Source organism: Vipera berus (genome assembly GCF_964194415.1).
Source record: "Vipera berus genome assembly, chromosome: 2".
NCBI lineage: Eukaryota > Metazoa > Chordata > Lepidosauria > Squamata > Viperidae > Vipera > Vipera berus.
The window spans coordinates 114,699,665-114,771,753 of NC_138203.1; the positions used below are offsets into that span (position 1 = coordinate 114,699,665).

Consider the following 72,089-nt stretch of genomic DNA (forward strand, 5'->3'; position numbering starts at 1 on the left):
AAATATTTGCATTTTGGCATTGTGTACAAAAATGACCAAATGGTTGACAGAATTTTTCCATGCCAGGCTGCCAATCCTGAGCTAGTACCATCCTCTTCTGAATAATACAAGATGTTCTGCCACGAAGTACTAGAAGCCAAGATTGTTCCAGTTCCGCTGAACTTTTTTACCTATTCATATTCCTGTTCAAGCACATTATTCTCTATTGAGCATAATCTATTCTTCATACATAGAAATTGCAATTCAGAGGAACTGATTGACTAGAATATCACAGAAAACAAGCAATGCTCACTACAGATGACATACCTGGAAATACTACAGAGACCAGCAGAATACCACTAAGATGGAAATTACATGTATCACTCATGAACAGGAAAAGATGGGAGAAATCTTGCTTCATATTTTTAACAGCTGCTTCCATCCCTCTCAGCCCCGCTCATTAATTTCAGTTCATTCTATAGCATTGTGAACCAGCCAGGTAGCAATCAGATGAGAATGTGTTAGAGAGAAGTTTACTTCTTTGGATGTTAAAGAATAATGCCACTGGATTAGTCCTTTCTGAAGCAAATGGAGTGACCAAAACACCCAGTGGGAGCATGGGTGACTTAAGGATCCCAAGAGATAGCACAAGGGTTTTGCCTTGATTATTCCTGCCATGTCCTTTTTGTTATTCCTTTTTCTTCTTCTAAAACTAAGTTATTTTTTAAAAGTTGTGCGTTCCTCATGGTAATGCTTTGCAAACCTAGTTTCATCCAACTTGAGAAGAGTGGGATCTACTGTAATGATTTCAATGAAGTCTAATGCAGCCCAACTAAGGCTGAAGTTATTTAAAAAGCTATTCTTCCTCCCTCTCCCCAGGAATCGTTAGTCAGAGGGCTATTGCAACAGCTCTGTGGGGAACAGACATAGGGCTCACACTGCAAGTTGCTACCTATCATATTCCAAAGTCTGCCATTAAAGACCACTGTTTGCTTTCTTGTAGTCCATTTCCAGGTTCTTTGTCTCCCAGACAGTTCATCAGGAAGCAGCAAAACAGTCCCTTTTGTTCCCATGAGGCTCTCAGTTCACCACCAGCACATTCTCCTGCATTGGGCTTCTGTGAGTGAAACAAGACAGCTATTAAACTCTGTCCTCTTCCCAGTGAAGAACACAACATGCTTCCAGCTCCCCAGCATTGTTTGCATTCCAGGGTTCTAAGGTGAACCACTGCATGGCTTTAAGAGTCTTTCAGTGCTGGATTTTGTTGGAATAAGCACAGTACTTTGCAATCCAAATTACCCAGTCCTAAATTGATAGGAACAAAGGCAGGCATGGTATCTATCTTACATACCCTACCGTTCACAGCAGCAGAAAATAGAACATGAAGAACTGCTTTCCTTGCGGAACATGCCAGATTCGGGGCTGTCTTTGCATTCAGCTATGTAGGCATGGAGCTGAGTGACAGATGCTTCCCCCTCACACTGATGCTGAGAAGAGAAATAAGTTATTGTTACTTGGGTGGCTAAGCTGTGGCTTTGCGAGGTAGTCCAGATAAGAAGCAAAACAATGGATACTAGCTCTATCGTTATTGTAAGGTCTCAAAGCATATCACCTTCCCCTCACTTTTACAGTTCAAGAAACTAGGGAGATATTTGCCATGCCCCCATTTATTCTGCCATGCTCAAATACATCTTATATAACTGTTGCTTAGCAGCTTTTCCTCTCGTCTCTCAAAGCCATTCCCTATACCAGGGGTAGGCAACCTCGGCTCTTTTATGACTCATGGACTTCAACTCCCAGAATTCCTGAGCCAGCCAAGCTGGCTCAGGAATTCTGGGAGTTGAAGTCCATGAGTCATAAAAGAGCCGAAGTTGCCTACCCCTGCCCTATACCATGATAAGCTGTTAGTCTTCATAGGCATCACCCTGATAACAATCTGTGTGATTAGGGCACTTCTGGAACTATAGGTATTCATACCATCTCTCTCATTAAGGTAGTAAAGTTAGAAAAGGAAAAAAATGTATCTGCTGTGATTCTCATATTTGTGATAAAAAAAACCTACAAGATTCCATCCTAGAATGCAGAGCAAAGCTGCTTAATTCTACCTCGTATATAGCACTAGCAAGGGGCTCAGTGGCTCAGTGGTTAAACATACTGAGCTTGTCGCTGGAAAGCTGACAGCCCAGGTTCGAGATCCAAGCACAGCACAATGGAGTAAACTCCCGTTACTTGCCCCAGCTCCTGCCCACCTACCAGTTTGAAAGCATGCAAATATGAGTAGATAAATAGGTACCACTTTAATGGGAAGCCATTCCATACACCCTGGAATACAGTCATACAGTTATGACCATGGAAATGACAACACTGGCTCCCTTGGCTAGGAAATGGAAATAAGCACCGCCCCCCTAGAGTTGGACATGACTGGACAGGGGAAACTTTTACCTTTTCCTTTATATAGGACAGGCAATTTCTAACAAGACTAACCTTGATGGTCTCATAGGACCCAGTGATAAGAGCAATGAAGAGGCTGAGCACCATGTAGATGAAAAGGCTGATGAAGGTGTACAGGTACAGTTGGCTGAAAAGCCACACCAAGTAGCTGCTCTGCTGCATGCTAGCGAATGTCACAAACATGTCATCGCCATTGATGAGGGAGAACAAGCACTCAGACACCATTGAGAGCGAGCGGAACTGAAACCGAAAGAATAGACAAAGATCTGTAAAAGATGTCTAAAACCTAGACACCACAATCCAGCAAAAGCAAAATGAGCATATTGCAATTGTGATATGTCACAGGCAGAATAACATCTGCCAGCAAAAAGTTCCTCCTCTCTCTATTCCTGTGAATCTCCCACAACTGCTCTGGGAAATGTGTTGGGATGGAAGGGAGAAGAACGCATTAGAGACCCACCCGTAGCTCAAGGTTCAGAAACTTCTGTCTTCAAAATAAAAGTAATCTCATCCTCTTCTAAGGAAGATACATGCCATTGCTTGAGTTGCATTACAACAGCACTTTAATCAATGGTTCACTTCTGCCTCTTCTGTTCATGCCTGGCATTTCCTCCTACCTTGACATGATAGGGACCCAGGACTATCCATCCACAGAAGCAATAGCCCAGGTAGATCACTGCCACACAGCAACAGAAGCGGATGACATTGGGTAGGGCAACCCTCATGGTAACAATGAGAATCTAGAAGACATGAAGAAAAGGCAATCTGAGATTAGGTTCTGGAATCTTTAATCAAGCCAGCTGTGACCCAAACTGAGGCTGTAACAGCCCTGGAAACATGGCTGAGGCAGTATTTGATCCTAGAAACAGGTTTTATACTTTGAGGAGCCAAACTTTATTTTTTTAAAAAAGGAACTCTGGGATTTGCTTCTTATATTCTTTGCTTGCTCTTTCTTTTGCCACTACTAACCTGGGGGTTGCACTGGAAAAAAATGTGTTCCACTTACATTGTATTTTTGAAAGAAACTCAGGTAGCGCATGACCCCGACCCAGACCAAGAGTGTGGAGGTACCCAGAAGGATGCCACAAACATCATAGTCAGCAAAGTTCTGAAAGCAAAGAACACCTTATGCAGGGATACTTTATGATTAGGGATTGGAAAAGGTTATTCACAGCTCTGGGTTATAGACCCAAATATGAGATGTTCCAAGCACTGAAGGCCATAACCTGCTTACCTTGGACTCTATCCCAATTTTCATTATGGTGCCAGACACTGTAAGAATGTCGCTGACCACTAGCAAAATGTACCAGCCATTAAGAAATTCCATGCGATCAGAGAGACAGATATTTTGGTTGTAGCAGTGCTGAAAGAACTGGCTGAACTCCTGTATAAAGAAAAGAACCATTATGAACAAGTAGCCTATCCTCAAACACAAAACCCGCTAGCCTGTGACTTTGCCTTTCTGCACTGTTCCTATATGCACCTTCTCCTGTATGAAGGCAAGAGGACAAGGTGAATACAATTAAGTTTAGTAGATGATTAGCTTAGTTTCAAAGACTTGTCACTTGCCAAATTATTCATCTCCTCTAAGCCAGGGCCAGGAGAGAGGCAGCTTCGTCATTTCAACAATTTCATTTCAAACATCACCATGTTTCTTATGCTAGTCACTAAGTTGTTGTTGTTGTTAGCTGCGAAGTCGTGTCCGACCCATCGCGACCCTATGGACAACATTCCTCCAGGCCTTCCTGTCCTCTACCATCTTCTGGAGTCCATTTAAGCTCACGCCTACTGCTTCAGTGACTCCATCCAGCCACCTCATTCTCTGTCGTCCCCTTCTTCTATTGCCCTCGATCTTTCCCAGCATTAGGCTCTTCTCCAGTGAGTCCTTCCTTCTCATTAGGTGGCCAAAGTACTTGAGTTTTAGCTTCAGGATCTGGCCTTCTAAAGAGCAGTCAGGATTGATCTCCTCTAGGACTGACCGGTTTGATCGCCTTGCGGTCCAAGGGACTCGCAGGAGTCTTCTCCAGCACCACAGTTCAAAGGCCTCAATTCTTTGGCGCTCAGCCTTTCTTATGGTCCAACTTTCACTGCCATACGTTGCAACTGGGAAGACCATAGCCTTGACTATACGCACTTTTGTTGACAGGGTGATGTCTCTGCTTTTTAGTGTGCTGTCTAGATTTGCCATGGCTTTCCTCCCCAGGAGCAAGCGTCTTTTAATTTCTTGGCTACAGTCCCCATCTGCAGTGATCTTGGAGCCCAGGAAAATAAAATCTGTCACTACCTCCATTTCTTCCCCATCTATTTGCCAGGAATTGAGAGGGCCAGATGCCATGATCTTGGTTTTCTTAATGTTAAGTTTCAACCCAAGTTTTGCACTCTCCTTCTTCACCTGCAACAAGAGGCTCTTTAGTTCTTCTTCACTTTCTGCCATTAGAGTGGTATCATCTGCGTATCTTAGGTTGTTGATATTTCTTCCGGCAATCTTAATTCCAACTTTTGATTCATCTAGCCCTGCCTTTCTCATGATGTGCTCTGCATATAAGTTAAATAGGCAGGGCGACAGTATACAGCCTTGCCGGACTCCTTTCCCAATTTTGAACCAATCAGTGGTTCCGTGTCCAGTTCTCACTGTTGCTTCTTGGCCCGCATATAGGTTTCTCAAGAGACAAATAAGATGGTCTGGTACTCCCATCTCTTTAAGAACTTGCCACAGTTTGTTATGATCCACACAATCAAAGGCTTTAGCATAGTCAATGAAGCAGAAGTAGATGTTTTTCTGGAACTCCCTAGCTTTCTCCATGATCCAGCGTATGTTGGCAATTTGATCTCTAGTTCCTCTGCCTCTTCGAAATCCTGCCTGCACTTCTGGTAGTTCTCGATCCACATACTGCTGAAGTCTAGCTTGTAGGATTTTAAGCATGACTTTACTAGCATGAGAAATGAGTGCAATGGTGCGATAGTTTGAACATTCTTTGGCACTGCCTTTCTTTGGAATTGGAATGTAAACTGATCTTTTCCAATCCTGTGGCCATTGTTGAGTTTTCCAAATTTGCTGGCAAATTGAGTGTAGCACTTTTACTGCATTGTCTTTTAAGATTTTGAATAGCTCAGCTGGAATACTGTCACTTCCACTAGCTTTGTTGTTGCTCAGCTTTTCTAAGGCCCACTTCACTTCACATTCTAGGATGTCTGGCTCGAGGTCAGTGACCACCTCATTGTGATTATCAGGGACGTTAAGCTCATTCTTGTATAGTTCTTCTGTGTAATTTTGCCACCTCTTCTTAATCTCTTCTGCCTCTGTTAGGTCCCTGCCATTTTGGTCCTTTATCATGCCCATTTTTGCATTAAACGTTCCCTTCATTTCTCCAATTTTCTTGAAAAGATCTCTGGTCCTCCCTATTCTATTATTTTCTTCTATTTCTTTGCACTATTCATTTAAGAAGGCATTCTTATCTCTTCTAGCTATTCTCTGGAATTCTGCATTCAATTGGGTGTATCTTTCTTTTTCTCCCTTGCCTTTCGCTTCCCTCCTTTCCTCAGCTATTTGCAAAACTTCCTCAGACAGCCATTTTGCTTTCTTGCATTTCTTTTTCTTTGGGATGGTTTTGGTTGCTACCTGTTGTACAATGTCGCGAACCTCTGTCCATAGTTCTTCAGGCACTCTGTCTATCAGATCTAATTCCTTAAATCTATTTGTCACCTCTACTGTATATTCAACAGGGATATGATTTAATTCATACCTGAGTGGCCTAGTGCTTTTCCCTACTTTCTTCAGTTTAAGCCTAAACTTTGCAAGGAGAAGCTCATGGTCTGAGCCACAGTCAGCTCCTGGTCTTGTTTTTACTGACTGTATAGAGCTTCTCCATCTTTGGCTGCAGAGCATATAGTCAATCTGATTTCTGTGTTGACCATCTGGTGATGTCCATGTGTAGAGCCGTCTCTTGGGTTGTTGGAAAAGAGTGTTTGCTATGACCATTGTATTCTCTTGACAGAATTCTATCAGCCTGTGCCCTGCTTCATTTTGCACTCCAAGGCCAAACTTGCCTGTTATTCCAGTTATCTTTTGGCTTCCTACTTTAGCATTCCAATCCCCCATGATGATAAGAACATCATTTTTTGGTGTTAGTTCTATAAGGTGCTGTAGTGCTTCATAGAACTGGTCAATTTCATCCTCTTCAGCACTGGTGGTTGGGGCATAGACCTGGACTACTGTGATATTGAATGGTTTGCCTTGGATTCGAACTGAGATCATTCTGTCATTTTGAGGATTGTATCCCAGTATTGCTTTTCCTACTCTTTTATTGACTATGAAGGCTACTCCATTTCTTCTGAAGGATTCTTGCCCACAGTAGTATACCTGATGGTCATCTGAATTAAATTCACCCATTCCTGTCCATTTTAGTTCGCTGATACCTAAGATGTCAATGTTCAGTCTTGTCATCTCTTGTTTGACCACGTCCAGTTTTCCTTGATTCATGGATCTTACATTCCAGGTTCCTATGGAGAAAAAATCTTTACAGCATCGGACTTTCCTTTCACCACCAGACATATCCACAGCTGAGCGTCCTTTTGGCTTTGGCCCAGTCGCTTCATTCTTTCTGGCGCTACTAGTACTAGCCCTCTGCTCTTCCCCAGTAGCATATTGGACACCTTCCGACCTGAGGGGCTCATCTTCCAGCGTCATATCGTTTTGCCTTTTGGTACTGTCCATAGGGTTTTCATGGCAAAGATACTGGAGTGGTTTGCCATTTCCTTCTCCAGTGGATCACGTTTTGTCAGAACTCTCTGCTATGACCTGTCCGTCTTGGGTGGCCCTGCACGGCATAGCTCATAGCTTCATTGAATTACGCAAGCCCCTTCGCCACGACAAGGCAGTAATCCATGAAGGGGAGTCACTAAGTAACACCTAGCAAAAAATGGTCAACCAAAAATAGTCCTGGAAAAAATTAAAGATGACAGTGAAAACTCACCGTTGAAGAAAGGAGTGTACAAAACAAGATGTTTCAGTTTCACTGGAAGTGTACCAGCACTGATCTGGACTTACAAGAAATGTCTGAGCCTGAAATATTTCAAATTCAAAATCGTTTGCACATTTCTACTGTAGAATAAAAACAGATGACTTAATTCTTCTACTATGTTCTTCTACTTCTATTTGAACATTTGCAAACTCTGGGCATTACATAAGCCGACTGCCATAGCAAGAAAACCTGCACTAATTTAGCATCTGTTCCACAGAACATTTTTATATAGGTAGTCTTCAACCTATGACCATAATGGAGCTTGCCCATCATGGTTATAGGTTGAGACTGTTGTAAATTGGGTAACCCATGTAATTGACTCAATTTTACAACCTTTTTTTGTGGCAGTTGCGAAGTGATCATTCCCTGAATCAATTGTTTGCTATGGGCCAGTTTTGCTGAAAATTGGAAGTAAATGCTGTTTTTTGCCAAAACTGTCATTAAGTGCAATCATGGGACCATGAGATGCTGCAAACATCCATAAATGAGGACTGGTTGCCAAGGGCCTGACATGAAGTCATGAGACTGTGCAGACAGCCATCAGAACTTTGAATCCAGGGAGTAAGTAGTCTCCATCATAACTTCATATGGTCACTAAGTGACCATTCATAAATCGAGGACTACCTATAATGTTCTTGACTAATACAAGCAAACTTTTTTCTTTTTAAAAAAATTTCTCTTTTGAAAATAACTACTCCTTCCTAAATAAACTACATTCGTGGCTAGGTCTGATCACTATGTAAATGTTAAGGTAATCCTCAAATTCTATTTCTGTATTTCAAAAATTAGAGATAGGAGCAGAGGAAGAAGAGGAAATGCCAAAGTGCTGCACCTCTTGAAGATGCATAGCAGACACAAACCAGATCAGAATGAACTACGACCAGTGCACTAGACCCTAGTTATATGTTGAGTTTTTATAGGAAACAAATCTAAATATACAAGCAATACACTTTAGGAAATATGCCAGTTTCTCCTCCCACCTTCATGGAAATTTTGAATTTTTGCAGCTGTTCGGCACACAAAAATCCTTTTTCATCCTGCTTAGAAAATACAGGGGAATCTACTAAGGCAGGGGCTGGCCACCTGAAATATTCAAAGAGCCACTTGGAACTGGTTCCCTCACAAAAGAAAAAACTGGGAGCCGCAAAAAGTGTGCACGCATGCACGCGTGCATGCACGGAACAGGGGGCTTAACTGAAGAGTGGAGCCTAAGGCAAGACATGCACTGGCCCTGCCCTCACTCTCATTCGCTCGCCTTTGCTTGGAAAAGCTTCTCTCTCGCTCTCATTCACTCACATTTTGTTCGAAAATGCTCTCTCTCACTCTCATTCACTCACTGACTGGAAAGGCCAGCTGCGGCGCCTCCATTGACTTCCATGGGGACACTTGGCAACAAAGGGGCCAATTGAAACCACTCCCAGTAGTGCTGCTACTACTAGCACTTTTCCACTTGCTACTTGGTTCCGATGAAACCGGAGAACCCTCGGATACCACTGCTGGGGGTGGAAGAGGCTGCCCAGGTTTGGCCATAGTGGAAGCCGGTGACAGTAGCGGTGGAGGCGGCAACGAGAGAGACACTGGAAGTTCGCTGCATCTCCACCAGCCTCCGCCTCCCGCGCACAACCAAATTCCCATGCCAGCCCCCATGGCAGCAGCGGGCCCCAAGGGCCGGGCAATCGTTCCGGCAACTGTAGCTCCTGGAAAACAGCACTAGGCCGTCCCAACAGCAGTTGCAACTGCCGCCTTCCTGTTGCTACTGTTTGGCAGGCAGGCAGTGCTGCCCGAATACACCGCTGCTCCTGCCGCCACAGCCGCCAAAGACGGCAAGCCCTTGCTTTCCTTTTTTTTATTGAAAAGTTTTAAAATACATTTTAAAAAACATAAACTCCCTCCCTACCCCTCCCTCCCCCCCGACTTCCCAGAGCTGAATACAGGATATAAACTTTAACCAACTTAAGCTAAAATATGCTAATCAACTAAAAAGACACTTTAAATTCTATCACCCTTTAACTCCTCTTAACATAACTAAATAACTAAATAATAATAACTACTTAATAAATACATCATATAATACTAATACTTATTCGTATACTAAATGAAACTTTCTAGTCCCATATTTATTCTAAATATAATCAATCCATCTTCTCCATTCCAAAATATATCTCTGTTGCGATTGTTCTTTCAAATATGCTGAAATCTTTGCCATTTCTGCCAGGTTTGAAACTTTTAAAGTCCACTCTTCTATAGTAGGCAGTTCCTCCTTCTTCCAATATTGTGCAACCAAGAGTCTTGCTGCCGTAATTAAATTTAACATCAATTTAGTATCTATAACAGTACAATCTGTAATAATACCAAACAGAAATAACTGTGGAGAAAACCTTATCTTTTTCTTAAATATCTTCTGCATATTTCACCAAATTTTAATCCAAAAAGCTTTAACTTTTTTACAAGTCCACCATATATGATAATAGGTTGCATCATCACAACCACACCTCCAACATTTAGGCTGATAATACATACATGCTAATTTTTTAGGATCTAAATGCCATCTACAAAACATTTTATAAAAATTTTCTCTTAAATTTTGTGCCTGTGTAAATTTCACATTTCTGACTCATATCTTTTCCCAGATATCAATCGTTATGGGCTCCTGAAAATTCTGGGCCCATTTTATCATGCAATCTTTAACAAGTTCCGTTTCTGAATCTATTTCTATCAGTGCATTATATATCCTCCTTATATGCGCTGGACTTTGATCTCTTATTTGTTTAACCAAATTTTCATCAGTTATCGAAATACCAACTTTCTGATCTTACTTCCATCTAGCTTGTAACTGCCCATACTGAAACCAAGTCCACACTATTCTTTCTTCTTTTAAAATATTAAATGGCTTTAATTGCCATACATTCCTTTCCATTCTAAGAATTTCTTTATATGTAGTTAAATCATCTTTAAATCCCACACTTATATTTTCTATCGCATGTTTAGGTATTGTCCAAATTGGTATTTTATAATTTAGCTTATATCGATATTTTTTCCAGACTCGCAACAGGGCATACCTTAATATATGTGTCTTATAGATATTATCTACCTTCTTATCATATAATAAATATGCATGCCAGCCAAATAATAAATCAGATCCCTCAATGTTCAATAATCTCCCTTGTGTTAGATTAAACTAATCACTAATTGATGATAAAGCTGCAGCCTCATAATATAATTTAAAATTGGGCATTTTAAGACCACCTCTTTCACATACATCTTGCATTATCTTAAATTTTACTCTTGGTCTTTTCCCTGCCCAAACAAATTTATTAATACCTTTCTGCCATTCTTCCAAATTTGAATCTTTTTTGAGTATAGGTATCATTTGAAACAAAAATAAAATTTTTGGTAAAACATTCATTTTCACTGCTGCAATTCTTCCCAATAAAGACAATTGTAATTTTTTCCAACTATCTAACTCTTTTTGTATTTTTAACCATAACAATCCATAATTATTTTTATATAATTTTGCATTTGAAACTGAAAGATATACCCCCAAATATTTAATCTTTTTAATTATTTCAAATCCTGTTAATTTTTCTAGGACTACCTTTTGTTCTGTGGTCATATTTTTAGGCAATATTTTAGTTTTTTGCGTATTTATCTTAAATCCATATAACAATATTATCTCCATCAAGTCTACAACCGACTGAGTCGGTTGACTTAATGTAATAACCAAGTCATCTGCAAACGCTCTCAATCTATAATCTTGATCTCTTATGTTAATTCCCTTAATTTTATTTGAATCACGTATCTTAATCAATAATATTTCCAGTGTTAAAACAAACAACAAAGGTGACAATGGGCACCACTGTCTTGTACCTTTTCAATATTACATGGTTTTGTCAAACTACGATTAACTATTATTTGAGCTGTTTGCTTCTGATATATTGCTCTAATAGGTTGTAAAAACTCATCCCCAAACTCCATCTTCTCTAATACTTTAAATAAAAATTGCCAATTCAATTGATCAAAGGCCTTTTCAGCATCCCAAAAGATCAGCACTGCAGAGACCTGGTTATTTCTCTCCAAAAATTCCAATAAATCTACAATATGTCTCACATTGTTTTTCATTTGTCTACCACTTATAAATCCTGTTTGATCACTATGAATCATTTGCTGCATAACCTTGATTAATCTATTTGCTAAAATTTTAGCAAATATCTTATAATCAGTAATTAAAAGCGATAAAAAAAGGTAAAGGTAAAGGTTCCCCCGCACATGCGTGCTAGTCGTTTCCGACTCTAGGGGCCGGTGCTCATCTCCGTTTCAAAGCCGAAGAGCCAGCGTTTGTCCGAGGATGTCTCCGTGGTCATGTGGCCAGCATGACTAGACGCCAAAGGCGCACGGAACGCTGTTACCTTCCCACCATGGTGGTCCCTATTTTTCTACTTGCAGTTTTATGTGCTTTCGAACTGCTAGGTTGGCAGAAGCTGGGACGAGTAACAGGCGCTCACTCTGTTACGCGGCACTCGGGATTCGACCCGCCAAACTGCCGACCTTCTGATCGACAAGCTCAGCGTCCTAACCCACTGAGCCACCGCGTCCCTTATTTAAAAGCGATATTGGTCTGTAATTTTTGGTTTGGGTAAGATCTTGATCTTCCTTTGGAATCAACAATATAAAAGCTGTTTTCCACAATGGAGGCACTTGTCCTCCAGATTGAATTGTTCTAAATAATTCTTTTAGAGGTTCCACCATTTCTAACTGTAAATTTTTAGAATAAATGGCAGTCAAACCATCTGTTCCTGGTGCTTTACCCACTTTAAGTTGTTTAATTGCTAAAATAATTTCTTCAGCATTTATCAATTGATTCATCCCTTCCCTTTGCTCTTGTGTAAGTACAGGGATATTCACTTCTTGTAAACATCTATCTACATCTAAACCTTGAATTCTATCCCCAGCATATAACTTAGAATAAAATTCAACAAAAGCCTTTTTAATATAATTCTGCTGAAACACCTCTTTTCCCTTGTACTCTATCTTATCTATGTTATGTGACCTTTGTTTTTTCCTTAACAAATAAGCTAGCCACCTACCCGGCTTATTAGCATTAGAAAAAGTATTGTGTTTAACATACCGTAAGTTAGATGCCAGTTGATCTGCCATCATCATATTAAACTGACCTCTTAACAAAGTAATTGCTTCCTTCGCCCTCTTATCAGATGGGTTCCAAATTAGAGCCTTCTCTTTCCTCTTGATTTCCTCCTCTAACTCTTTACGCTTATATTCCAATCTACATCTATATATATTATTCAAATATATTAACACTCCTCAAATATAGGCTTTACTTGCATCCCAAACCATTTCAATAGGAGTACCCTTATACATATTTATATTAAAAAATTCTTTCATCTGTTTTTTACATTCATCCACATTTTCTTGATATCTAAACAAATTTTCATTTAATCTCCAAGACCTCCTATCTTTCCTCTCCTTATCCAATTCCAACCATACTGGACTATGATCTGATAAAGTTCTTGGACATATCTTGATCTTCTTAACCCTAGAAAAAAAATCATTAGTAGTTAATACAAAATCAATGCTAGAAAAAGATTGATGTTGATCAGAAAAAAAGGTAAAATCTTTTTCTTCCAAATTCCATTCTCTCCAAACGTCTCTCAATTCCAAATCATCTTTCATCTCAAAAAAAGATTTAGGCAAACTGGCATGATTTGGAGTACTTTTAAAAAGACCTTTTTTATCTTTCTGTGTGTCCAGCATGCCATTCCAGTCTCCCATCAAAATACACGATTTATAATCCCATTGAATTATTTTATTATGTAAAAATTTATAAAATTCTCCTTGTTGTTGATTAGGTGCATATAGTCCAACTAAAAGTATTTTCTTGCCTTCTATTAAAAGTTCAATTATAACATATCTTCCTTGTTTATCAGCTTCAATTAGATTGGCTGTTAAATTCTTTTTTACATAAATAACTACTCCATTTTTCTTATCTGAAGCAGACGCACTAAACTGTACATCCAGTCTGGAATTTATCAAATATTTTCGGTCTGATACATGAATATGCGTTTCCTGTAAGCACACAACATCATTTTTAAATTGTTTCAAATACTGAAATACTTTCTTTCTCTTTTGCAGGGAGTTTAATCCATTAACATTCCAGGTTAGAAACTTTGTCGCCATCTTTTGCAACCTGAAGCTTTCGGAGCGCGTCTTGTAAAACCACAAGCACCTGCCTCTTTGGTCTCGTTCCTCCCACTGCTTCACTATAAATAGATTCTTGAGATATAATTGTGGATTTCTGTTCTTGTTCTTGTCTCATTCGTCTGGTTGCAGCCCGCGTCATTCTTTGTTCCTTAACCTCTTCTGACGATGCCTGGGGCTGCACCATTTCCGAAGTTTGCTGAAGTTCTTTAACCATCCGCGAGATAACTTCTTCATCTCCCTGTATACTCTCCATTTGTGTCTGTCGCGCTCCATCTTCCTTCCTTCCTTTAAATTATGGGGATGGTAGAGAACCTGCTTTCAGTATATTAAAATAAAAATCTTGTGCCTTCAAAACTGTATTAAGACAATATCTCGTACCTGAATAATTCACCACCAAGCCTATTGGTATCTCCCATCTGAACTGAAGCTGGCGTTTCTTTAATTCATCTGCCAAAAAAGTAAATTCTTTCCTTTTCCTTAAAATTCTTGGTGGAATTTCTTTCAAGATTAAAACTTCTTGATCAGCAACTTTAAATCTATTATTATAAAAAGCTTGAATAATCACATTTCTGATCGATCTCTTTGTAAAATAAACAACCACATCTCTAGGTAATTTTCTTTGCCTGGCAATCCAAGAGTTAACATGAAATATTTTATCTATATCCCCTATAATTTCTTCCGCTTGGCACCCCAAAATCGGTTCCAGGGCTTCTGCCAGTAACACTTTCAAATTTTCCTTTGGGTCCTCAAAGCAAACTCCATATCTCTATATTGTATCATAACCACCTCGTCCTCATTCTTATCCATTTTATTCTCAGCTTCTGACATTTTAGCATCCAATCTCAAATTATTTTGATACACCTCTTCCACACGTTCATCCAAATGGTCAATGCAAACTGCCAGCCCCTGAAAAGCCACTAAAATGTCCTCTCGTATTTCTTTATTCTTCTCATTGATAAGTTCAGATATTTGCTGAGATTGATTTTTTAAAGCATCTTGCTTTCCTTAATCATCCCCTCCCCTTCCAACTTTTCCAATTAACAGCTCCCCACCACACCTTAAAAACAAGTTCCATGCGCTAGGTTCTGGCGCTTCAATGTTTCCAAACAAGCCCCCCCCCCCTTTGCCCATACTAGGAAGGCGAAGTCCGCCAGCTCCAGGGCTGGCCTTTCCAGGGAAAGCTGTGCACGGTCAAACTGTCGGGCCAGACATCCCTCCCCGCCCCTTCAGGCAGGTGTAAGCGAGGGAGGGGGGGCTGATTCAACCTGGGACTTGACAGGAGACAGGACTCGTCACTTTGCCTTCTGGGCCGGGATGGCAAGGACGCTGAGGAGAGGCTTCAGCCTGTGAAGCTTAGCCAAGGAAAGGTGTGGACGCAAGAAGAGTCCTTCGTTCCGGACCGCACATTGCACTTGCCCAGCCCAGCCGGTATCAGCTTACCTGATGGTACTGCGTGGAGGCGGAGACTGGTGGAGGCTGGCGGAGATGTGGCGGACCTCCAGTGTCTCTCTTGCCACCGCCTCCACCACTACTGTCAGCGGCTTCTGCTACGGCCAAACCCGGGCAGCCTCCTCCATCCCCAGCAGTGGCATCCGGGGGTTCTCTGATTTCATCGGAACCAAGCAGAAAGTGGAAAAGTGCTAGTAGTAGCAGCACTACCGGGCAGTTTCAATCGGGCCCTACATTGCCAATCATTCCCATGGAAGTCAATGGAGGCGCCGTGGCTGGCCTTTCAAGGTGCCATGGACCTCCACTGACTTCCATAGACGCTTGGCAACGAAGGGGCCAATTGAAACCACTTCAAGGATCGAGCTGCAGAGACACAAACGTGTCTCCACAGGAGAGGCAAGGGCAGGAGATGAAGGTGGTGGCTCGCTGGTAAACCAACAGACTTGGAGGTGCCATGCACATACACACACACAAACAGAGAGTAAGAGAGAGAAGGGGGAAAAGAAGGAGGGGGTCTGGCAGCACCCAAGTCTCCATATTCTGGTCAGAAACACACACACCCTGCACGCCCCATCTGACCGACCCACTCACCTTTCCAGCAGTCCTCGTCTCTTCCTCTGCTGCCATGTGCAGTCCGAGGAAGAAAAGAGGTTTGTGGGCAGTCCCACAAATCAAAGAACTTCAACCAATCAATTCAAACTTTGAAAGTTTTTTTTCTGTGAGAAGTTTGAATTGATTGGTTGAACTTTTTTAGTCCCACTTTTTTTTTTAGACTGCACATGGTGGAGGAGGACTGGGATGCCGGAATGCACCTCTGCAGCCACCGGTTGCTGACCCTTGCACTAAGGAAAAGGATGCCCTTTCCTAGCAATACTCACATGCTGCAGTAGAAGCCCCCTGATAATTGAGCGGGAACACAAGATGAAGGATACGACACAGATAAGTATCACAACCACATCAAAGAACATTCGGAAACGGTTGTCTCCTGCAAGAAAGAAAACAAGGTAATGTTGGCTAAAGACATTAAGAAATATATCTTTTTGATGTCCAAAAATGGAAACTACTGGGTTGTAGCCATAAAAAGGTCTGACTCAGTATAATGCCCACTGGCAGAGGTATGTGTTCTTCCAAGCCACGAAGCAATAAGACTTTATTTAAAAAAATAAAGATTTCTCAAGAAATCTCCCCAATTATAGCACAAATTCAGATTTCCATTTCAGCCAGGCTTTCAGCCAGGATATGGAACTGAAACAGCTGTGGATGCCTTACACCATGAATTAAATGTAGAGAGGAGAGCCCTACTAGTTCTTTTGGACTTCTTAGCAGCTTTCAAGTTGATCATTTATAGCACAGGTTTATCAAGTGGACTGCTAGAAGGCTCTAACCCAAAGGGAACTGCTTGATTGTGGTTCTGGACCTTCTACCGGGCCATGTCCAAAATATAATGGTAGAGGACTACTGCTCAAGACTTAATCATTGTCTGTCACAGAGTATTCCACTTTATCCCCCATTCTACTCAACAACTGCATGAAGCTGCTTGGAGAGGTCATCTGGGGTGACACTAGTATGCTGATCATTAAACAGGATCAGAGACTGAGATTCAACCTTTTTGGATTGATTGATTTTTTCCCTAAAAGCACATGTTCAGTTTGCAAGTGCTTCTTGATCTCAGCAATCACTAGATTAATAGTCATGACAAGGCCAGCGTTTCATCATTTGTGTTTAATACATCAGCAGTATCCCTTCCTCAGTTGATCAACTCTGGTGAAGATTATCTATCAGCTGACTACTGCAATATAGATAAGATCAGATCTATTTATTATCTTTATAAGGTAAGATTTATTGTCACTTTTTTTCTGTGAACGCACTGGCACACATTAAAAAATGGAAATTCTGATGTCTGCTCTCAAAATACACACACACACACACACACACACACACACAGATATACATATGCTTCGGATATTGCAAAGCCTCCTCCCAGAAGGTAATAAAGAAAACTGGTCATGGAGAGGATGTGTAATGTCCCTGGCAATACTGTGGACCCTGTTCAAGTATTGTTTATATGCTACGTCCTGGATAGAAGGAAGTGAACTTCCAATAATCTTTTCTGTCATTCTCACCACTCTCTGCACAGCCTTCCTATCTGAAATACCTCCACATAGTAATATAATATGCCAGGATGTTTTCAATCGTCCCTCTATAGAAAATGGTAAGGATAGGGGAAGGAAGACATATTCTTTTCATACAACTCGGAAAAGGCAGGTGCTGCTGTGCCCGCTTCACCAGTGTCTCACTGTTGAGGGACCAAGCTAACCTGCTCTATATGCTCTACGTTTCTTGAGAACTGTGCAGAAGTTGCAGCTGGTGCAAAATGCAGCAGCCAGACTCCCTTTCTATGAATTAACTTTAATTGTCTCTTCCCCCCAGCCCTACTCTCTGTAACATAAAATATTTTCTCTGAATGGTATCTGGCAGGTTCAGAACCCTATAGTATGAATTGAAATTAATGAGTGGGGTTGGGAGAGGAAGAAGTAGCTGGGAGATACACAGAAAAGTTGGCGGGCAAGGAAACAGAGAGGCAGGTAAGCTACCTGGCTTTAAAAGCAAACTATCAAATATAATAATCCCATCATGTAAACCTTTGACTTACATGATGGCTTTATTATAATAATGCCATTATAAGTCTTTGACTCATTTGGAAAACACATTACACTTTTATTCATCCTAGTTCGTCAAAGAAAAGCTTAGAAATTGAAAAAGTCCAGAAAAAGGATACCAAGTAAATTATAAAAATAATCTTAAGGACTTGTATCTTTAAAATTTAGAAATAATAACTAATGGCAAATGTGTGATGAATATTTAGAAATAATTAACACATAGTCTCTGCACATTAGGATCAGGCGATGAAGCTTATTAATGAAAGTATTTCTTTATGTATTGCATATGAAACTGATGGAATTATCACTCTATTAAGAGCAACTGCTGCAAACGATACATCATCAAATCAATATGATAATACGAGCCACAATTCAATGAATGAACGACAGTCTTCTAACCATTGGGACCAAAGGGGAAAACAGTGTACTGAGCAAGCAACCACTAATATCTTTAATAATTTCCTTTTAGAAAGAGAAGCAACCACAGAAATGAAGCACTTGTAAATTATATAGTTTATATCCATTGCCTAAGTATGCTTTTCTAAGGGGCCTCTTTCTAATTCTAAATCTCACTATTCTTTCTATTCTCCTGGGTTCTGCCATGCTCCTGGAGTGGGGGGGGGAAACGCTGCGGGCTGCTTCTTTGTTTTCGTCTATCGTTACAATTTAACATTTTTCCTGTCTCTGCATACATGCTCTTTGAACTGTCAAGTTGGTCAGAGCAGTCCTAAACAAACTACGGGCAGCTCACCTCTATGCAAAACTTGCTAAGTGTGAATTTCATAAAGATAAAATTGACTACCTGGGATACCGCATATCCCCAGAGGGCATAGAAATGGACGCTGAGAAAGTCCAAGCAGTTCTAGAATGGGTGCCGCCCTGCACTAGAAAACAACTGCAGTTTCCTGGGGTTCGCTAACTTTTACCAGTCTGACCGGTTGCAGTTAAGAACCTTTACGAGGTCTTATCTCACGGCGATGAGGACAGCAAAGTCTAATTACTTCCCTGCCCTCATCGCGTCCACAGATAATTGCCTGGCCGCCCTGTTTAGGGTGACTCACTCCCTCCTTAATCAGGAGGTGAAGGAGGAGCCCTTGCAGGGGCGAGACGAGGAGTTTAGCTATCATCTGACGGACAAAACCACTCAGATTCGAGCCGGTTTGGATTCTGACTGGGCAGAGACTGATGGGGAGGAATCGAGCGGTCTAGAGAATGTTACCTGGAGTGAATTCGATCCTGTGACCCCAGATGAGGTGGACAGGATCATGAGGAGACTGAGTTCTGCCACGTGTTTATTGGACCCGTGCCCCAACTGGCTGGTATATGCAGCCCGGGAGGAGACACGGGGCTGGTTCCAGGCAGTAATAACTGCTTCTTTGAGGGAGGGTACCTTCCCTGCTGCCTTGAAGGAGGCGGTGGTGAGGCCCCTCCTCAAGAAGCCTGCCCTGGACCCGGCTATTTTGAACAACTATCGTCCAGTCTCCAGCCTTCGCTTTCTTGCGAAGGTGGTTGAGAGCGTGGTGGTATTTCAGCTCCCTCTGTTCCTGGAGGAAACTGATTATCTGGACCCATACCAATCGGGCTTCAGGACCGGGTACAGCACGGAGACGGCATTGGTTGCGCTGGTGAATGATCTCTGCCGGGCTCGGGACAGGGGTTGTTCCTCTGTCCTAGTCCTATTAGACCTCTCAGTGGCTTTCGATACCATCGACCATGGTATCCTACTGCAGCATCTCAGGGGGTTGGGAGTGGGGGGCACTGTTTTACAGTGGTTCTCCTCCTACCTCCTGGGCCGCTCGCAGTTGGTGTTGACGGGAGGGCAGAGGTCCGCCCCGAGGCCTCTCATTTGTGGAGTTCCTCAGGGGTCGGTCCTCTCTCCACTGTTGTTCAACATCTATATGAAGCCGCTGGGTGAGCTCATTCGTGGTCTCGGGGTGGGGTATCATCAGTATGCTGATAATACCCAGCTTTTTCTTTCCACCCCGAACCAACCCAGTGATGCCCTCGACATGATGTCCCATTGCCTGGAGGTGGTCCGGGTTTGGATGGGGAGAAACAGGCTTCGTCTCAATCCTGCCAAGACTGAGTGGCTGTGCATACCGGCATCTCAGACTAACCAATCTTTTCCATCGTTAACTATGGGGGGTGAGGTGTTACCCCCGGTTGATAGGGCCCGCAACTTGGGCATCCTCCTGGATTCACGGCTCAGTTTGGAAGATCATATAGGAGCCGTGGCCAGGGGGGCTTTTGCCCAGGTTCGCCTGGTGCGCCAGTTACGGCCCTATCTGGACCGAGATGCCCTACGCACAGTCACCCATGCGCTCGTGACCTCCTGGCTAGACTACTGCAATGGTCTCTACATGGGGCTGCCCCTGAGGACCACTCGGAGGCTTCAGCTGGTGCAGAATGCAGCCGCGCGAGTTGTGATGGGAGTCTCCCGATACTCCCATGTAACACCTCTTCTCCGCGAGCTGCATTGGCTTCCAGTTGCCCTCCGGGTGAGATTCAAGGTGCTGGTGATGACCTATAAAGCCCTAAATGTCATGGGGCCGGATTATCTAAGGGAGCACCTGCTGCCAGCGTCAATTTCCCATCGTCCTGTGCGCTCCCACAGGGAGGGCCTCCTCAGGGTACCACCGGTCAGGGATTGCCAACGGGCGATCCCAGGGGGAGGGCGTTCTCTGTGGGCGCACCTACCCTATGGAATCAACTGCCAACGGAACTCCGGACTGCCCCCGACCTTCGTTCATTTTGCCGGGACCTAAAAACCTGGCTCTTTGAGCTATCTGGTCTGGACTGAGGGGTTTAATGTTTTTAAATTGTGATTTTAATTTTTGGGGCTAGACTTAATTTAATTTAATTTTAATTTTATATTGTATTGTTTTTAAATTTTGCCTTGTAAACCGCACTGAGTCCTTTGGGAGTAGGGCGGTATATAAACCGAATAAATAAATAAATAAATAATTTATTCCTTCCTTTGACCAAATAGCCTTACCAATCACAAATTTACTGAAAACCAGGGGGGAGGGAAAACCCAAGCCAAGCCAGCTGTTAAAAAGGACAGTGGAATGCCAAGCCGCATTCAAGAGGCTGAAAAAGCTGTTTTCCGTAGAGCCAATGCTAAGGTACCCCGACACCAACAAGCCCTTTGTAATTCAGGCAGATGCCAATGACGTAGCGGTGGAGGCTATACTTTTGCAAGAGAATAACGAAGGGGCATTACAGTCCTGTGCATATACATTGAGAAAACTCACCGAAATGGAACAGAGATGGGCAGTCTGGGAAAAGAAGGCGTATGCAGTGTGATGGACTCGCCTCACCTGGTGGCACATTTTGGAGGGGAACAGAATTCCTTTCCAAGTGTGGACCAACCACAAGAACCTGGAAGCACTGAAAACACCTAGGAAACGTACCCCTAAGCAAGCACGGTGGTCACAACACTTCCATTGTTTCAATTTCACACTAAAAGACCAGCTGGGAGGTGGGGGGGGGGAAACTTCCTGCAGACACATTATCCAGAATGCCACAATATAATAGTACTCAGGCTAGTGTAACAAAGCCACTCATGCCGGAAAAACAGCTGGCAGCACAAGTAACTACCCAAGCACAAGCCAAACTCCAAAGGCCTTTAGCAAGCCAAGCAGGAATTTAATTTAGAAAAGCACTAGAAAGAGATGAATGGTTTCTAAGCCAGAAAAACCTCTGCATAATCACAGATGGACTACCATGGGTTGGAGAAAAATTATACACCTAAAAGCCAGAGACTTGCATTTATGCAAATATGCCATGACTCAAAATCTGCAGGTCACTTTGGGTTTGTAAAAACACTACACCTAGTTAAAAAGCAATTTTGGTGGCTGTCAATAAAGAAGGACATTGAAAGCTATGTGGCTAGCTGCCCAATTTGTGCTTCAGCAAAAAGATTGCAAGGGAAGTCACCTAGGTTGCTGCAGCTGGTAGCAACCCCCTCAGTGCCTTGGAAAGAGATCTCTATGGACTTTATAATGGAACTACCAGATAGTAACGGAAACACAGTCATCTGGGTCATAACAGACCTATTTTCCAAACAAGTGTATTTTATCCCCTGCTCAAAGATTCCTACAGCAAAAACACTTGCAAAACTGTTTAACACATATATCAAATGTATGGATCCCCACAGCACATCATATCAGATAGAGGAGTGCAATTCACATCTGAGTTCTGGAAAGAATTCCTAACTCTGATAGGGACCACCCAGGGACTGTCATCTAGTCATCATCCGCAAACAATTGGTGGGACTGAACGGTCACAGTACTAGAACAATATTTAAGATGCTTTACTAATTACCAGCAGAACAACTGGACTGACCTGCTTCCATTCACCGAAGTTGCCTACAACAACACCGTTCATTTCAGCATAGGCTACACTCCGTTCCAAATAGCCATAGGACAAAGTTTTAACCGAATGCCAGAATTTTCCTCTGCAGAACCTGCCATCCCTTCGTTAAAGGAATGGATTTCACAATTAAAGAACACCTGGCCTTAGACAAGGCTAAGCAAGCATATAAAATGCAAGCAGATAAAAGGAGGAACGAGCCAAAACATATTTTCTGTAGGGGAAAAGGTTTACCTATCCACCTAAAATCCTTACAACCATCCAAGAAACTGGGACCCAAATATGTAGGACCATTCCCCATTGTTACAATTATAAACCCTGTAACAGTAGCATTAGAACTCCCCAAATCCCTCAGGCAAATCCATCCAATTTCCCATGGCAGCCTTTTAAAACGCGAGCAACAGTCACCATTAAGACCAGATATTGCTCCTCCCACTCCTTCCATTATGGTAAAAGGGGAACAACATTTCGAAATTAAAGAAATCCCAGACTCCAGCAAATACCATGGCTCCACTCAATACCTAGTGGGATGGAAACACCTTCCATCCTCCCAAAATGAGTGGGTCCACAAATGCCACATTAAAGCCCCTTAAACTGCTTAACAAATTTCACACTGAATATCCGAACAAATCGGATTAACCTATATATGTATTTGTCTCTATTTCTCCACAGGTGGATCTCTCTTGTTTTAAGGGAGGCAGGATGTCAGAACCCACATATCTAAGTGGGCTCTAATTCTAAATCTCATTCTATTTTTTCTATTCTCCTGGGTTCTGCCATGCTCCTGGAAAGGAGGGGGGAAACACTGCGGGCTGCTTCTTTGTTTTCCTCTATCACTACAATTTAACATTTTTCCTGTCTGCATACACCCTCTTTGAACTGTCTTTCCCCTTGATGTCACTTCAAAGGGAGAGGAAGGAAGGAATGCACCTCCAGGCAACTGGCTTATCTCCTCATTCAGAAGGGGAGGTGTGAAGACCCAACAAAACATCTCTACAAGCCTGAGACAATCTGACGTTATCAGTCTTTTCCCACAACGGATTTAACATCTGGGGATTGGCCCATTTTAAACTGACCGGATGAACTATTGGGGTGGGATTTGCTTGGAACACTTTTAACCTATTGCTCTGAGCGGGAAACCCTCAGATCCTGTCTACTATGCCTGCTATCAGCTTCTCCTAATAAAAGTTCCTTTTGGAAGAAACTGCTTCCACGAGTTCTGCTTTCTTAGGATGAGGTTTTGAAGTAGGCCCTGACATTAGAGAGATCTGCAGTAATAGTCAGCCCGGAAGGAAAGCCCTTACCAGGGGGGCTTAGCAAATCATGTCAGACAATGGAATAGAGAGAGAGGAATCTGCTATGGGGAGGGGAAGCCTCCTGCCGAGCAGACCCCTGCAAATACTCCAGCTCTGGATTCTCGAGCTCTTCAGAAGAGGTGGTGACAGAACGCCGCCATAAGCCAGGTGGTGAATTGGTGTTGGAAGGAAGGAAGACTGGGAGAAGTCCAGAAAGGTGACGCTTAGACGGGGCAGTCATCAACTGGGCTGGAAGGAAGAGATGGAAAGGTCTCTCCATCTCAGCAAGGATGAAAAGGATCACCAGGGGCACTCCAGCCGATTGCTGAAACAGGCAATTGGCATGATGAAATAGCCGGATGAACTGTTGGGGTGGGGTTTTCTTGGGACACGTTTAACCTATTGCTCTGAGCGGGAAACCCTCAGATCCTGTCTCATTATGCCTGCTATCAACTTCTCCTAATAAAAGATCCTTTTGGAAGAAACTTCTTCCACCAGTTCTGCTTTCTTAGGATGAGGTTTTGAAGTGGGCCCTGACAAGTACAATGACCCTTATGAAGCAAGCTTATACTTGTGCCATGTTCCTCCCTCTGTAACTTACTCATACCTTTGCCAGAGACACTTGGGTTTTTGCATTCTTGGATGTCCACTTTGTTATCCAAATGGATCTTCACTCTGCCACTGTGTGCTTTATTGTCAAATGTAATCTGGGGGAAAATGAAGAGAAGAATAATACGATACGATAATCTTTATTGTCATTGTCTCATACAGAACAACAAAATTGAAAAATCCACATCAACCCCACAAAACCCAACAAAAACAATAAAATACATATCAACATACCACCCACCCCACATATACACATTTAACCCCTAAAAACACTCTTAACACTCTAAAAACTAAATATAGAAGTTCTCTCAGAAACTGCATTCTGCTGCATTTAAAGCCCAAACCGCTTTTGGATAAAAACTATTTCTCAAGCGGCTGGTCCTGGTCTTTATGACCCTATACCTCTTTCTAGAAGGCAGAAGCTGAAAGAGATCATTTCCGGGGTGCGTGCAATCCTGCACAATCTCCACAGCTTTCTTATAACACCTGGAGGCATAGATTTGATCTAAAGTACTGTAGGAAGAGTACACCCAATTATTCTCTCCGCAGTCTTTACGACCCTGGACAGCACTGTTTTTTCCCTGACTGTACAACTCCCAAAGCACACACACAGACCATAGGTTAACACGCTCTCTATGGTACAGTGGTAGAATGCCAACAACAGGTCCTTTGAGAGATTATGCTTCCTGAAAATTCTCAAGAAGTGTAACCTCTGCTGTGCTCTCTTCATCACAACTTTGGTGTTTGCTCCCCATGTCAGATCATCTCTTAATTCCATTCCCAGAAATCGAAACACCGAAACCTGTTCCACACAATTCCTTTCAATAATAAGTGGATGAATACTCGATTTGCATTTCCTAAAGTCCACAATAATCTCTTTTGTTTTTTTAAATTGAGGAATAAATTATTTTCCCTATACCACTCCGTCAGCAACTCAACCTCCTTCCTAAAAGCTGACTCCCCTTCCTATAAGCAGCATCTTCAGCTCTACTACATAATATGTAAATGGGAAATCCTTGAACATGAATTGAGAAGCAAAGCTGGAGAGACTTGGCTACTCACTGTTATAGAAAAGGTGTAGCAGTCTGGAATTTCATTGTTGATTATTGTTTGGATGTTGATGGCTTTTAGCTTGAAGTCAATTGTGACATTAATGAGCCTGCCAAAAACAAGATGTGCAGCATTAACTATCACAATCTCCCAATACATCTCACAAGTACACAAATAACAGAATGGAGGCGGCAGAGAGCATGGGGGCTGATGGTGTCCAGCAGCAGGTACAGGCCACTGGCCTGTGGGGCTCCGCAGTTCACTGCAACCATCAGGCTGGCCCTCCAAGCCGCAGGCATGGCGGCAGCACCAGCAGCAGGTGGAGGCAGACGTGCAGAGGGTGGGAGGACCATGCCTGCTCCATCCCACCTTCTGTCTTTGTGTGGCTATCGTGGCTGGAATAAGACAGGCAGCTGCCCGGCACATCTGGCAGGCCGGGTCGTGTGCCTCCCTTGACCCTCTGCCTCCACCTGCTGCTGGTGCCACCATTGTGCCTGCTGCTTGCAGGGTCAGTCCAATGGTCACAGCGGGCTGCGGAGCCCCAAAGTGCGCAAGCTGAGGGGCTGGTGAGCTGCAGCTGCTGCCTGACAACATTGGCCCCCGCACGCTCGCCACCTCCTGTCTGCGTGCAGGCAAGGCAGGTAGTGGGGCAGGGGTAGCCTCATGCTGCAACCCCTGCGTACTTGTCCCCTGCCATCCAACCTTGTTCTCCAGTTCTGCCGCACATGCAGGATGAGCCTGTCTCCTGCTGTCTTGCCCACAAGGGCCCTGGCGAACGAGAAGGGCAGGGAGCCCCCATCCCCAAGAGGCAGCTAGGATTCCGCAGCCCATGCAGCACAGGTGGGTCCAAGCGCCACGACCACCAGGCTGGCCCTCCAAGCAACAGGTGTAGACAGGCATGGGAGGAGGCACACAATCTGTCCTGTCAGATGGCTTCCTATGTCATCCCAGCTACGGTGAAAATGGGCAAGCAAAGACAGATGTTGGGACCGTGGTGAGGCAGCCCAGCTGGTCATCACTGCCATGCCATGGCCCCTGCATGCTCGGCCCCCACCTTCCAATCTCATTTTCCAAGGAGCACCCAGGGAGCTCAAGGGCCAGGCCAGGTGTTTGCCGCCCAGGACAGCCCATGCTGCCGTCTGGGGGGCCCTGTGCGGCCTGAGAGGGTCGGTGAGGCTCCTCTGGTAGATCAGGCCCTGGCGCTTTCCCTGGTCCTGACTCCCTCTGCTGGAGACTCCTGGATCCCCCCAGCCCCACCCGGGCCCCCACAGGAGCCCTATGTGAGCAACATTGAGCTAGTTACACCCACCCCAGCCACGCCCACCAAGTTGGCTGTGACCACCCGGTGACACTGATCCTGGCCAGCCCACCTGGCCCCCAAGGGCAACCACAATGCTGATGCACCCCTCAATGAAATCGAGTTTGACACCCCTGTTCTATGGTTTTACATATCAGGACATAATCTGATATTCATCATTTTGGCTTTCTTACTGTAAAATAAATGATGTCATGATATAATATGTCATGTGTTGTTCATATTTACCTACTTTTAAGAACCACTAAAGACCAGATGATTTTTTACTACGTCCTGATACATTAAACAATTGAACTGAAAGAGGATATACTTTCTTTTTCACATGACTGTAGATATAAAGTTATAGGAATCGCATTACTTTGGTCCAAAGCAGTAATGAATATAAAAAGGAATACCTGCACCATATGCACAGAAAGACTTAGATGGAATCTTCAGGTTTGCAAAGATCAGTGCAATATTCCCTCAAAACAACAGGGCGTAAAAATAAGGTGTCTGTCAACCCTAAAGAGTTGCTACAAATACCATTAAAACATAACCATTTACTTGTAAAACTTAAGAGTAAAGTTTTTGTAGCTGAGGTCCAATGCTAGTTCTGGATGTTTCCTTTTGAGTTCAGATGGAGGAGGGATCTTCTCTGGGGGATCCACACCAAGGCATTCTGTATAAAAAGGAGACATTGTCTCGTGCTTTAGACCCTTCCACATTTGGATGAAAATGGGTCGGGGGGAGTAGTGTCAGTTGTATTTCTGCACATAAAATTGCACTTGTACCACCAAGCTATTATTTATTCTTCATTTTACAATAGAAAGCAAACATACCTATAAAAATGACAACACAAAAGACAGCTTCCTTTATTTTCTACTACAAGTCAACATGAGTTAAGAGATTGAGAAACCTGAGACATGGGTAGAACTCAGGAAAGTAAAGACTATTAGAGCAGCTTCCTGACTCTACAGAGAACTTGCATCATATTACAACAAAATAAAATATTGTTTTTAAGGGCTCATAAACAAGAAGGAAAACCATTTATTTTATATTATTTACCTAATTTTCACCCTATCTTTTTATTTAGATGAACATTCAATTTGGCTAATAAAATTATCAAAATATAAAAGATTAGCAACATAAAAATTAACAGTGAAATCAATTGACAATGAAATATCCAATGAAAATGATACATTTTTACAGATTTTCTAAATGCAGAGAGAGTAGGAGCCAAATATCTCTTCTAAGAGTATGTGTTCCACAGTCTAGATGCAATGCAAGAAAAGACCCTCTCTTATTTACTAGATAGAAAATGTCTAATAGGAAGAACGTCTTCAGAATGACCTCACCTGGAGTTTTAGCAAAGGAAAGGGCCAAGTCTGAACAGTGGATACAACAGCTACGGTTCAGGGAAAACATTTGCTTACCTGTGATGACCTTGGGGTCAATGTTGAAAGTGTCATTGGCTGGGTCAATTCTCCCCTTGCGGTAATATTGCTGGCAAAGCATGAGACCTGATTGGTTAGCATTGTCTGGGTGAACATAGGCGTATCGTCCAATTGTCTCACTTGGAATGGCCAAGTACTGTAGGGGGAAATTACCATCACCAGAATGCTAATCAATTCCAGATCATCCATATGCCCTGTTCCCCTCTACTCACTTTTTCAACTGCATGGAAGATATGGTCATAGACGTCTGCTTGCGTGTAAACTGCATGGGTATCGTCTGATCCATCTGCATAGTTCTTCAGGAAGAGATGTTTAAATGTAATAGTGTTCTCCTCTTTGAATGTTACCACCATCTGATTGCTGAGCCCAAAGAGAATGAGCTGTAGAAGAGAAGGCAGAACAAGCTGAAGAAAATCAAAGAATTACAAAACCTTAAAAATTGCCAAAAATGTGATGCCTCTGATAAGTAAGTTCATAGCATCACCAGCCATGTCCTCATGCACCCTTGGAAGGCCAGAGAAAGTCCAATCCTTGGCTGCAGCAAAGATGCCTTCCCCTCTCAAGGAAAAGTGAAAACTACTCAGGATAAACTGTGGTTGATTTTTTTAAAAGACTAGACAAAAGTTATCTGGGACTTTGCTCCAAGTTTGCATTTTCTTACATACCTGAATGGTGACTATTAGGATCTTGATCACTTGAAGCACCAATTTAAATGGCTTCCGACCTTTGGCACGAAACTTATCACAGGGGCTCATGAAGTAATATTTGAGACGCCTTCGGAATTCTTCCTCTTCTGGGTGAAAGGCAGTAGATCCTAAGACTGGCCTCATATCCCCATCATGAGAGCCATAACTATTCACTGGCGTCAGCAGCTTTTCTGTTTCTGCAAAAAAGGGAACATAGATTCATAGAATCATAGGGCTGGAAGGGGTCTTCTAGTCCAGCTTCTTGCTCATGGCAGGAGCCTTATACAATAAAATGGTTGTCCAATCTATTTCTGAAAACCTCCAGTGATGGAGCAGCCATAACTAAACTATTCCATTGATTGTTCTCATTATCAGAAAATTTCTCCTTATTTCTAGGTTGGCTCTCTCTTTTAACAAACTTCTGCCCAATAAATAAATAAATAAACCTTTATTGTCAAAGTATAACATGTGTACATTGAGATTAGCTGAGCCTCCCCCCGTGTTCTCTCCCCCCAACACACAGTGACAACAAACCCTCCATCCTACCACACCATGTGAACCAACTACACCACACACTGGCCTCCCAAGTCAATTCTGCATAGGTTCACAGAGATTATGTCCCATTTAAAAGCCTAACAGCCCACGGATAAAAGCTATTTTTCAGCCTGTTGGTACGGCTGGCTATATTCCTATATCTCCTACCGGATGGTAGGAGAGTAAAGAGATACCGTCCAGGGTGTGAGTCATCCCTGAGAATCTTCCTCACTCTTCCAAGGCAACAAGCCCTGGCGATGTCATCCAGTGGTGTCAGGGAACAGCCCACAATGTCTTGTGCTGTGCTCACTACCCTCTGTAATACTTTCCTGTCCGCGGCTGTCAGACCAGCATACCAAACCACAATACCATACAAGAGGACGCTCTCTATAGTAGACCGGTAAAAGAGGGTCATTAGCCGTTGTTCTACCCTGTTCTTCCGCAAGACCCTAAGAAAGTGAAGCCTCTGTTGGGCCTTTCTAGCCACCTGGGTTGTGTTAACTTTCCAGATCAGATCTTCACAACTCCCAGAAATTTAAAGGAGGAAACTCTCTCTACACAGTCCTCCCCGATGTAAAGTGGGGCAGGTTCCTCCTTTTTTCTCCGGAAGTCTAACACCATCTCTTTCGTCTTGCCGATGTTTAGGTGCAAGTTGTTGTTACTACACCATATGGATAGTTTTTGTACCTCCGCCCTATATGCTGTCTCATCCCCACTACTTCTTGTCTTCCCTCACGTGCTTTGGAGAATAAGTCAATCCTGTCTTCTCTGTGACAGACCTCGAGTACTGGAAGACAGCTATCATGTCCCCTTTAAACCTTCTCTAAAGGCATAGGCTAAATATACCTAGCTCCCACAACCATTCATCATATGATTTTGCCTTCAGACACTTTATCACTTTTTTTATTGAAAACTTTTAAAATACATTTTAAAATACAAAAAGGAAAAACAAAAAAACCTCCCCTCCTCCCCCCCCTTTCCCCAACCCCACCCTCCCCTCCCCTTCCCCGACTTCCCAGAGCTGAATACAGGGTATAAAAATACAAACAAACATAATCTAAAATATTCTAACAACTATAAAACATTAAAGTCTATCGCACTTTAACTCTCCATCGTCAAAATAATAACAAAATAATTACTAGCTAATCATACATCATATAACTCCACTACTTATTCAAATGCTAAATGAAACTTTTTAGTCCCATATTTGTTCTGGATATAATCAATCCATCTCCTCCATTCCACAATATATCTTTGTTGCGATTGGTCTTTCAAATACGCTGAGATCTTTGCCATTTCCGCCAAATTAGAAACTTTTAAAGTCCACTCTTCTATAGTCGGCAGTTCTTCCTTCTTCCAATATTGCACTACTAAAAGTCTCGCTGCCGTAAATAAACATCAACTTAATATCTATAACAGTAGTATCAGTAATAATACCCAATAGAAACAATTGCGGAGAGAACTTTATCCTTTTCTTGAATATCTTTTGCATATTCCACCAAATTTTAATCCAAAAAGCTTTAACCTTTTTACATGTCCACCAAATATGAAAATACGTTGCGTCCTCACAACCACACCACCAACATTTGGGCTGACAATTTGGATACATACTTGCTAATGTTTTAGGATCTAAATGCCATCTATAAAACATTTTATAAAAATTATCTCTTAAATTTTGGGCCTGTGTAAAATTTACATTTCTAACCCAAATCTTTTCCCAAGTATCCATTGTTATAACTTCTTGAAAATTTTGAGCCCACTTTATCATATAGTCTTTAACGAGTTCCATTTCTGAATCAATTTCTATCAATGCATTATATATCCTCTTTATATGTGCTTGTCCTTGATCTTTAATTTGCTTTACCAAGTTTTCATCAGTCATCGAAAAACCAGTTTTCTGGTCCTCTTTCTATCTAGCTTGTAATTGCCCATACTGGAACCAAGTTTGTACAATCTTTTCTTCTTTTAAAATATTATATGGCTTTAATTGCCATACATTCCTTTCTAAACTTAAAATTTCCTTATATGTAGTCACATCATGTTTAAATCCAACATTTATATTTTCTATTGCGTGTTTAGGTATTTCCCAAATGGGTATCTTGTAGCTTAACTTATGTCTATACTTTTTCCAAACTCGCAACAGAGCACACCTTAAAATATGTGTCTTAAACACACTATCCACCTTCTTATCATACAATAAATATGCATGCCACCCAAATAACAAATCATGACCCTCAAGATTTAATAATCTCCCTTGTGTTAAATTAAACCAGTCACTTATCACTGACAAAGCAGCAGCTTCATAATATAATTTGAAATTCGGCATTTTAAGACCACCTCTTTCACGCGTATCTTGCATTATCTTAAATTTAACTCGTGGTTTTTTCTTGCCTAAACAAATTTATTAATTCCTTTTTGCCATTCCTCCAAATTTAAATCCTTTTTAAGTATAGGTATCATTTGAAATAAAAATAAAAATTTTGGCAAAACATTCATTTTCACTGCCGCTATTCTTCCCAACAAGGACAATTGTAGTTTTTTCCAATTATCTAATTCTTTTTGTATTTTTCCCCATAACATTTCATAATTATTTTTATATAGCTTCACATTTGAGGCTGACAAATATATCCCCAAATATTTAATCCTTTTAACTATTTCAAATCCCGTTAATTCTTCTAAAACAGCCTTTTGTGATACTGTCATATTTTTAGACAATATTTTAGTTTTTTGTATATTAATCTTTAATCCAGAAACTTTCCCATATTGCATTATTATCTCCATCAATTCTACAACCGAATAATCCGGCTGAGTTACTGTAACCACCAGATCATCTGCAAACGCCCTCAGTCTATAGTCCTGATCTCTTATTTGAACTCCCCTAATTTTTTCCGAATCATGTATTTTAATCAGTAATATTTCCAATGTTAAAACAAATAATAGAGGTGACAACGGGCACCCCTGCCTTGTGCCCTTTTCAATATTGCATGGTTCAGTCAAGCTATTGTTAACTATTATACGGGCTGTTTGCTTTTGATATATCGCCCTGATTGGTTGTAAAAATTTGTCCCCAAATTCCATTTTCTCTAATACTTTCATCAAAAATTGCCAATCCAATTGATCAAAGGCTTTTTCAGCATCCAAAAAGATCAACGCTGCAGGGATCTGGTTGTTTCTTTCCAAAAATTCCAATAAATCTACAATATGTCTCACATTATTCTTCATTTGTCTACCACTTATAAATCCAGTTTGTTCACCATGAATCACTTGTTGTATTACCCTCATTAATCTATTAGCTAGGATTTTTGCTCCTTGACTATCTGCTTCAATTAAAGTCGCTGTCAAAGTATTCTTAACATAAATAACCACTCCATTTTTCTTATCAGTCGCAGAAGCAATAAACTGTATGCCCAACCTCAAGTTTATCAAATACTTTTGATCCGATGCTCTAATATGTATTTCTTGCAAGCAAATAACATCGTTTTTAAAATGCTTTAAGTATTGAAATACTTTCTTTCTCTTGTGTGGCGAGTTTAAACCATTAACATTCTAGGTTAGAAGATTTGTCGCCATCTTTTGCGACCTGAAGCTTTTGGAGCGCCTCTTCCAAAATCACCTGCACTCTCTTAGGTCGCGCTCCTCCCACTGCTTCACTGTAGGTAGGTTTTTGAGGTGCCATCATAACTCTCTGGTGTTCTTGCTCTTGTCTCATTCGTCTAGCAGCAGTACGTGTCATTCTTTGATCTCTAACCTCCTCCGATGGTACTGAAATTTGATCCACTCCTGTAACTTTCTGGAATTCTCCATCTCTCTGCTGCGTAACTCCTTCAGCACCTTGTGTGTTCTCACTTTGTGATGGACGCTCTCCTTCACCATTCTTCTTTTTAGATTCCAAGAGTGGTATAGGAACTGCTTTTAAAACGTTAGCATAAAAATCACGTGCCTGTAACACTGTAAGAAGACGATGTCTCGTGCCTGCATACATCACCACCATACCCACTGGAATCTCCCATCTGAACTGAATATCCCGTCTTCTTAATTCTTCTGCCAGAAAAGCAAACTCCTTCCTTCTCCTTAAAATTCTTGGAGGGATCTCTTTTAAAATTAAAACTTCTTGCTCTGCAATTGCGAATTTACTATTATAAAAAGCTTGAATAACCTCATTTCTAATTGCTCTCTTTGTAAAATAAACCACCACATCTCTGGGTAATTTCCTTTGTCTTGCAATCCAGGAATTAACACGAAATATTTTATCTATATCCCGCATAATGTCTTCTGCTGGATGCCTCAAAACGTCTTCCAGGGCTTCTGAGACCACTTTTTTCAAATTCTCCTTAGAATCCTCTTTCAAACCTCTAATTCTCACAGCGAACTCCATCTCTCGGTACTGCACCAGGGTTAAATCGTCGTCAATCTTATCCATCACAGTTTCAGCCTCCGTCATTTTAGCATCTAATCTGATATTATTTTGGCTAAGTTCTTCCACTCTCTCATCCAAACTTTCTATACAAACAGCCATGCCTTGAAATGCCAGTAAAATGTCTGCCCTCATTTCTGTTAGCTTCTCCTCCATAAGTTCAGCTAATTGTTGGGATTGCTTTTTCAAAGCCTCTTGCAAAACATCCTGCAAATCTTTTACTATCAAAGCTGGTGCAGGTACAGGGGGAGGGGGCATTAAAGCCTGCAACAAAGATTGCTGCACCGGGGAAGCCCCCACGCTTCTAGGAACTTTAGAAGATTTGGCAGCCATTTTCGCCCACTCAATTCTGTTGCGCACTTTCACTTTTAAAAAATCTCCACAAAGTCCACTGAGTTAAAGATCATATACTTGCTTTAACATGAATCTCCTGTACAGCTCTGCCTGCATCCAAGTAATCCAAAGTTCACTCTCGCTGGCAGGGATGGTTGCTGCGTCCTGCTCTGCTCCAAAAACCGTGGAGCAGAGGCGTCCCGAGGTCCGGAGCAAACTCAGGCTTCGGGGGGGCTCAATCCTTCAACCGCCAGAGTTTCAACTCTAGCGGTCTGGGAGAGCTCTACCCCTGCCTGGGCGCTCACCCCCTCCTCTTCTCCCGAGGAGGGGGCTTCCAAGCCGCCAAAACAGCTGATTGGTGCTGTTTTCGGCGGTTCTACGGAAACGACGGGGCTGACAGCCTAAATGGCTGCCAGCAACGGAGCCTTGCCACCCGGAAGCCGACATTTTTTTTTGTTGCTCTCCTCTGCACACTTGCAGGTCTCAACATCTTTTTTGTATAGCTGTGATCAAAAATGGACACAGTATTCCAAGTGTGGCCTCACCAGTGCAGAATAATACGATATTATCATTTTCTCTAATCTTGATGCTATCCCTCTGTTGATGCAGCCCAGGACTGATTGGCTTTTTTGGCAGCTACAGCACATTGCTGGCTCATACGTAAGCACTGATCCACTAGGACGGGGCTTTTCAACCAGTGGTACGTGTACCAACTGTGCTATTTTGCCATGTGGCAGGTGGTATGCAACTTCTAGCCAAGTGTAGCAGGGGAGGGGAATGAGCCTAAGCGAGCCAGGCCTGAGAGAGAGGAAAGGCAGCTGCAGTTGCAGTCTGGGCTCAGTAGAAGTACCAGGAGTCGGCAGGGCTCCAGCTGACTGGTGCTTCCGGAAGCTGCTCGGAGCTGGAGGTGAACTGAAGAAAAAGAGAGGGGGGGAGAGGAGAGGCTATAAAAGAAGGTAGTTTGGGCAGGGGGGAAAAGACACAGGAAAGGTTTGATCCCTTTAAACAAATGTAATTAGTTTTACCCCCTTTAATTGAGTCTGGCTTTTAGAAAGTTTTCTTTGAAGGTAAACAGGCTTAATTTAAAGCTAAAGCTTTTCACAATTGCGAGAGCCTTTCAGCAACATTGTGACACACCTGAGGCAGCTTAGAGAGAAAAAAAAGGCGTTTGTGTTTCTTGCTTTGCACTTGATTCCTGTGTCTTTAAGGGTACAGGGAAGGGATTGGGGGTGCATTCTTACTACACTGTGGAAGAGCTCAGAAGGGAGAGAGGAAGAAGGGCTGACCAGTTAGTTTCAGGAGTCTAGAAACTTAGCAATTTTAAGGCCTGTGGACTTCAACTTCCAGAATTCCTCCACCAGCCATGAGGGCTGAGGAATTCTGGGAGTTGGTCCACAAGTCTTAAAAGTGCCAAGTTTGATGACCCCTGAACTAGCTGGTAGTGGTGCATATTAATAAACATGGATAAATTCATCATACATTTGTCAGCGCAAAGGGAAAATGATTCAGCAAAGGAACAGCCACTGAAGAAATTAAAACTGGTACTTTTTTCTTTTTTTCTACAGTTTGTCATATTTTATTAGATTATAGAATAAAATACAAAAATACAAAAGCAAACAGTAGAACACAGTGGGAAGGAAAAAGGAGGAAAAAGTGAGGGGGATAAGAGAAAAAGAATAGACTTCCTGTGTTGCAGTAGAAGGAAGCATTAACATTGAACCTCAATGTTTTACTTTTCCATAATATTATAAACTAGCCCAGGGGTTAGCAACCTGAAACAGTGAAAGAGCCACTTGGAACCGGTTCCCTCACAAAAGGAAAAACTGAGAGCTGCAAAAAATGCACATGCATGCGCACCCCTGCATGCGCAAAACAGTGGGCTTGACTGAAGAGTGGAGCCTAAGGCGAGATATGCACCCACCCTCCCACTTCCACTCTCATTCAGTCACATTTGCTTGGAAAAACTTCTCTTTTGCTCTCATTCACTCACGTTTTGTTTGCAAAAACTTCTCTCTCTCTCTCTCATTCACTCACACTTTGCTCAAAAAAGCTTCCCTCTCCCTCTATTCACTCACACTTTGCTCGAAAATGCTTCTCTCTCACTCCATTCACTCACCGACTTGAAAGGCCAGCCACGGCGCCTCCATTGATTGGCAATGAAGGGGACGATTGAAACCACTCCCGGTAGTGTTGCTACTGCTAACTTTTCCACTTGCTGCTTGGTTCCGATGAAACCGGAGAATCCCCGGATACCACTGCTAGGGGTGGAGGAGGCTGCCTGGGTTCTGCTGTAGCGGAAGCCGACAACAGTAGCGGTGGAGGCAGCAGTGAGAGAGACACTGAAGGTCCACTGCATCTCTGCCAGCCTCCACCTCCTCCGCAGAAACAAATTCCCATGCCAGCCCCCATGGCAGCAGGGGGCCCCAAGGGCTGGGCAATCGCTCTGGTGGTGGCGGCTGCTGTTGGGGTGGCCTAGTGCGCTCGCCGAGAGACGCTGGAGGTGTTCCAGGCCCGGTGTGGGAGCCACTGCGCTCGCTGTCTTTAGTGGCTGTGGCAGCAGGAGCAGCACTGCCTGCCTGCTGGGCAGAAGGAACATGAAGGAAGCGGCAGCTGCTATTGCGACAGCCTAGTGCCCTTGCCGAGAGATGCTGGAGGTGCTCCAGGCCCGGCGTGGAAGCTTCTGCACTCGCCGTCTTTGGCGGCTGTGGCGGCAGGAGCGGCACCGCCTGCCTGCCGGGTGGAAGGAACAGGAAGGCAGCGGTGGCTGCTCTTGCAGCAGCCTTGTGCCCTTGCCGAGAGACACTGGAGGTGCTCCAGGCCCGAAATGGGAGCTGCTGCGCTTGCCATCTTTGGTGGCTGTGGTGGCAGGAGCAGCGGTGTGCCTGGGCAGCACCGCCTGATACTTGGGAGGGGTGGGAGCTGCCGGTGCAGCGCCCACGCCTGCTTGCCAAGTACTGCCTGCCGGGCACTAGGCTGCCGTGGGTTGCCGATCTATGAACTAGCCATTTCTATAACAACAAATGAATCTAATCAGTAAAACCCAAAATCCCCCCCCCTTTGTTTTAGTCATCAAGTTTTTGACAGCTTGCTAAGCAGTGTTGGTAGTCAAATACTGTCACGTCCTAAAAGTAGTACAATCTGTGAAAAGGTTGAAAATCCCTGCACTAGGACACTTAGATCCCTCTCACAGTTACTACTGTTGAGCCAGGTAGAACTTATTCTGTATCTATGTATGGCTTTTCCTGCCCAAGTACAGGACTTTACTTTTCTCTCCACTCAACAATATGTTAGATAGGTCCCAGTGTTCAAATCTGTCAAGATCCTTCTGAATTTTGAGCCTATATTCCAAAGTGTTGGCTGTTCCCCACAGCTTGGTGCCATCAGCAAATTTGATGAGTTCCCCTTCTATCTCCTCATCTAAATTGTTTATGAAGATGTTGAAGTCTATTGGGTGTAAACAGAACCTTGGTGTCAATGCTGCAAACATTGGAAGTTTTTGCTTTGACAATATAAGAGGCAGCCTTTTCCTTTAAATTGTTTTGCTCTTAGAATTAGATGAAGCTGGGGAGAGGAGGGAGAATGTTTTCCCCGGTTGTTTTTAATACGATGAGAAATGTCATGTTACAGAATGGAAGGGAAGCTTTGCCCATGAAACTGATTGGAAAACATGATTTATGACTGCTAATTGGAAGAGGGAATTGTACCAGTTATTGTGTGCTGAAGGGAGGGGAATTCGGATCTTGGCATCCCACCATGCTGCGCCAACGCTTTGTTCTCATTATTATAGACTTTTTAGAATAAACAATGCCTGAAGGTTCTTTGAAGTTGGGGAGCTGGGGAGAGGAGGGAGAATGTTCTCCCCGGTTGTTTTTAATACGATGAGAAATGTCATGTTACAGAACGGAAGGGAAGCTTTGCCCATGAAACTGATTGGAAAACATGATTTATGACTGCTAATTGGAGGAGGGAATTGTACCAGTTATGGTGTGCTGAAGGGAGGGGAATTCGGATCTTGGCATCCCACCATGCTGCGCCAACACTTTGTTCTATTATAGACTTTTTAGAATAAACAATGCCTGAAGGTTCTTTGAAGTGTTTCAATAGTAAGAACCATGACATCATGCCAAAATCTACTTTCTTTTCAAACTATCTGGAGTCCTGAGCTCCAGCCACTGTCTCTAGGCTTGAGAGAAGCTGACAAAGATTCAGGGAAAAATTTTCATCATGGAAAAAGAGAATCTGACTGAAGATGATGACCCAGTAGCTACCGATATCCCAGTGGGGGAAGCAACAGACAGCATGCTGTGGGAAGATGAGTTTTGGCAGGACTCCCAGATGGAGGTGGAACCCAAGCAGTTATGAGAGCTTATCTGGTCATCAGGCTGGACCCAACCCAGCGGAGACTCCAGACACCTTGAAACTGCCTTGCTGCCCTCAAAGACTTCAAAAGCAGAATGGTGGAGAGCTACCAGATTGTCTGCCACTGAGAATTTGAGTGAGTGGAAAATCCTGTCTGAAGACCAGACAGCCCTCCAGACCTTTTCCTCCTAGGACTGAGAGAAAGATTTGAGGACCTGTCCATTGCCCTCAAAGCAGAAGAACAAATTCCGCCGGGACCTGAAGACCTGGCTCTTTGAGCTTTCTGGCCTGGACTGAGAGTATTAACTGGGGTTTTAATTGTATTTTTAATTGTAATTGGGTTTTTATTTCAAGGTTAGTGTAATCATTTTAATTGTTTTTAATTTTTGTAATTTGTTGCATTGTTTTTAAAAAAACCCTTGTCCTACGAGAGAAGGGTGGTATATAAGTCTAATAAAATAAATAAAATAAATAAATTCATAAGATAAAGCAAGCTGGTCGGCCTGCCCTGGAGTATGTACGAAAGTTTCGCAAGATAGCCAGTCAGCTAGAGAGGTGGCCTGAGCAGTCCATAAAACATCACTTTAGGGAAGAGTTGGATGACCACCTCTCTCAGGCCTGCATCTATTGAGCAATACCTGATCAGCTGCAAGAATGGTACCAGACAGCGGTAAAACTAGACGTTCAGCTCGCCTATTATAAGAAGCCTCCCCCACCTGAAGCTGAGCTGAAGCCAGAACAACCCGAATGGCAATCACCCCCATGAAAACCTCCTACTACTGTGATGGCTGAAAGACCCAGACCACCTGCAGGCCCATCAATTAGGTGTTTCCGGTGCGGACAGCAGAGACATCGAGCAGCAAATTGCCGAGTCTCCAACCCCCAATCGCAGAATAGACCAGGACCAGCAGCAAGAAAGAAACCTGCACAGCGGCTAATGGGAGAGAAATCCAACCGGATCACGCAGGAACCTGTTGCCCAGGTCACATCTCCCACATGGGAGGACACCAGGACTCAGGCTGGATCTGCCCCTGTTCTACCCTCTTTCGACAGCGACAACGGAGAGAACGACCCAATGGTGAGCTGACACATCCCACCTTTCTCACTACCTGCCAAGCTCATAATCCCTAATTTGGATATGCAGGTAGATTTAAAGGTGCTAGTTGATTCTGGATACTCCCGATGCATCATTAGCTTGCCATTTGCCATGAAACTAGGCATATGAGCAAAACTGCTCTCCGAACCTGTGAGGTTCGAGCAAGCCATTGGCTCCCTGCTGGGAGGGACTTTAGTCACGCAATTAACGGAGTCTCTACACCTAGAAATAGGTGAACACTGCGAGTTTATTCACTTCCTGGTGGCCCCCAAAATGACTGAGGCTGTGATCCTAGGATTAGCCTGGTTGGACAAATGGAAGCCGTTTATCTGGTGGGAGAAAGGAATGGGAACTGTGAGACTACCTATAGATAAAAATGAGATTAAATAGACTAGCCCATTACAATAGATAATTAATTAAAAATTAAAAATTAAATACCCCAAACCCATTAGACCAGACCGGCTTGTTCAAATAGGTGAGTTTTCAGGTTACGGCGGAAAGAGCGAAGGTCAGGAGCCATCCGGAGCTCAACCGGTAATTGATTCCAAAGGGCTGGCATGCCCACAGAGAACGCCCTCCACCTGGGGGCCGCCAGCCAACACTCTCTGACCGACGGCACCCTGAGGAGGCCCTCTCTGTGGGAGTGCAGTGGACGAAGGGAGGTCGACGCCGGCAGCAGGTGCTCCCGTAAGTAATCCGGACCCATGCCATTTAGGGCTTTATAGGTCATCACCAGCACCTTGAATCTTACCCGGAGGGCAACTGGAAGCCAATGCAGCTCGCGGAGTAGAGGTGTTACATGGGAGTATCGGGAGACCCCCAACACAACTCGTGCGGCCGCATTCTGCACCAGCTGGAGCCTCTGAGTGGTCCTCAAGGGCAGCCCCATGTACAGAGCATTGCAGTAGTCTATACGAGAGGTCATGAGCGCGTGAGTGACTGTACGCAGGGCATCCCGGTCCAGATAGGGTCGCAACTGGCGCACCAGGCAAACCTGGGCAAAGGCCCCCCTGGTCACAGCTCCTATATGATCTTCCAGGGAGAGCTGTGAATCAAGGAGGACACCCAAGTTGCGAGCCCTATCTATGGGGGTAACACCTCACCCCCCATGGTTAAAGATGGAATAACCTGAATTTCCCGAGATGTTGGCACATACAACCACTCAGTCTTGTCGGGATTGAGCCGAAGCCTGTTCCTCCCCATCCAGACCCGAACCGCCTCGGGACATCACATCGAGGGCATCACTGGGGTGGTTTGGGGTGGAGATGAAAAGCTGGGTATCATCAGCATACTGATGATACCCGACCCCAAAACCACGAATGATCTCACCCAGTGGCTTCACATAGATGTTGAACGGGAGAGGTGAGAGGATTGACCCCTGAGGAACTCCACAAATGAGAGGTCTCGTGGCCAACCTCTGCCCTCCTGCCAGCACCGACTGCGAACGTCCCAGGAGGTAGGAGGAGAACCACTGCAGAACAGTGCCTCCCACTCCCAACCCCCTGAGACGCCGCAGTAAGATACCATGGTCGATGGTATCGAAAGCCGCTGAGAGGTCTAATAGGACTAGGACAGAGGAACAACCCCTGTCCCGAGCCCGCCAGAGATCATTCACCAGCGCGACCAATGCCGTCTCTGTGCTGTACCCGGGCCTAAAGCCCGATTGGTACGGGTCCAGATAATCAGCTTCCTCCAGGACCAGAGGGAGCTGATGCGCCACCACGCTCTCAACAACCTTCGCAAGAAAGCGAAGGTTGGAGACCGGACGAAAGTTGTTTAACACAGCTGGGTCCAAGGCAGGCTTCTTGAGGAGAGGTCTCACCACCGCCTCCTTCAAGACGGCGGGGAAACTACCCTCACTCAAAGATGGAGATATCACCGCCTGGAGCCAGCCTCGTGTCCCCTCCCGAGCCGCATAAACCAGCCAGGAAGGGCACGGGTCCAATAAACACGTGGTGGAGCTCAGCCTCCCCATAATCCTGTCCACTTCCTCCAGAGTCACAGGATCGAACTCCTCCCAGATAACATTGACAAGACCACCCATGTCCTAATTGTCAGACTCTGCCCAGTCGGAGTCCAGACCGGTCCGGATCCGAGCGATTTTGTCCGACAGATGTTGGCTAAATTCCTCGGCATGCCCCTGCAAGGGCTCCTCCCTCACCTCCTGATTAAGGAGGGAGCGGGTCACCCTAAACAGGGCGGCCGGGCGATTATCTGCGGACGCAATGAGGGTAGCAAAGTAGTTAGACCTTGCCGTCCTCATCACCGCGAGATAAGACCTCGTAGAGGACCTTAGTCGCAATCGGTCGGATTCAGACTAGCTGGATCTCCAACAGCTCTCTAGGCCCTGTCTCCAACGCTTCATCTCCCGGAGCTCCGCGGAGAACCATGGAACCCACTGGGATCTGCTCCAGGTCAGAGGCCGCATGGGTACAACGCGGTCAAGTGCCTCCATGGCTGCCTTTTCCCAGGCTTCCACCAAGGCATCGGCCGAGCTGTGAGCGAAGGCGGCAGGCGGGGACCCGAGCGCCACCTGAAACCGCTCAGGGTCCATTAAGCGCCTGCGGCGGAACCATCTTGTTGGTTCCGTAACCCCGCGACGGGGAGTGGCGAAACGGAAGACCAGCCGCAGGAGATGATGATCGGTCCATGACAGGGGCATAATAATTGGAGAACCCCCACCCAGATCATCTAACCACCGTCCAGATAGAAAAACAAAATCGAGCATGTGACACCCCCCATGAGTCGGGCCCTGAATTACTTGCATCAGGTCCATGGCCACCATGGAAGCCATGAACTCCCGAGCCAACTCTGATGATCCCCCCAGGGATGGCAGATTGAAGTCCCCCAAAATCATAACTTTGGGGAACTCAATCACCAACCCCGAGAGGATATCGAGAAGTTCAGGCAGGGCTGCTGCTACGCGACTAGGCGAAAGGTACACCAGCAGCAGGCCCAACTGAGCCCTAGGGCCACATCTCAGGAGGAGAGACTCACACCCGGATATCTGGACAACGGTGGCCTCCCGCGGACATAAGGTCTCCCTCACAACCACTGCCACACCTCCGCCCCTACCCTGAGTCCGAGGCCGGTGAAGCACCCGAAAACCTGGTGGGCAGAGATCAGTCAGAGGGACACCACCCTCTGGGCCCAACCAGGTCTCCGTAATGCAAGCCAGGTCCACACGCTCCTCCTCAACCAAATCGTGGATGAGAGGAGCCTTATTAACTACGGACCTGGCGTTAAAATACACAAGCTTGAGCTCAGGAGGCTGCTCACCCTCGTTCCCGGAACCACGGATCGAAACCAGAGAGTCAGAGCACATCACCGCTTGAAGACAGCGGAGATTCAATGAAGGAGATGCAATGATACATGGCTAAAAACCTAGCGAGGGGGGTTCATTGAACGAGCCACGTCTACTTTGGGAGCCTCTGTGTTGTTCAAAGAAAAAAAAGATGGGTCTCTTCATCTCTGCATACACTATAAAGGCCTCTGTGTAGACTATAAAGGCGGTGAGTGTGGAGAACAAATATCCCCTCCCCCTCCTGAAAGACTTGTTAACCCACCTAGCTAAGGGGAGTATTTTGGACCTGAGAGAGGCATAATACCGGGTGAGAATAAAAGAGGGAGATGAGTGGAAAACTGCCTTTAATTGTCCCTTGGGAAGCTACCAATTCAAAGTCATGCCATTTGGACTGCAGGGGGCCCCATCCGTATTCATGCAGCTGATTAATGAGGTCCTACATGATCACTTATAAAAAGGTGTTCTCGTGTATCTTGATGACATCTTGATATACAGCACAAATATGGCTGATCGTATAAAGCTAGTAAGAAAAGTGTTAAAGAAACTATTGAAGGCCAAGCTTCATGCCAAATTGTTGAAATGTGAATTTCACCAGACCTGATTATATTATCTTGGCTACAGAATTTCCAATGAGGGTGTAGAAATGGACCAGCCAAAGTGAGAAGTATAACTGAATGGCAGCCGCCAAAGACTCGCAAACAGCTTCAGAGCTTTTTTTTTAATCCCATTTATATCCCGCCCTTCTCCGAAGACTCAGGGCGGCTTACAATCTAAGCACAAATCAATGTGCTTAGCAATAGCCTTCATTCTATGTATATGCCTGCTTATTAGGGCTTTCGCCGCCCCCCCCCCAAGCAGCATTATTACAAAGTCAGCTTACTGCCCCCAACAATCTGGGTCCTCATTTTACCTACCTCGGAAGGATGGAAGGCTGAGTCAACCTTGAGCCTGGTGGGATGTGAACCTGCACTAATTGCAGGCAACTGCTGGTGTTACTTAAGGAGGCATTAGCCCACTGCTCCACCAAGGCTCTTTTTAGGTTTTGCCAACTTTTATCGCCAATTCATCCCTTCCTTTGCTGAGATTGCCCTACCCGTTACAGAACTACTCAAAACAGGCAAAGGAGGAGGGAAGCCGCGACCGGGCCAACCACTTGCTTGGACAATGAGCTGTCAAACAACTTTTGAGAATTTAAAAAGACTATTTGCTGCTGAAACAGTCCTAAAGCATGCATGCCCAGGGGAGCCCTTCATAACCTAAACTGACGCCAGTGATGTTGCAATCAGAGCTGTATTACTGCAAAAGAACAAAAGTGGGCTAAAATGAGATGTGGAAAACTATGTCAGGAGTTGTGCTGTATGTGCCACTGTGAAAAGAATTCCAGGGAAAACACCTGGGTTACTGCAGCCAGTGGCGGACCCTTCTCAACCATGGGAAGAAATAGCTATGGACTTTATTGTAGACCTACCCTAAAGTAGAGGAAATACTGTCATCTGGATTGTGATAGACCTTTCTTGAAGCAGGCTCATTCTATCGCCTGCAAAGGACTCCCATTTGCCCAACGACTGACTAAATTGTTCCTGAAACATATCTACCAGCTGCATGGCACCCCTAAGTGAGTAATTTCGTATAGAGGAGTGCAGTTCACAGTGAAAGTTTGGAGGAGTTTTCTTAAATTAATTGGATCATTTCAAGCTTATCATCTGCTTTTCTTCCAGCTACTGATGGGGCTGCAGAATCCGCTAACAAAATGGTGGAGCAATATCTCAGATGCTATGTTTCCTACCAACAGACAAACTGGACTGACCTCCTCCCTTTCGCTGAGGTGGTTTACAATAATTCTGTTCACAGCAGCACCGGCTACACACCTTTCAGAGTAGCCACAGAAAAAGAGTTCAGCCCAATGCCTGACTACCCTCAGGTGCCCTCCACTTCCCAGACACTTGATCAATGGGTGAGGAAGTGGGAAGAAGTTTGGAGAAACATGAAAACAGCATTAAAAAAGACTTCTGAGACCTATAAAAAACAGGCTGATAAAAAGAGGGCTCCCTAAAGAACATTCCAAGTTTGGGAAAAGTTTTATCTGTTGACTAAATATTTATGCCTCAAATTATCCAGCAAGAAATTAGGACTGAAATTTTTGGGGCCTTTCTGCATCGTAAGGATCATCAACCCCATCACAGTGGAATTAAAACTCCCTAGGCTTTTAGGGAGAGTTCACCCTGTCTTCCACTGCAGCCTGCTGAAACCTTTTCAGGATTCCACCTTAAGACCTCCCCCTAAGAAGGCACCCGGGCACCTTGTAGTAGCGGGTCAGACGCACTATGAAGTGAAATGTATTCTTGACTCTAGAATTTTTAAAGGGAAATTGTAGTACCTAGTACAATGGAAGGGGTACTCACTTTCTGAAGCTACTTGAGTGAAATCTAGTGATGTGAAGGCTGACCAACTCATGAAAAAAGGTTTCATGAAAAACCCTCCAAGAAACCAAGAGATAATCCCTGACATATGCTTTTGTTTACATTACCGGATCTATCCTTTTTATAAGGTGGGCCAGATGTCAACACTGCAAACATTGGATGTTTTTGCTTTGACAATATAAGAGGCATCCTTTTCCTTTAAATTGTTTTGCTGTTAGAATAATTAGATGAAGCTGGGGGGAAGAGGGAGAATGTTTCCCCCAGTTGTTTTTAATAAGATAAGAAATGGCACGTTACAAAACGGAAGGGAAGCTTTGCCTTTCAAACTAATTGGAGAACGTGATTTATGATTGCTAATTGGTGGAGGGAATTGTGCCAGATATTGGGTGCTAAAGGCAGGGGAATACAGATCTTGGCATCCCACCATGCTGTGCCGACGCTTTGTTCTCATTATTATAGACTTTTTAGAATAAACAATGCCTGAAGGTTCTTTGAAATGTTTCATTAGTTGGAACCATGACACTTGGGTACTCGACTGCATATTTCCCTCCATGTAAATGTAGTTTCATTGAGGATTACAGTTTGAGTGTGGTTTATCAGCCAGTTACGAATCCATCAAGTAGTAAAGCTGTGTTTCCCACATCTCATTAAGAGGTCCTGTAGGCTGTGGTCTACTTTATCAAATGAAGTCCAAGTACACTATGTCAATCACATTTTGCTGGTCTGCTAATGTAGTTACTTTATCAAAAAAGGCAGTAAGGTTTGTCATGATCTGTTTTTTACATATAAACAGAACATGTCTCACTCCACCTTTACATATTAAGAAAGAGGGATAACATTAATTTATATAATCTAGAAATCTGCAATATTAACCAGGTTAAAAGTGCAAAACATCCAAACTCACTACTATTATCTATGTTATCCAAATAATTCCATGATAGTCTGGATTAATCTAATTATCCTAAGAGCTTTGAAACATGCCCTAAAACTTCTTTCCTCCTTACCCATCTTGAAGTTTTAAAGTCAGCTGCTAACAAATCTTCTCACAAGACCAGGTTTGTGACTTAGTGGAGCTTCTTGTTCCCTGCGAGGCATTCAACTTGTCAGTAGTGATCTAAAAACAAACATAATACAAGACCAATACTTGTTTTGAAAGACTGTGCCAAATTATATATGTCATCACAAAAACCATCAGCTCTAAAATGCAAGCAGACAAAGCAAGATCTCCCACAAAACTATTCATTTTACTGCTGATATCACATGTAGGAAGTCCAGTTCAACAATCCTTTGATGCTAAGGAGAACCAATAAGATGAACCAGCAGCAAAGAGAAGCAGAGCCATTGTCAGTGAGAGTTGTACTTTTTTTTCCCAAGTGCTAAAAAACATTCCCCACCGAAGTAAATAGCTGAATGGCAAACCAGAAGCTCTGCATCTTGAACAAATGAATGACATTACTACATATCCCTGACAGCAGAAATATCCACGTTAAATTTAAGTGAAATATTTTGAAGTTCTGCAAGCTAGAAAGAACTTAAGCTCAAGCAAAAATGTAGAAATCATCTTAGAAGATGGCTCTGGCATAGTACATTTTTATTACTAAGGAAACTATACAGGGCTATAGTATCTGTGTAGTCTCAGAAATTAAGCTCAACTCAGGGAAGCCTTTACCTTTAAGGTTCTTAAGGCAATATACACAACCCTTCCCCATCCTGTTTATTTTTACAACAACCCTGGGAGAGACATTAGACTGAACCTATAGCCACTCAGGTATTTAGCCCATCGCCATTCAATAACTTTTATGTCTAAATGGAGATTTAAACATTCATCTTGCTAATCCTCAATGTTCAGCTATTACACTTTACTCAGTCTCAAGCAATGATATATCTCTTTCTCCCCAACCTGCATTTCCAGCAGTGAGGTCAAATTCTCTATTACATGTTCTGCTTATTATCTACTATTAAGGTAAAGGTAAAGGTTCCCCCGCACATGTGTGCTAGTCATTTCCCACTCTAGGGGCCGGTGCTCATCTCCGTTTCAAAGCCGAAGAGCCAGCGTTTGTCCAAGGACGTCTTCCGTGATCATGTGGCCGGCATGACTAGACGCCAAAGGCGCACGGAACGCTGTTACCTTCCCACCGCAGTGGTCCCTTTTTTTCTACTTGCATTTTTACATGCTTTCGAACTGCTAGGTTAGCAGAAGCTGGGACGAGTAACAGGCGCTCACTTTGTTACGCGGCACTTGGGATTCGACCCGCCAAACTGCCGACATTCTGATCGACAAGCTCAGCGTCCTAACCCACTGAGCCACCGCGTCCCTTTATCTACTATTAGAGGGCTGAATAATTTTAAGTATCTATGGATTGTCTTATTAATGTGAATATCTGTTAAATGTTTTTCATAGGTCATAGAATCAGTTGCAAGAAGGAACACTGAAAACCATACTTTATTGCAAAGACTGATCGTTGGATGCCTGCTTTACAAGAAAGAGGGATCTTGAACAATGAAAAAGCGAAGATTTGTATAGGGTACAAGGTGGGAAATCCTAAGGATCTGATTTCCTGGCCAGTTTGGGCAAGCTAGGCAGGTCCTTGTCAGTGTAGTTGGTTAGTTCTACGGTTAGGCAAAATGGGCTTTTCAGGAGGGAAGCAGAGCTGGAAAGTCTACAATTAAAGGAGATGGGACTACTGAGGTCATCAGCTGATGGAGGATGGAAGGTGACAGTTCACTTATATAGGTTACTCTTGGGCTTGACTGTGATCTGGTGAGGTTTTAGTTTTTTGCTTTGATAAGATTGTTTGGGAGAGTGAAGGTCAATTTGCATCTTAGGCAAAGTGGGAGGGCAAGTAGAGAGCACATTTTATTAAGATTTTTCCACTATGCATATCAATAACTTATTATGGATCAAAAGACTATAAGAAATGTATTTTTCCCTCTCTATTCATTCAATATATATATGAATAAGTCTAGCACATTTATATTAACTTTATTTGTTCTCAGTGGAAAAAAGGAAAGGATTATGGGGGAAGCTTCAGGTCCTTCTTTTCTCTTACAATGAAAGCTTCACAGAACTTTAAATCTTTTCCATGTTCTGTAATCAATAACTGTTGATAATGAATAATCAATTACTAGGCTTCTAAAACATCTTTAGTGGCTTTCTAAATTTGCTTCACTGTTTGATGGAATGCCACGACCTTGGAACCTGTTACTGCAGCAAGTTAAATCTGATCAGTACTTCTATCCCTGATTAATTTTTTAGTTTTTTTCCTTTGCCTTTTAAAAAAAATTGAGATCTTGCAGACTAACAAGTTCTAATCACTGGGTGTGTCTCCTTCAATCCTTTAAAAAGGTTTAACTATACAGTACATTCAGAAAATATTCAGACCCCTTTACTTTTGTCAATTTTGTTATGCTGCAGCCTGATTCTACAGTTGAAATTCATTTTTTCTCATTAATGTACACTCAGTACCCCATAATGCACAGTGAAATCTCTGTAAATTTATTAAAAAAGAAAAAACTGAAATATTACATTGGTATAAGTATTCAGACTCTGCAACAACACTTGAAATTTAGCTCCTGTGCTTCCCATTTTTCTTGATCGTTGCTGACATGTTTCCACATCTTGACTGGAGTCTACTTGCAGTAAATTAAATTCATAAATTAAATTAAATAATTTGGAAAGGCACACACCTCTCTATAGACTTCTCAGCTGACAATGCATAGTGTAGCAGAGCACAAGCCATGAGGTCAAAGGAACTGCCTGTAGAGCTCAGAGACAGGATTATTGTAAGGCGCAGATCTGGGGAAGGCTACAATAAAATTTCTGCTGCACTGAAGGTTCCTAAGAGCACAGTGGCTTCCATAATTCTCAAATGGAAGAAGTTTGGCACAACCAGGACTCTTCCAAGATCTGGTTGCTGGTCAAACTGAGCAACTGGGGGGAGAAGGGCCTTAGAGAGATGACCAACCACACAATGGTCACCCTGACTGAGCTCCAGAGATCCTATATGGAGCTGGGACAGAATTCCAGAAGAACAACCATCACTGCAGCCCTCCATCAATCTGGGCTTTATGGCAGAGTGGCTAGACCAGACAAGTCAAACACAAGACCCGTGGGCTGGATCCGGCCTGATATGTGGTTCTGTCTGGCCCTGGGACCTGCTCTGAAAAGAGCGAAGGACTAGCCTGCCGCACCTCGGCCTGACCCAGGCCAACCAGATGCTGATCTACAACCTGGTTGTATCCATCAAAGCCAGAACGCGCTCAGCCTTAATTCCACGGGGAAGGCCTGCCCACTGGGTGCACGCACAAGCAGAGTCCAGTGTCCCTGCTGGCTATTTTGTCCTGCAGGCTGACTTCACCCAGGACTTTGGCACTGGCCGTCTCCTGTGCGCACACCCGGGGGATGGGACAGAGGTAGCAAGGCAGCTCCTTGCTGGTTCCAGTGGATCTTAGGCTGAGCGTGTTCTGGCTTTGATGGACACAACCAGGTTGCACCACCACCACCACCACTGACAGCCTCGCAGCCATGAGGCTTTCCTTTCACCAGGACAGACCCCTCCCCATGCAGGATAGCAAGACCAGTGGCAACATGGCAGTGCTGGCAACCTCTTCCACTCCCATTACCCCTTCCTGAGTGTGGAGGAATGAAAGAGATGAGAAGGAGAGAAGGAAGAAAGTGTAGCAGAGAGGAGAGTTGGGGGGGGATCAGTGCTGGCTGGTAGGCTTTGCCGGAGCTTTGTGGATTCAGCAGCGAGGTAAGAAGTTTATTCTCTGGAGAGAGAATAAAAAGCCTTTTCGCCAACTACCTACCTCGCTCTCCCTCCTCTTGGCTTGTCTCTCCGGAAAATAAAAATAAAATCTTCTTCCCCCAGTCAATCTCCTATTCTGCTTTAAAAATCCCTCCCGAAGAGCCCTGCCCCACTGCCAGCCATCGCAGAGGCCGCTGGAGCTCCCGACCTCTCTGCCGATTATGTCTGCAGCAGGGGTGTCAAACTCGATTTCATTGAGGCTCCATCAACATTGTAGTTGCCCTTGGGGGACAGCAGGGGCATGGCCAGGGGGCATGGCCAGGTGGTCACAAACAACTGGGTGGGCGTGGCTGGGGTACACGTAGCCAGCTCATGTCGTTTGCGTCAAGCACCTGGGGGGGCCTGGGGGGGAATCCAGGGGTCTCCAGTGAAGATTGGGACCAGGGCAGGCGCCAGGGCCTGATCTCGCTCGGGCTGTGTGGGGCCGCAGCACGGGCTGCCTGGGTCCCTGGGCAGCAGGCACCCAGCATGACCCATGAGCTCCCAGGACACTCGCTGGAAGACGAGGTTGGACGTCAAGGGCTGAGCATGCAGGGGCCATGGCACGGTGGTGATGGCGACCAGCTGACTGGCCTTGTCGCAGCCCCACCATCTATCTTTGCTTGCACATGGCTGCCACAGCTAGGATGATGCAGACAGTTGAGCGGCCCCCTCTACACGGCAGGGCTGCGCGGGGCGGGCGGAGGCGGTGCTGGTGGGGTGGCTGAACTTCCACGGGCTGGGCCAGCTGGTGGCCTACCCGGTGCTGGACCTGTGCCGCCGCCTCACCCTGCACACCTACATGGCCACCATGTAGCGCCTGCCCCGTGATGCCTGCTGCTGCCTCGGCCTGCCCACCGCCCACGCCCTCCTGCTGCCCCGCACCGGCGTCTGGCTCGGCGACTGCAAGCTCTGCGCCACCGGGGTGCATTGCGGGAGACACATCACCTCACACGGATTGGCCCTGAACTGCTGCACTGACTTAACCTGGTTTGACCACATCGTCCCATGTGGCCTGGAGGGGCTGGCGGTCACCTCCCTCAGCCAGGAACTGTGTCTCATGGCTACTATTTTAGTGGTTATCTGAATTCTTGCAGATTTTGTACATCTATCTGAAGTGGTAATCTTAAGCATTTTTTTTCATAAATTACTTAAGGATATGCAACTATATTTTCTCATATTTATCTACTTTTTTTAATCCATTTTCTTTCTGTCATTAATTCCCCAAGAGTAAGAAATGTAAATTGTAAGCTCCTCATCGCACAGTTCTATATCATTGTTAAAATACATTGGGCAAGTATAGACATATTCATTCATATTCATAAATAGATTGTATTGTAACACTTTCCCCCTCACCTAAGCCTGATCTCGTATGTATAATTTGACAATAGCCAGGCCATTTTTTATCAGCAGTTGTAAAGAAATAGAAACAAAATGTTTAACTTATGTATTAATAACAATTTTGTTGCAATTCATTATTTTGTCAGTAACATCTCCATCAATTAAACACATATATGTTGAAGGCAGCATATGCACTTATATTAGACATCTATTATCTCCCAATGCTAGTCCTTCCAAAAGGAACTCAATATATGTCATACTATATATGCAAAAGTTGTCTCCTCCTCTATTAAATAAATATATAAATAAATTATATAAATAAAAGATTAACAAGATGAGAGATCCGGCACTTTTTTTTAAGAAAAAAAGCACTGAGTATATGTAGGGATGATGAGTGCTGTAGTCCCGTACATTTTGAGGATATGAAGCTTTGCAAGGCTCCTTGCTGAGCTTCCCTGCCACACTCTTTTTAGTGCAGTACCAGATCCGGGAACGTTAATTCATTCTTTTTTAAAAACAGCATGAAGTAAGATCGCTCTCTCACTGCCCTGCAAATTTTTTGGATTTCTAATAGATGGAATGGGAAACCTATTTTCTCATTATGCCTCTCCGTATATAACCTATATGGCTAAATGCTCTCTCAAAAAGATATATCCTGCTTCTGAGTTCGAAGCATCAAATAAATATAATTTGTGGGGGTTTTTTTAAAAAAATAACAGTGGGTTGTCACTCTAGTTACCGTTTTGCATCAGATGGACCCTAAAAGTCAGGCAGAATGACCGAAGAGGTTCCTTACCAATTTTCTGTCGCGGATCTTCTCTTATTTTCGGGGAAGCCCGTAAGGAATGGGGCTGCCTCGCTGCCGGCGCCTTGAAAGTATAAACAGTGACTCCAAACATCCGGTCATGAGGCCAATGTTGGCAGCGGCAGGGCTGCCGCCAGCTTCGTCACACGTCAAGGGAAAGAGAGCATAGAGATAGAAAAAGAGTTAGAAAGACACCACGAGAGCAACTTGCTAGTCAGTTGTGATGCTGGATTCTTCTTGGGGTCCGGCCTGACTTTAAAGTTTAAAGTTTTATTCTGCCTCAATTTCGAGGGGAGTGAAAACTTTATTACAGACAAGAGACTGCAGCAAGAAATTAAACCAAAACTACTACTATGTATGTAGCACAATAACAATCCGAAAGGGACATTACCTCTAGATTAGTAAAGGTGTTAGCTCATGTCAGGCTTGAGGTATTCCAAATCAGAATTTGATTACATCATGTGTAATATTTCAAGTCCTATAAGATAATAGAAGGGAGATACTGTTGCAGAATCAAGAGACTCAGACCCGGGAATCAAAAGAAGTTTGTTTTATTTTGCACAAAAGGTTCAGAGCAAAAAGCAATATCAATGTCTGAACACCTTGTCATGGAAAAGCAAGTACATATATAGTCTCCAAAAGTAGCAAAACACGGAAATGTAACTTATGAGCTCTGATTGGTTACATGAATTCTATGCCCCCTTCTAGTTCATTTCTAGCCCCTCTTTGTGTTGCTAAATTATAGCTAAATATCTTGCAACCCTGTCTCTAGCAAAGGTCTTGCTAAGCATCTACGTTTCCGGCACCATTTGTGGTTTAGCTACAAGCAGACATATGTGGTTAGCTGTAACTGAACTTTGTGCTGGCCTATGAGGTGTGACCTACAGTTGAACTTGTGGTTTGGCATTCTCCATTTCCTTGTTCTAACTAATACACACATTTTCTTCATGCCTCACTTTTATGTCCTACCTCACTTTTATGACATGCAGCATTTTGATGTATTCTTTGTATCTTTCTTCATGGCCTGCCTCATTCACCCCTTTGAGACTATTTCATCTGACAATGGAGTCTCACCTCAGAGTTACTCCTTCATTTCAGCAAGCGAAGATAGACTATCAAAAACATTGTATACAAGAATAGGCAAAATGTATGGCAGAGTAAAACTTTTGAACTGTGAGTAGTTAGATGAGCTTCTTTTACTACTGGCCAGGCTAAATTCTCAGGGACAAAAATCCTTCCATCTGGGATTAGATTAGATTAGATTTATTGAATTTATATGCCGCCCTTCAGCTCACAGCAAGAAAATTTAAGAAACATGAAATACAAAATTTAAAAAAGAATTAAACAGTAAATGTAATAGATACATGACAATTTAACTCAGTAAAAGCCAAATATAAAAAACATAGTCCAGACCCGCATGTTGGAATAACCAAGTCTTCAGGTCACGGCGGAAGGACCGAAGGTCAGGGGCCGTCCGCAGCTCCGGAGGCAGTTCATTTCAGAGGGTCGGCGTGCCCACAGAGAAGGCTCTCCCCCTGGGGGTTGCCAGACGGCATTGCCTGGCCGACGGCACCCTGAGGAGGCTGACTCTGGGAGCGAACCAGGCGATGGGAGGTTGATAATGGCAGCAGGTGGTCTCGCAAGTACCCCGGGCCTAAGCCATGTAGGGCTTTAAAGGTTATTACCAGCACCTTGAATCGCATCTGGAGGTGTGACCTACAGTTGAACTTGTGGTTTGGTATTCTCCATTTCCTTGTTCTTCTTCTAACTAATACACACATTTTCTTCATGCCTCACTTTTATGTCCTACCTCACTTTTATGACATGCAGCATTTTGATGTATTCTTTGTATCTTTCTTTATGGCCTGCCTCAATACAGTGGTTTTCTTGAACAAGATGGATATTTTGATAAACCAAACGAAATTAGCTTATTTCAGATGTTCATATAAAATTCGCAGTGTTTCTTAACCCCAGCAATTTTAAGATGTATGAACTTCAGCATCCAAAATTCTTCAGCCAGCCATGGCTAGTTGTTTAACCTCCATAACAGCACGTCTGTATCTTATAAATATCTTATTAAACTTGACCTCTAGTGAAACAGATGACAGGCTTTAGAGAAGTCTGCATTTTCTAGAGAGTTGCAGGATTTTCAGGTAAATAGCTAGCTTCATATTAATCTCTAAACTCATGGATATCTGCAAGGAATGCAAGTGATGCTATACGCATCATGGTGCAGAATATTTACCTCATTTGCGTGATGATGTCATGCATATCTTTCTGTAAAAGAAGTGTAAACAAAGCAGAAGTAAAATAATAGAACAATAAAATAAACAATGAAAAGGAAAATAAGAATGCATCAATATATAACAAAAGAGGGCAGCCTCATAATATAGTTTAAGATTAGGCATTTTAAGACCACCTCTTTCACATGTATCTTGCATTATCTTAAATTTAACTCGTGGCTTTTTCCCTGCCCAAACAAATTTATTAATACCTTTCTGCCAATCCTCCAAATTTAAATCCTTTTTAAGTATAGGTATCATTTGAAACAAAAATAAGAATTTTGGCAAGACATTCATTTTTACTGCTGCAATTCTTCCCAATAAAGATAATTGTAATTTTTTTCAGCCATCTAACTCTTTTTGTGTTTTTAACCATAACGATTCATAATTATTCTTATATAACTTCACATTTGAAGCTGAAAGGTAAACCCCCAAATATTTAGTCTTTTTAACTATTTCAAATCCCGTTAACTCTTCTAAAACAACCTTTTGTTCTATAGTCATATTCTTAGACAATATTTTAGTTTTTTGTGCATTTATCTTAAATCCAGAGACTTTCCCATATGACATTATTATCTCCATCAACTCTACAACTGAGTAAGTCGGTTGTCTTAATGTAATAACCAGGTCATCCGCAAATGCTTTCAGTCTATAATCCTGATCTCTTATTTTACTTCCCTTAATTTTATTTGAGTCTCGTATCTTAATCAATAATATTTCCAATGTTAAAACAAACAACAAAGGTGACAACGGACACCCCTGTCTTATACCCTTTTCAATATTACATGTTTCTGTCAGACTACCATTAATTATTATTTGAGCTGTTTGCCTCCGATATATTGCCCTAATAGGTTGTAAAAAATTATCTCCAAACTCCATTTTCTCCAGTACCTTAAATAAAAATTGCCAGTCCAATTGATCAAAGGCTTTTTCAGCATCCAAAAAGATCAGCGCTGCAGAGACCTGGTTATTTCTATCCAAACATTCCAATAAATCTACAATGTGTCTCACATTATTCTTTATTTGTCTACCACTTATAAATCCAGTTTGATCACTATGAATCACTTGCTGCATTACCTTCATTAATCTATTTGCTAAAATTTTTGCAAATATCTTATAATCAGTATTTAAAAGCGATATTGGTCTATAGTTTTGGGCTTGTGTAGCGTCTTGATCTTCCTTTCTAGAGTCTCGACATCTTTTTTACATCGTGGTGACCAAAACTGGATGCAGTATTCCAGGTGTGGCCTTACCAAGGCATTGTAAAGTGGTATTATTACTTCATGTGATCTTGATTCTATCCCTCTGTTAATGCAGCCTAGCACTGTGTTGGCTTTTTTGGCAGCTGCAACACACTGCTGGCTCATATTTAAGGACTCCGAGATCCCTCTCACAGTTACTACTATCGAGCAAGGTACCACCTATACCATACCTGTGCCTGATTTTTCCTGCCTAAATGCAGAACCTTACTTTTTTCACAATTGAATTTCATTTTGTTAGATAGTGCCCAGTGTTCGAGTCTGTCCAGATCCTCCTGTTGTGACTCAGGGCCAGCCTGTGGTTTCGGCAGCCGGCTCAGACGTGTCGGATGACTCAGATGAGGGGGAGGAGGACCGTGTGGGAGACGAACCGGTTGATGATGGCGTGGAGGCTTGGCAGAGTTCCCAGCCGGGGCCCTCTTCTCAGCTGCGTGAGCCCGATAGTGCGGAAGATGATGACCCACAGCTGGCCCTGTTCAAGGACGCCCGACGCAGGAGGCAGTCGAGCAGGAACAAACAAAGAAAGAATGTGGGACTCCTCGGGAGGAGGCACAGGGAGACCACGCCCTGAGCTCTCTATAAAAGGAGTGTTTGGGGAGGGGCTGGTTGCTGAAAGCAACTTTTCCGCTTGAGTAGACAAGCTCTAGTGTTTTTGTTAACTGCGTAATAAATCTTGGCGGATGCCTTTTAGCCTTGGACGCTCTCCAGTCTCTTCTTTCTAAATAGGGGTTTGCCTTTACAAGGCCAGAGGAGGGCTGGTTCAGAACAGTTTGCTTTCAGCCACCCACCCCTTATTACTACGATGGAGCAGCTTCTTGCCGAGAATGCCCAGCTCACCCAGCAACTCACTTTGCTGGCAGCTCAGGTGGCACAACTGCAAGCTCAGGTACATGCTGCACCCCCACCCAGGAGGAAATGTCAGATAGCTATGCCGGATAAATTTGCTGGTAAACCAGAACTGTTTCCTGCCTTCCTGGGACAATGCCAGCTTTATATCAGCGTGAGAGCAGCTGATTTCCCCACTGACCGAGATAAGGTGGGATTCATGTTGAGCCTTCTGTCGGGAGATGCAGCTCGTTGGGGCACGCCTCTGTTGGCACAGCCTAGCCCTTTGTTGGATAACTTTGGGGGGTTTTGTGACCATATGCGCCTCATGTACGAGGACCCGATTAAGGCGCAGACTGCCACCCGACGCCTGAAAGCTTTGAGGCAGGGTCAGCGCCCTCTACAGGCCTATATCAGCGATTTCCGGCTGCTTAGCCAGGATTCCGCCTGGAATGAGGCTGCGCTCGTGGATGCCTTTCAGGATGGCTTGTCAGAGGAGATGTTGGATGAGCTGGCCCGCGTGGACATTCCCTCAGACCTGAATGGGCTGATCCATCTTTGTCTGCGGATCGATGCCCGGCTGCAGCAGCGTAAGAGTCGCCGTGCCACCCCACAGACCCCTGCCGCCCCTGTTGTGCGTGAGCCCCCAGTCCAGAGGGAGGAGCCAATGGAGCTGGGTGCCGCCAGGTCCCGTCTATCGGTGACGGAAATGGACAGACGACGATCGGAGGGGTTGTGTTTTTACTGTGGGGACCCTGGACATTTGGCTGCTTCTTGCCCGAAGAAGCGTCAGCGGGCGTCAGTGACCAAGCCTGCCCCGAGAAAGTCCCCTGCTTTGCTATCGGGAAACGGCCCGAGCCCGATCTAGACGGTGTGAAAGATCGGGCGACCCACAACGACCACGCCGAGCGACGCCGTTCCGACGGTGCCTGTGAACCTCCACGGCATTTGATTCTGGAGGCACGACTGATCCTTCCTGGCAAGCCAGAGGGGATTCCGGTCCATGCCTTAATTGACTCTGGGGCTACCACTAACTTTATGGATTCGGCCTTTGTGGCCAAATGGGCTGTTCCCCAGTGTCCAGTGGATCCGCCCATGCTTGTGGAGACCATCGATGGTCGAGTGCTCCTGTCAGGGCCTATTACGGCCGCCACGCAACCCGTGTGTATGGCCATCAGTACCCATGTGGAGGCCATTCAGTTTTACGTCACTTCGGATCTGCACTTCCCCGTGGTCTTGGGACTGGCGTGGCTCCGGGCGCATGATCCACAGATCTATTGGTCTCAGAACTTGGTCACCTTCCCAAGTTTGCAGTGTGTGGACCACACCCGCCATATCTGTGCCGGCCAGGTGGAGGGTTCCTCAGGGGTTTCCTTGCCTCCCGAACTGTCCGACTTTGCTGATGTGTTCAGCGAGTCAGAGGCGGACCAATTACCCCCGCACAGGCCCTATGACTGTTCCATTGATCTAGTCCCTGATGCGCCTCTCCCAGTGGGGCGTTTGTACTCCATGTCGGAGCCCGAGTTGGCTGCATTGCGGGACTTCCTGACAAAGAATTTGGCTCGTGGTTTCATCCGGCCCTCGTCCTCGCCAGTGTCTGCGCCCGTGCTCTTCGTCAAAAAGAAGTCGGGCGAGTTACGGCTTTGCTGTGACTACCGGAAACTCAACGCCATCACGGTGCGTAACCGCTACCCGCTGCCCCTCATCCCCGAGCTCTTGGACCGACTCCGGGAGGCTAAGATCTTCACGAAACTGGACCTGCGTGGTGCTTACAACCTCGTCAGGGTTCGGCCGGGTGATGAGTGGAAGACGGCGTTTGGTACTCGCTATGGACATTTCGAGTACACGGTGATGCCGTTTGGCCTGACCAACGCCCCCGCTGTGTTTCAGCATTTTATGAACGATATCTTTCGGGATCTGTTGGACCAGTTTGTCGTGATTTACCTGGACGACATCCTGATTTACTCCCCGTCGCGTGAAGCGCATCATCAGCATCTCCGTCAGGTCCTGCAGCGCCTACGGGAACATCGGCTGTTTGCCAAGTTGGAGAAGTGCCAGTTCTACCAGGTGACCATCGATTTCCTGGGTCACCGCATTTCTCCTGAGGGCATCGCCATGGAGCCGAGTAAAGTCGAGTCGTTGCAGAGTTGGCAACCCCCGCGTCGCGTGAAGGACTTTCAGCGACTCCTTGGATTTGCCAACTACTATCGGACATTCATCCCTGGCTTTGCTGCCTTGACAGCCCCCCTCACCCGGCTCCTGCAGAAGAAGACTCGGTTCCAGTGGAACGCCCCCGAACAACAGGCGTTCCAGGCTTTGAAGGACGCCTTCATGAAGGAGCCCATCTTGAAACATCCCGACCCGCAACGGCCGTTTGTCGTGGAGGCGGACGCCTCCGACATTGCCATTGGGGCCGTGTTACTCCAGGCAACGACGCCCAGCGGTACCCTTTTCCCTTGCGCATATCACTCTCGGAAATTGAACCCCTCGGAGCGCAACTATACCATCTGGGAGAAGGAGCTGCTGGCCATCAAGGCGGCGTTCGAGGCTTGGAGGCATCATCTGGAGGGGGCGCGGCATCAGATCGAGGTCCGGACGGACCACAAGAATCTGGAAAGCCTGCAGACCGCTCGGAATTTGAATCAACGCCAGATCCGGTGGTCCCTCTTCTTTGCGAGGTTTGACTTCCGGGTGCGGTACATACCAAGCGGGCACAACCAGAGAGCGGATGCTCTGTCCAGAAAGCCCGAATACACCCGAGCGGAAGACAAGCTTCCGCCCAGGACAGTGATCCCCGTCGAGTCTTTTGCTGCGGTGCGGGAGCCGGTGGATATACGGGCTCGGATCCGGGAGGCGCAGCAGCAGGAGGCGTGGGTGGCTCAGCGGAAGGAAGAGGTGGGGCCAGATTCGCCTTGGTCGGTCGCGGATGGACTCCTGTATTATCGTGACCGGCTCTATGTTCCAGGAGGGCCACTCAGGGGACTCGTCCTCAGCCAGTGTCATGATAACCCGGCTGCGGGGCATTTTGGCCTGTTCAAGACTCTGAACCTGGTCTCCCGTACCTTCTGGTGGCCCCGAGTCCGACACGATGTCCAGTCTTATGTCACCTCCTGCATTCCTTGCAGGCAGGCCAAGTCAGCGACAGGGGCCCCGCCTGGTTTACTGCAGCCCTTGCCAACACCCAAGAGACCCTGGGGGGCTGTGTCCATGGACTTTCTGACGGATCTACCCCCATCCTCCGGCTTCACGACAGTGTTTGTGGTGGTGGACATGTTGACCAAGATGGCGCACTTCATCCCCTGTCGCGGCTTACCGTCAGCTCGCGCCACTAGTCGCATGTTCATCCAACAGGTGTTCCGGCTGCATGGCCTTCCCGATAGAGTCGTCTCCGATAGGGGGGCCCAGTTTACAGCCCGCTTCTGGCAGGAGTTGATGCGGGCGTTGGACATTAAGGTTTGCCTCTCGTCCGCGCATCATCCTCAGACCGACGGGGGTACCGAGAAGGTCATCGGCATCTTAGAGCAGTATCTGCGCTGCTACGTTAACCTGCAGCAGGACAATTGGGTGGACTATTTGGCCATAGCCGAGTTTGCCTTTAACAACTCGCAGCACACCTCCACGCAGATGACACCGTTCTTGGCCAACGCGGGTTATCACCCCCGGTTTTTCCCCCTTTCTCCCGTGGACTCATCGGAGCCGGCAGCGAACGAATTTATGGCGGAGTTACAGGCGATCCATCGGTTGGTGCGACGGCAGCTGGAGAAGGCCAAGGCCGACTACAAGAGGTTCGCCGATCGGTCGAGAAGGGATACGCCTCCACTATCGGTGGGGGATCGGGTCTGGCTGTCCACCAGGAACCTACCATCCACTCGGCCGGCGAGGAAGCTGGACCACCGTTACCTTGGACCGTTCCCAGTCGAGGCCGTCATCAATCCGGTCGCCTATCGTTTAACTCTGCCACGTTCCCTGCGCGTGCACCCCGTCTTCCATCGGTCCTTGTTGGTCCCCGAACAACCGGCCTGTCCACTTCGCCAAGCGGAACCTCCCCCATCAGGAACTCGTGATGGAGGCAGCACCCCCGAGTACGAGGTCGCCAGCATCAGGGATTCCCGCTGGCTGAAAGGTCGCTTCCAGTACCTGATCGAGTGGAAAGGGTACGGGCCGGAGGACTTCACATGGGAAGACGCGACCGCCGTTCATGCCCCTGCGTTGGTGACTGCGTTTCACGAACAGTTCCCATCCCGACCGCATCCGGATCGGCAGACCCGGGGGAAGGGCCCTGCGGTGCGGGATAGTGTTGTGACTCAGGGCCAGCATGTGGTTTCGGCAGCCGGCTCAGACGTGTCGGATGACTCAGATGAGGGGGAGGAGGACCGTGTGGGAGACGAACCGGTTGATGATGGCGTGGAGGCTTGGCAGAGTTCCCAGCCGGGGCCCTCTTCTCAGCTGCGTGAGCCCGATAGTGCGGAAGATGATGACCCACAGCTGGCCCTGTTCAAGGACGCCCGACGCAGGAGGCAGTCGAGCAGGAACAAACAAAGAAAGAATGTGGGACTCCTCGGGAGGAGGCACAGGGAGACCACGCCCTGAGCTCTCTATAAAAGGAGTGTTTGGGGAGGGGCTGGTTGCTGAAAGCAACTTTTCCGCTTGAGAAGACAAGCTCTAGTGTTTTTGTTAACTGCGTAATAAATCTTGGCGGATGCCTTTTAGCCTTGGACGCTCTCCAGTCTCTTCTTTCTAAATAGGGGTTTGCCTTTACAAGGCCAGAGGAGGGCTGGTTCAGAACACCTCCTGTATCTTAAGCCTATCTTCTGGAGTATTGGCTATTTATTTATTTATTATTTATTTATTAATGGGACTTATATCCCGCCCTATCTCCCGAAGGACTCAGGGCGGCTAACAACAATAACATATAACAGAAATTAAGATAAAATTAAAATTAAAGTCATCTGTGCAATAAATTAAAATTAAAAATTAAAAATAAATTAAAAATTGTAAACATAATTAAAATGCCTGTCAGTCCAGGTCAGCCAGGTGGAAAAGGAGAGTTTTGAGGCCGCGGCGAAAGGACCGGAGATCTTGGGTCATCCGAAGCTCAGGGGGGAGCTGATTCCATAGGACTGGCGCTCCCACAGAGAAGGCCCTTCCCCTGGGGTTCGCCAGCCGACATTGTCTAGCTGACGGTACCCTGAGGAGGCCTTCTCTGTGTGAGCGTACTGGGCGATGGGAATTTGTTCCCGGTAGCAGATGGTCCTGCAAGTATCCTGGGCCTAAGCCATGTAGGGCTTTAAAGGTAAGTACCAGCACCTTAAATCTCACCCGGAGGGCAACCGGTAACCAATGCAGCTCATGGAGCAGAGGTGTTATATGGGACTATCGGGGAGCTCCCATCACTACCCGTGCAGCCGCATTCTGCACCAGCTGAAGCCTCCGGGTGGTTTTCAAGGGCAGCCCCATGTAGAGAGCATTGCAGTAGTCTATACGGGAGGTAACGAGTGCATGGGTGACTGTACGTAGGGCATCTCGGTCCAAAAAGGGGTGCAATTGGTATATTAGGCGAATCTGGGCAAATGCCCCCCTAGCTATGACTCCAATATGATCTTCAAAACTGAGTCGTGAATCTAGGAGGATGCCCAGATTGTGTGCTCTATCAACGGGAGGTAACATCTCTCCTCCTATAATCAAAGATGGAACCTCTTGGACTAAACGAGATGACGGTATGTAAAGCCACTCAGTCTTGGCTGGGTTGAGCCGAAGCCTGTTCTTTCCCATCCAAATCTGTACCGCTTCCAGGCAACAGGACATCACATCGAGGGCATCACTGGGTTGGTTCGGGGTGGAGATGAAAAGCTGGGTATCATCAACATATTGATGATACTTCATCCCAAAGCCACGGATGATCTCTCCCAGTGGCTTCATATAGATGTTGAACAGGAGGGGCGAGAGCACCGACCCCTGAGGCACTCCACAACTAAGGGGCCTAGGGCTTGACCTCTGCCCCCCTGCTAACACCATCTGCGAACGGCCCGAGAGGTAGGAGGAGAACCACTGCAGAACGGTGCCTCCCACTCCCAACCCCTCAAGATGACGCAGTAAGATACCATGGTCGATGGTATCAAAAGCCGCTGAGAGATCTAATAGGACCAGGACAGAGGAATAACCTCTATCTCGGGCCTGCCAGAGATCATTCACCAGCGTGACCAATGCCGTCTCTGTGCTATACCTGGGTCTGAAACCCGATTGGTACGGATCCAGATACTCAGCTTCCTCCAGGACCAAAGGGAGCTGCCGTGCCACACCACGCACTCAACGACCTTCACAAGAAAGCGAAGGTTGGAGACAGGATGGAAGTTGTTTAAAATAGCTGGATCCAATGCAGGTTTCTTAATGAGGGGCCTTACCACCGCCTCTTTCAAGGCGGCAGGGAAGTACCCTTCACTCAGTGAGGCATTGATAACTGCTAGGAGCCAGCCTCATGTAACCTCCCGAGATGCATAGACCAGCCAGGACGGACAAGGGTCCAACAAACATGTGGTGGCACTTAGTTTCCCCATGATCTTGTCCACTTCATCCGGAGTCATAGGATCAAACTCTTCCCAAATGTTCTCGGCCAGATTCATCGTTTTCCTCTCGTCAGATACTGCCCAGTCAAAGTCCAGACCAGCCTGAATCTGAGCAATTTTGTCCACCAGATATTTACTAAATTCCTCAGCCCGTCCTCGTAGGGGGTCCTGTCCCGTCCCTTGATTTAAAAGGGAGTGGACCACTCTAAATAGGGCGGCCGGGTGGTTATCTGCGGACGCAATGAGGGTGGTGAAGTAAGCGCGCTTTGCCATCTTCATTGCCACAAGATAACATCTAGAAAAGGATCTTAACTGTGTTCGGTCAGACTCGGACCGACTGGTTCTCCAAATGCTCTCTAGGCCCCTTCTCCGGCGTTTCATCTTCTGCAGGTCCTTGGAGAACCAAGGAGCGATTCGGGACCTGCGCCGGGTCAGAGGCCGCAAAGGGACAACGCGGTCGAGAGCCTCCGAAGCAGCCTGTTGCCAGGCATTAACTAAGGACTCGACCGGGCTGTGGGAGAGGGAGGTGGGAATCAATCCAAGTGCCATCTGGAATTTATCTGGGTCCATCAGGCGCCTGGGGCGGAACCATCTGGTCGGTTCCACCTCCTGACAGTGGGGGGTGATGTGACGGAGGCCCAACCACAGGAGATAATGGTCTGTCCATGAAAGGGGTTGAGATGTTGGAGTAACCCCACCCAGCCCATTAAGCCATTGCCCAGAGATAAAAATAAGATCAGGCATGTTTCCTCCCTCGTGAGTCGGGTCCTGAATAATTTGGGTCAGGTCCATGGCCGTCATGGAAGCCATGAACTCTCGGGCCACCTCCGATGCACTGCCCAGGGAAGGTAGATTAAAGTTTCCCAGAACCATAAGTCTGGGAAATTCAACCGCCAATCCTGAGAGGGCGTCAAGTAGCCTGGGTAGAACCGTTGCTGCGCAGCTTGGAGAGAGGTATACCAGAAGTAGGCCCAACTGACCACCAGGACCCCACCTTAAGAGGAGGGATTCACACCCGTCTATCTGAGGGGCAGTGGCCTCCCGCGGATGAAGGGTCTCTCTGATAACGACCGCCACACCACCTCCCCTACCCTGAGCTCGAGGTTGATGCAGCACACGGAAAACTGGAGGGCATAAATCAGTCAGAGGGACCCCTCCCTCCAGGCCCAACCAAGTTTCCGTGATGCATGCCAGGTCTGCATCTTCCTCCTCAATCAAATCATGGATGAGGGGAGCTTTATTCAAAACAGACCTGGCATTAAAATAGATCAGCCTGAGCTCAGGTGTCTGCCCTCCCTCTTCCCCAGGACAGCAGGTGAGAGCCAGAGGGTCGGAGCGCGCCACAGCTCGAAAATAGCGGGGGCGTGATCTCAGATTACGATATGGCCCTCTGCTCATCCATCTGCCGCCATTCACAATCACCATGGGGATCGGTATCCCTACCCCATCCCCCTGGGTCCCAAGACTCTCCCCGGCCCTCATATTGCCGCGGCCATTGGCCAACCTAGACTGAGACAGGTCCAGTAGGATCTTCCTCTCATTCTGCCGGGCCTGACCCTCCCCCCTCCCTAACCCTTCAAAAAATTTTAAAAGAAAACCCAAAAGCCTCTTTTTAGCGCTATGCCACCTCTCGGGGTCTCAGGACCCGTCATTAAGGAAACGGCGGTGTAGGTTTGATGGCCACATCTGAGAGAGGGGGGAAGCTCTCAGGGCAAGTAGCTCATTTCTGGTGTAAGCCATCAGAAGGTGGAAATAGGAGCAAAGGACGAGTTGGCTGGAACAAACTGCATATTAAATCCACAGAGCTGAAATAGTGGCTCCTGAAGACATGGTCACCCTCTCACAGTGACCAGGATCTCAGGAAACCACTATCCAGACCTGGGTAGGTCGCAGGAGGAGAGAAAGTCCGATGGTTGCTAGAATAGTCTGTTGGTGGTGAACTTCGCAGCTCCGGTGATGAACGGTGGTAGTTCATCTATCTCTATGTCCTAGATATCATTGCGACCGAGGGGCTGTAATAAGTCTCCGGAGAAAGAAAATGGAGGAGGGATTATCTTAGATTTCAAGTATGATCCCGAGGAGATAACCACTATCTCGGGCGCCATCCGGCACATCCCACCTCCATTTTGAGCTTCAGGTGGTCCCTGGTGATTCCACCCTCCAGACCAGTTCAAGAGGGTTTTAAATGGCGCTCAAACCATCGGACGGCGGCCATCATCCCAAAGACCTCCATCGGGGGGAAGCTCGCTGATCTAACAGATGGGCATATGGGGTCAGCAGCCACAAATTCTGGAGCCTCGCCATCTGGACCGCCTTTCTAGGCAGCCCCAGGTCATTACAGCTCCACCGCAGGTGGCTGCAGGACCGGACTGTTTGTTTGTTAAAGAAAGATCGTTCAGGTTGTTGCAGGTCCGTTGCAGGCTTCTGCACGCCACGCGTCATAGCACGCCATTTATCAGCTGATTTGGAGGCCGCCGCAAGATGCCACTGGCTGCCATTGGCCATTATATGTTCTCTGCCGGTCTGAACGAGCCAGTAAAAGCTGTAAGCCGCACGTTGCAGCCAGCCCATCGTCGGCCGCTTTACAGGCTGCTGTGGGGTGCTGCCGGCTGCTGCCGGTCATTGTAATTTGTCCGTCTGCCCGATCGAGCCGTTCCGCTCGGCTATTTGATGTCTGGGAGCCTTGCCTCCTCGCCGCCTCACCGCCCTCTCTAGCATTGCCCCGCCGTCATCGCCAGCGCTCATTACGGGCTCCACCGAAGCCTCGGAGGGTCCTGTCACCCATCCAGGCTAGGGAACAACAGCCCCATGCAGGGCCCCATGCCAAACTCGCTCCCCTTGATCTCCGCGATCAGCTGCGAGCGGCCATCTTTATTCCTGCCAGCTTGGTGTCATCTGCAAATTTGATGAGTTCCCCATCTATCCCCTCATCCAAATCGTTGATGAAGATGTTGAAGAGCACTGGGCCCAGAACAGAGCCCTGGGGCACCCCACTACATACTTCCTTCCATGTAGATGCAGTTCCATTGAGGACCACACGCTGAGTACGGCCTGTCAGCCAGCTACGAATCCATCTGGTGGTGATGCTATCTAACCCACATTTTTCTATCTTATCAAGTAGTAGGTTGTGATCTACTTTATCAAATGCCTTACTGAAATCCAAGTAAATTATATCTACAGCATTCCTCTGGTCCACTAGTTTTGTCACTTGGTCAAAGAATGCAATAAGGTTTGTCTGGCACGATCTGTTTTTGACAAACCCATGTTGGCTTTTAGTGATAACTTTGTTCGCATCAAAGTGTTCGCTGATTTGTTGTTTGATTATCTTTTCCAGAATCTTCCCAGGTATTGAGGTCAGGCTGATAGGTCTGTAGTTTCCTGGATCTGTTTTTTTCCCTTTTTTTGAAGATGGGAACTACATCAGCTCTCTTCCAGTCCTCTGGTAGTTCCCCAGTGCTCCAGGATCTTTGAAAAATATAGTTCAGTGGTTCTGAGATCACGTCTGCCAGTTCCTTGAGAACTTTGGGGTGTAATCCATCTGGTCCTGGTGATTTGAACTCGTCTAGGCTGGACAGGTGCTCACGTACCATTTTTTTGCCTATCTTAACTTGCATTTCTATTCTGTTTTTTATGGCACTGGTTTTGGTAGGTTGGACTGTTTTTTCCCTTTGTGTAAAGACAGATGCAAAAAATGAGTTAAATAGTTCTGCTTTCTCCCTGTTGCTTGTCACCTTCTTGCCACTTTCCCCCACTAATGGACCAATCATTTCCTTAACTTTTTTCTTGTTTCTTCTATGTTGAAAGAAGCTTTTTTTGTTATTTTTGACTTTGGTCGCAAGCCTTAGTTCATTTTGAGCCTTAGCTTCCCTCACTTCACCTTTGCAGGCACAGGCTGTTTGCTGATATTCTGCCTTAGTTATGTGCCCCTCTTTCCACTTCTTATACTTGTCCTTTTTATCTTTCAGTTTATCAGAGAGTTCTTTATGCAGCCATGCTGGTTTCTTTTGAAAGCTGTTATTTTTCTTCTTTGTTGGTATTGTGCTAGACTGGGCCTTTATTATCTCACTTTTCAAAATTTCCCAAGCTTCTTGAGTTGTTTTCCCCTTTAGGATTCTCATCCATGGAATTCTTCCCAAGGTCTCTCTAAATTTATTGAAATTATTTATTTATTTATTTATTATTGGGACTTATATGCCGCCCTATCTCCCGAAGGACTCAGGGCGGCTAACAAGAATAACATACAATAAATACAGAAGTTAAGATAAAATTAAAATTAAAGTCCTCTGTACAATAAATTAAAATTAAAATTAAAATAAATTAAAAATTAGAGTTAAAAATTAAAAACATAATTAAAATCCCTGTCAGTCCAGGTCAGCCAGGTGGAAAAGGAGAGTTTTGAGCCCGCGGCGAAAGGACTGGAGATCTGGAACCAGCTCATGGGGGAGCTGGTTCCACAGGACTGGCACTCCCACAGAGAAGGTCCTCCCCCTGGGGGTTGCCAGCCGACATTGTCTAGCCGACGGTACCCTGAGGAGGCCTTCTTTGTGTGAGCGTACTGGGCGATGGGAATTTGTTCCCGGTAGCAGATGGTCCTGCAGGTATCCCGGGCCTAAGCCATGTAGGGCTTTAAAGGTAAGTACCAGCACCTTAAATCTCACCCGGAGGGCAACCGGTAACCAATGTAGTTCACGCAGGAGGGGTGTAATATGGGAGTATCGGGTTGCTCCCATCACTACCCGTGCAGCCGCACTCTGCACCAGCTGAAGCCTCCGGGTGGTCGTTAAGGGCAGCCCCATGTAGTAATCTATACGGGAGGTAATGAGTGCATGGGCGACTGTGCGTAGGGCGTAGGGCATCTCGGTACAGAAAGGGGCGCAACTGGCGTACCAGGCGAATCTGGCCCCCTAGCCACGACTCCAATATGATCTTCAAAACTGAGTCGTGAATCCAGGAGGACGCCTAGATTGCGTGCTCTATCAATGGGAGGTAACATCTCTCCTCCTATAATGAAAGATGGAACCTCTTGGACTACATGAGATGTCGGTACGTAAAGCCACTCAGTCTTGGCCGGGTTGAGCTGGAGCCTGTTCTTTCCCATCCAAATCTGTACCGCTTCCAGGCAACAGGACATCACATCGAGGGCATCACTGGGTTGGTTCGGGGTGGAGATGAAAAGCTGGGTATCGTCAGCATATTGATGATTCTTCATCCCAAAGCCACGGATGATCTCTCCCAGCGGCTTCATATAGATGTTGAACAGGAGGGGCGAGAGTACCGACCCCTGAGGCACCCCACAACTAAGGGACCTAGGGGTTGACCTCTGCCCCCCTGCCAACAACATCTGCGAACAGCTCGAGAGGTAAGAAGAGAACCACCGCAGAACGGTGCCTCCCACTCCCAACCCCTCAAGATGACGCAGTAAGATACCATGGTCGATGGTATCAAAAGCCGCTGAGAGATCTAATAGGACCAGGACAGAGGAATAACCTCTATCTCGGGCCTGCCAGAGATCATTCACCAGTGCGACCAATGCCGTCTCTGTGCTATACCTGGGTCTGAAACCCGATTGGTACGGATCCAGATACTCAGCTTCCTCCAGGACCAAAGGGAGCTGCCGTGCCACCACGCTCTCAAGGACCTTCGCAAGAAAGCGAAGGTTGGAGACAGGACGGAAGTTGTTTAAAATAGCTGGATCCAATGCAGGTTTCTTAAGGAGGGGCCTTACCACTGCCTCTTTCAAGGCGGCAGGGAAGTACCCTTCACTCGGTGAGGCATTGAGCCAGCCTCGTGTAACCTCCCGAGATGCATAGACCAGCCAGGAGGGACAAGGGTCCAACAAACATGTGGTGGCACTTAGTTTCCCCATGATCCTGTCCACTTCATCCGGAGTCACAGGAACAAACTCTTCCCAAATGTTCTCGGCCAAACTCATCGTTTTCCTCTCATCAGATACTGCCCAGTCAGAGTCCAGACCAGCCCGAATCTGAGCAATTTTGTCCACCAGATATTTACTAAATTCCTCAGCCCGTCCTCGTAAGGGGTCCTCTCCTGTCCCTTGATTTAAAAGGGAGCGGACCACCCTAAACAGGGCGGCCGGGCGGTTATCTGCGGACGCAATGAGGGTGGTGAAGTAAGCACGCTTTGCCACCTCCATTGCCACAAGATAAGATCTAGAAAAGGATCTTAACTGTGTTCAGTCAGACTTGGACCGACTGGTTCTCCAAATGCTCTCTAGGCCCCTTCTCTGGTGTTTCATCTCCCACAGGTCCTTGGAAAACCAAGGAGCGAGCCGGGACCTGCGCCGGGTCAGAGGCCGCAAAGGCACAACGCGGTCGAGAGCCTCTGAGGCAGCCTGTTGCCAGGCATTAACTAAGGACTCGACCGGGCTGTGGGAGAGGGAGGTAGGAATCAATCCAAGTGCCATCTGGAACTTATCTGGGTCCATCAGGTGCCTGGGGTGGAACCATCGGGTCGGTTCTGCCTCCTGAAATCGGGGGGGTGACGTGACAGAGCCCAAATGCAGGAGATAATGGTCTGTCCATGAAAGGGGTTGAAATATTGGAGTAACCCCCCCCCCCAGACCATTAAGCCATTGCCCAGAGATAAAAATAAGATCAAGCGTGTTTCCCCCCTCGTGTGTCGGGTCCTGAATAATTTGGGTCAGGTCCATGGCCGTCGTGGAAGCCATGAACTCTCGGGCCACCTCTGATGTACCGGCCAGGGAAGGCAGATTAAAATCTCCCAGAACCATAAGTCTGGGAAATTCAACCGCCAATCCCGAGAGGGCATCAAGTAGCCTGGGCAGAGCCGTTGCTATGCAGCTTGGAGAGAGGTATGCAAGTAGCAGGCCCAACTGACCACCAGGACCCCACCTTAAGAGGAGGAACTCACATCCGTCTATCTGAGGGGCAGTGGCCTCCCGTGGACGGAGGGTCTCTCTAATAACAATCGCCACGCCACCTCCCCTACCCTGAGCCCGAGGTTGATGTAGCACACAGAAACCTGGAGGGCATAGATCAATCAGAGGGACCCCTCCCTCCGGGGCCAACCAAGTTTCCGTGATGCATGCCAGGTCTGCATCTTCCTCCTCAATCAAATCATGGATGAGGGGAGCTTTATTCACAACAGACCTGGCATTAAAATAGATCAGCCTGAGCTCAGGTGTCTGCCCTCCCCCTTCCCCGGGAGAGCAGGTGAGAGCCAGAGGGTCGGAGCGCACCACAGCTCGAAAATAGTGGGGACGTGATCTCAGATTTCGATATGGCCCTCTGTTCATCCATCTGCCACCGTTCCCATTCACCGTGGGGATTGCTATCCCTACCCCGTCCCCCTGGGTCCCAAGATTCCCCGGCACCCATATTGCTGTGGCCATCGGCCAACATAGACTGAGAAAGGTCCGGTAGCATCTTCCTCTCATTCTGCTGGGCCTGACCCTCCCCCCTCCCTAACCCTTTAAATTTTTTTAAAAGAAAACCCAAAAGCCTCTTTTTAGTGCCATGCCACCTCTCGGGGTCCCAAGACCCGTCATTAAGGAAACGGTGGCGCAGGTTGGATGGCCACATCTGAGAGAGGGAGGAAGCTCTCAGGGCAAGTAGCTCATTTCTGGTGTAAGCCATCAGAAGGTGGAAATAGGAGCAAAGTACGAGTTGGCTGGAACAAACTGCATATTAAATCCACAGAGCTGAAACAGTGGTTCCTGAAAACATGGTCACCCTCTCACAGTGACCAAGATTTCAGGAAACCACTATCCAGCCCTGGGTAGGTCGCAGGAGGTTAGAAAGTCCGATGGCTGGTAGAATAGTCTATTGGTGGTGAACTTCGCAGCTCCGGTGATGAACGGTGGTAATTCATCCATCTCCATGTCCTAGATATCAACGCGACCGAGGGGCTGTAGTAAGTCTCCAGATAAAGAAAATGGAGGAGGGTTATCTCAGATTTCAAGTATGACCCCCGAGGAGATAACTACCATCTCGGGCGCCATCCGGCACGCCCCACCTCCATTTTTAGCTTCAAGTGGTCCCAGATGTTCTCACCCTCCAGAGCAGTCCAGGAGGTTTCCAAACGGCGCTCTAACCATCGGACGGGGCCTTCACCATCCAAAAAAACCCCCCTCCATCGAGGGGGAAGCTTGCCGCTCTGACAGATGTGCAGATGATCTTGGCAGCCACAAGTCCAGGAGCCTCGCCATCCGGACCGCCTTTCTAGGCTGCCCCAGGCCGTTTCAGCCCCACCGCAGGCCGCTGCAGGACCGGACCACTTCTTCAGGCCATTGCAGGTCCATTGCAGGCCATCGCACGCCGTGTGCTGTAGTAGGCCCTTTCCCGGCCGAATTGCAGGCCGCCGTAAGATGCCACCGGCTGCCGCCGGCCATTGTATGTCTTCTGCCGGCCCGAACGAGCCAGCATAAGCTGCACGCCGCAGGCCGCAGCAGGCCCAACGTCGGCCGCTTTGCAGGCTGCCGTGGGATGCCGCTGGCCGTTGCTGGCTGTTGTAAGTCGTCCGCCTGCCCGACCAAGCCATCCCGTTCGGCTATTTCATGTCCGGGAGCCTTGCTGCCCCGCCGCCTCGCCACCCCCTCTAGTGCCGCCCCGCCATCATCTCCAGCGCTCATAGGGGTTCCACCGAAGCCTCGGAGGGTCCTGTCACCCATCCGGGCTAGAGAATAACAGCCCCATGCAGGACTACATGCCAAACTCGCTCCCCTCAATTTCCACGATCAGCTACGAGTGGCCATCTTTTCTGGAGGCGTGATTGTTATTAGCTCTTTTAAAGTCCAAGATTCTAGTTTGGCTGTATTCTATTGCTTGTGCTTCCATAATGTTGAATTCCAATATTGCATGATCACTTCCCCCCAAGGTTCCTGTGGCTTTGACACTTTCTATCATTTCATTTCTGTTAGTGAGAATTAAATCCAATATGGCTAATCCCCTAGTTCCCTTCTCTACTTTTTAGGAGAGAAAGTTGTCTGCTAGGTTTGTCAGGAATCTGTTAGATATTCCACTTGGTGCAGAATTTGTCTCCCAGTTGATATCAGGGTAATTAAAGTCCCCCATTACTATTGTGATGCACTTCCTACATACCTTAGTTAACTGACTAGCAAAAAGTTCATCTATTTCCTCTGTTTGGTTGGGCGGCCTATAGTATACACCTATGGCAATGTCATTTTTCCCCCCTTTTATATTGACCCAAATACATTCAGGTTTACAGTTTTCATCATTGTTGTGCTCTA

General features: G+C 45.8%; 1 protein-coding gene across 4 annotated transcripts; it reads right to left on the bottom strand.

Annotated features, from left to right (window-relative positions):
* Positions 1–498: 498 nt before the first annotated feature.
* On the bottom strand, positions 499–51,995 carry MCOLN1 (mucolipin TRP cation channel 1). 4 transcript variants are annotated; one of them, XM_081320331.1, is made up of 15 exons: positions 51,923–51,995; positions 46,003–46,112; positions 28,518–28,735; positions 28,065–28,232; positions 27,832–27,988; positions 26,963–27,077; positions 25,117–25,213; positions 24,053–24,152; positions 15,995–16,101; positions 3,665–3,814; positions 3,437–3,538; positions 3,048–3,170; positions 2,464–2,670; positions 1,336–1,466; positions 499–1,096 (listed from the first exon to the last, which is right to left on the bottom strand). In XM_081320331.1, exons 2-15 carry the CDS (start codon positions 46,004–46,006, stop codon positions 1,060–1,062), a joined length of 1,716 nt encoding a protein of 571 aa, XP_081176457.1. In that variant the 5' UTR covers positions 46,007–46,112; positions 51,923–51,995; the 3' UTR covers positions 499–1,059. The 4 variants fall into 4 exon arrangements, 3 of the variants coding, with proteins under 3 accessions (XP_081176457.1, XP_081176458.1, XP_081176459.1); XM_081320332.1 differs by having other exon boundaries at positions 1,331–1,466; XM_081320333.1 differs by lacking the exon at positions 46,003–46,112 and having other exon boundaries at positions 51,923–51,949.
* Between the last annotated feature and the right edge of the window lie 20,094 nt (positions 51,996–72,089).

Coding starts and splice junctions, on each gene's coding strand:
- MCOLN1 (XM_081320331.1), bottom strand. Junction 2,671..3,047: donor TGGGTCCCTATCATGTCAAG/GTAGGAGGAAAT, acceptor TTTCGGTTTCAG/TTCCGCTCGCTCTCAATGGT. Junction 1,097..1,335: donor ATTTTCTGCTGCTGTGAACG/GTAGGGTATGTA, acceptor TTTCACTCACAG/AAGCCCAATGCAGGAGAATG.